The sequence below is a fragment of the Myotis lucifugus genome, unplaced genomic scaffold (assembly GCF_000147115.1).
Source record: "Myotis lucifugus unplaced genomic scaffold, Myoluc2.0 scaffold_1, whole genome shotgun sequence".
Classification (NCBI taxonomy): Eukaryota; Metazoa; Chordata; class Mammalia; order Chiroptera; family Vespertilionidae; genus Myotis; species Myotis lucifugus.
Window position 1 is genome coordinate 24,512,151 of NW_005871049.1, and position 72,089 is coordinate 24,584,239.

At 37.5% G+C, this 72,089-nt stretch overlaps 1 protein-coding gene across 1 annotated transcript; it reads left to right on the plus strand.

The window, feature by feature from the left end:
• The first annotated feature begins 5,248 nt into the window (after positions 1 to 5,248).
• Positions 5,249 to 51,856, plus strand: NAF1 (nuclear assembly factor 1 ribonucleoprotein). Its single transcript, XM_006081838.3, has 8 exons — positions 5,249 to 6,143; positions 11,117 to 11,291; positions 27,518 to 27,611; positions 30,621 to 30,703; positions 38,857 to 39,011; positions 44,183 to 44,234; positions 47,841 to 47,943; positions 50,968 to 51,856. Exons 1-8 carry the CDS (start codon positions 5,821 to 5,823, stop codon positions 51,432 to 51,434), a joined length of 1,452 nt encoding a protein of 483 aa, XP_006081900.1. The 5' UTR covers positions 5,249 to 5,820; the 3' UTR covers positions 51,435 to 51,856.
• Positions 51,857 to 72,089: the final 20,233 nt, after the last annotated feature.

Sequence of the window (72,089 nt, forward strand, 5' to 3'; positions counted from 1 at the left end):
TTGTTTCTAGTCATCATGTGACAAATCTTAGAAAATCTTCTCATTTCTATTTAACAAGGGCATCATAGGCTTCTAACTGAACTGCACTGTACATGTGTCTATTCATGTCTTTTCAAACACTGAAATAAACTAAGATCAATCAGTGTGTCATCTATAAAAAATCCTGAGTTGAATTTTGGAAACAAAAAACAAGTCTACATAAAATGGCATTCCCAGAAAAGATCTTAAGTTTCAACTTAATGAGTTTTTTATTGTTGTTGTTCTGTGGGTTTTTTGTTGTTGTTGGTTTTTTGTTTTGTTTTTTTGTTTTGCCACTGAATCCTTTCTTCAAATGAAATCTTACTTGAAATTCAATATGTATGAGAGACCTGGCATGACAATCTCCCCAACTTCCCCATTCTCTCCCCTTCACCTTGATTGGCTGATGCACTCAGAAGGATCTATCAAGGTCTACTCTGGTGACCATTCATATTTAAAACCGAAATTTTATATTGTGAGTTCCATGACCTTAACAGCCTTTTCGGTTTTGTTGTTGTTTTTACCACTTTATTTCCAGTGCCCAACATCTGACACAAAGTTTGTGCTTGGTAAATATTTATTGAATGAATAAGTGAGTGAATAGGACTTGGACTAAGTCACACACAGCAAATTGGTGAGGCCGAGACTTAGAATATAATGAGTGACTAGATAAACGTCAGTGATATTACCAGGATAGGCAATAAAGAAGGACAAGTATGGAGAAAGAGATGCTGAGATCACTCTTGTATATGAGAGTTTGAGGTACTTATGGGGCATCCAAGTAGAGGTATGAACAGACAATGAGCTATTCAGTTGATGCAGCTTAGACTTGTCCAGCACTTCAATGCCTCTCTGTCTTAAAAATATTTTATTTACTTATATTTAACTAGATTTATTGGGGTGACATTGGTTAATAAGATATAGGTTTCAAGTATGCAATTCTATGATACATGATCTGTATCTTTTTAAAAAAGGCTTTCACTCACTTTACTTTCAAGCACTATGCTACTCTGGGGATGTTTCCAGCCTTCGCATAGTCACTAGGGCAGAGTTTCTTAAAACTTTAATGTGCAGCAAATCACATGGGAAATCTTGTTAAAATGCAGATTCAGAAGGTAGGGCCTGAGCTTCTACATTTTTAACAAGTTTCCAAGTGATGCACCACCCTTTTTGAGTAGCAAGGCATTGCAAATCAGTGAAAATGGCACTGGTTAGCATTTTATTTTTTATTTTTGAAAAATTTCACAGTCTTATAAGTAGAGGCTGGGGAACTTGCAAAATTCTGTTCCTTCTTAAAATAAATTTCTTCTCATAAACTTTGTTTTTGCACTTTGAAGAATGTTTAGATTTTTTTACATGTTAGCTTTGAAATATAATATGGCTTTTAATTCATAATTTAAGATAAGCTCTTTTAAAAAATGTTTTTATTGATTTTAGAGAGAGAGAGGAAGGAAGAGATAGAAACATCGACGGGAGAGAATCAACATCAATCCGCTGGGATCTAGCCCACAAGCTGGGCATGAGCCCTGACCAGGAATTGAACTGGAGATCTCTTGGTGCATGGGTCGATGCTGAATCACTGAGTGACACTGGCCAGCCTCAAGATTAAACTCTTAATTTTAATACTGGTAATAATCCTATAAATTTCTTATTCTTTCAAAGAGGTGTGTGTGTGTGTGTGTGTGTGTGTGTGTGTGTGTGTGTGTTTTAGGATTTAACCTTAGGTTAAAGATAAGTGTAGAGCTGTTAGAAATAATGCAGCAGATAGGCAGGCTCTGGAAGTAGGTAAATTCAAGGCATTTTAATACGTTCAAACACTTAGAAAAGGTAGTAACTGCAAAATATTGACCTAGTTTAAAGCTAGGCAGAGGTATTGCTATTCAGCTATTCTTATCCTATATAATGGAGATGATCCCATTCTAAAACAATAGAGATTTTTATTGGAAATCAGTAGCCTTTCTTAGCTATCATTAGATTCATTTAAACTGAATGAATAACTTAGGTATCAGCTGTACCTTTATCTATAAATAATTTTCCCTTTACTGTGATTGTTTTATAAAAATCTATTATTTGTTTTCCTTTTTTTCATTCAACATTTTTTTTTTTAGTCAATAATATGGTAATAACTAGGTAAGGTGCCAGGTGGGTACTGGAAATACTGAAGGGACCACTTGATAAATTAGATGATTGTCTAACCACTATGCTGTATACCTGAAATTAATACAAAACAATATTGAATGTAAAGTGTAACTGAAAAATAGAATTTTAAAAATATTAACTTCTTTTTTTTTTAAGGATTTGTTATATAGTTCTGGATACTGAGAGACACCTGTGAATTAGAAAAAGATCTTGAGTTCATGAAACTTAATTTATGGGAAAACAGAGACAATAAAGAAGTAAATAAATATGATATTTTCGTGTGAAGATATGTACTACTTAAAATAAAAAAGAGCAATGAGCTAGAGCAGTGGTCACCAACTGCTGGTCCGAGGACCACTGGTGGTCTGTGAGGTCCGAAAGGTTGGTGACCACTGAGCTAGAGAGTACTGTATATTGTGTTAGAGGGCACTCTTAGATTGTGTGGTCTGGAAAGCTCTATCTAGGGTGTAATATCTGTGGAGAAATGTAAGTAAAATGAGGAAGTGAACCATAATAATAAGAAAAGAGAGAACAGCAAAGTGAGAATGCCATATGTAAAGAATAAGCTTGGTGTGTTGAAGGAGATCAAGGTCAGTGAGATCAATGGCACAAGGGAGGGGAAAGTGGGAGGAGATGGAAATTGAAATAAGTAGCAGCCAGATCAGGCAGAGTTTTGAAGACCAAAAGCAGGGAGTATGGATTTTATTCTAAGCATGATGGCAAACATAGGGTGTTCCCCCCAAAATGTATATGCACTTTGAATGATTTTAGAGTCAATGTTTATTAACACACTGTTAATTTTCAAAATTTAAAAAAGAATCTACAGAAATGAATACTTTCTTTTTTTTTTTTTTGTCAATGCCTATTTTCAAACTGATGACCATTTTGGTCCAGGCACTGCTGATAACAAGAAGCTAAGAACTGCCTGAGCATTGAGAAAGGGCTTGCTAAAGCTGATTGTATCAAACTTACCTGTAAAAAACTTAAGATGTAAATTTTGAAATCATCAAAATTAAGTAAAGAAAATGATTTAAAAAAAAAAGAAATTCATGTTTCTCTTTAAAGGCACAGCTCAAATGTCATACTCATTGTAAAGCCTTCCTTAACTTTCCCAATACTTTTTTTCTTTAATATATTTTATTGATTTTTCACAGAGAGGAAGGGAGAGGGATAGAGAGTTAGAAACATCGATGAAAGAGGAACATTGATCAGCTGCCTCCTGCACTCCTCCTACTGGGAATGTTCCCGCAACCAAGGTACATGCCCTTGGCTGGAATCGAACCTGGGACCCTTCAGTCCGCAGGCTGACGCCCTATCCACTGAGCCAAACCTGTTAGGACTCAATACTTTTTTTCTTTAGTGTTTCCATTTGTACATTCCACTACCACAGTACATGCTTCTAATATAATACATTTCCCTAATGAGGTATTAATCACTTGTTTCCCACTTGACTTTACCACTAAATTGTTAGTTCCTGTATGCCTAGTTTATAGTGCAGTACATAGCACACATTACTAAGCAAATGATTACTAATAAACAAATGAGTATTTGAACTGTTTCCAAACCTATGCTTCTCATCTTAACCTTTCCATCAAATTCCATTATCAAATGCCTATTGGCATTGCCAACTGACTGTCCAGTTTTCCCTCAAACTCAACATCGCAAACTCATTATCTCATTCCAATTTCATATTTTTTTGTAATATCAACATCTTTCTAATTTCCTTGGTTAGAAAATTTGGAGTACTATGATTCTTCTGATGCCGCGGATTTGTTTCCTTTATTTCATTGACCCTAGCCGTGGCTCAGACTTTCATCACTTAATTTTTGAAAAAATGCAATGGACTTTTGGCTGGCTAGAGATTATTCTGACTTCAATTTATTTTCTATTCAAATTCATACTGCATATCTCTGCAAGAACATTGTCATTGAAGTCTTATTTTATTCATAAGGTCATGCATTGTTCTATTTATAAAGTATTTTGGCACACTTATTATGTGTATGGTATGTGCCCTTCTGTTGTATAAAACTTTAATTAAAGTTCATGCGAACTAAGTGAGATAGTATTTTTAGCTCCATTTTACAGGTAAAGAAAATAAGATTTAGGTACCTTAGGCCACCTGCCCACGGTCACAGTTACACCAACAAGGAAATCGTAGAGCTGAGATTTGATCACAGTTCTATCAGCTGGGGATACTGAGCTCTGCTTAATCACTTAATTAGTGAGTAGTATCTCAAGTTTAATTCCTGCTTCTCTTTACAGGATCTCCATGATATGGCCTACCAATCTTAATTTCCTATTATTACTAAACTTGCATCTTCTCCACATTTCAAATATCTTTCTAGTTATCTCCTGTGCATTGACCTTTTTACTTCAATTAGATTGTAAGCTCCCTAAAACCACTCTTATTTTAAATTTCTGTGAAGGGCACTATAAATTCTCATTGAATACAGCAGACCCTTTGTATCTATAGGTTCTGTATCCAAAGATTCCAGGAACCCGGATGGAAAATATTTTTTAAATGCTATATTGTTGCTGACATATACTATGTAGTTAGGTCTATGATGGCTATGTCTATACTGAACATGTACAAACTTTTTTTTGGTCATTATTCCCTAAATGATACACTATAACAACTATTTACATAGCATTTACATTGTATTCAGTACTATAAGTACCCTATAGATGAATTGTAGTATACAGGAGGATATGTGCAGGTTGTATGCAAAAACTATGTCATTTCATATAAGGGCCTTGAGCATTCCTGGATTTGATATGGGGAGGGGTTAGGGTGGGGGCTCCTGGAATAAATCCCCTTCCAGGGGACTGTTATTGATAAAATCTTTGGCACAGTCCATGACACATGCTGACTAAATGGTAACAATGATTACTACTACTGGAGGTTCTGATGCATCAAATTGAAGTTCCATAGGAAACCATAAAATTCTGATCCCTAACTCAACCCTAAGAACTTTTTGCTTGTTCTTATGATCTAGAGTAGACTAATGTTTTTCCAAGCTGTTAGTACACTTCAGTCTTTTCTCACCCTTTTACCAAGTGTCAACAAGACAGACATCAGTAAGCAGCAACATTTATCCACCATTACTGAGTTCTTTAATTGGAGGCTGCTTTGGAGGAAATAAAAAAAGGAATCGTTGTAATGTTTCTGAGGTGAATGGTCAACGTGCTTGCTATCTATCCGTCAATTAAACTTAATTTTATGGAGTTTACTAAGTGTCCAAGATTTCCTGGCTCGAGTTTCTGAAGTACAGAGTCTTACACAATCACATCTTCGCTTCGAATAGAATCGCCCCAGATCCAGCGACAGGCCTATGGGCCTCGCCATCTGACCTTGCTGTTGGAGCTGCATATACTTCCAAAGCGGCAGAGAAAAAAAGGAGATCGGCGGCGCCAAAAGTCTCCGTTCCGAAGGTCCCGCGGTCGGCCCCGCCCCCAGCGAGCGCGGTCGCGTCACGTAACGTCAGACGCCCTCCCGGAAGTGCTGCTGCGGAAACGGTGGGGGCGTGTCTCCAGGTCCCCCGGCGGCGTGTAGTTACCGGAGAAACGCGGGAAGTGGGGTCCAGGCACGGTTCTCTCCACCGTTAAGGCTATTTCAGTTCCAGCGCGAGCGGGTAGCCCGGCCGAGGCGTCTGGTGCGACGCCATGGAAGTGGTGGAGGCCGCCGCTGCGCAGTTGGAGACTCTGAAATTCGGCGGCACCGGCTCCGGGGGTGGCCACGGCGAGGCGGCGCCGTCCCTGGACACCGTTCCTGTCTCAGAGCCACCGCCGTCGGATGAGGGGGCCCCAGACACTGGGCGGGACGCGGAGGCTCAACCAGCCGGGGAGCAGCCGCCTGAACTCGCGCTGAGCACCGCCGTCGGCGGGCCAGAACCGCCTCCTGGAGGGACAGGCGTCACGGGCCCGGGCGCAGCAGAGCCGGTGCCGACCCCGGACTCCCTGGAGACCTCAGACTCGGATTCGGACAGGTCGGGTGCCTGCAGGTCCCGAGGCTGCTGGGGGAGGGCCCGTGTGACCGGCGGGAGGAGCCGGGGCCCGCGTGGGCCGGGGCGGGAGGGGAGTTCCCTGGCGCTCCCCGCGCACGTGTGTTCAAGTGGCTCGGACCGCCCATTTCGGGTTGTTCGCTGCAGACCCTGGTGAATCTGAGCCTGATAATCAGATCTCTCTTCCCTAAATTTGGTAGTGTAAAGGTGCTGTGCATAAATCGTAGCATTTCCCGTTAAGAGGTGGAAACCTGAGGATATTGGATTATTTCCTTAATATTTAGTTCGGCGTGTCCCTTTGCGGTTATAAGTTTTGAGTTTCGTGTCAGATCTGACTTCTATTCTTCCATCAAGTTTAACGTGTGTTCTTGTTTTTGAACCAGATGAATTGAGGAATAGTTAAAGGACTTTATATTTCCAGATTGGCTCCTGGCAATTTTGTTAATTCTTATAAGCCCTGTGGGGAGCTTCGTGAAATTTGCAAGACACTGTTATTTAGTAGTATTATATGCTCTGATTCGGTTTCTTAAGGCCCCCCTTCCCCGCCCCACCTGCCCGTGTGTTTTAAAGATGAAACTTCTGTGGTGGGAGAGGACTTAAGTTTGTGGGATGTTCCTTACCCACACTGAACATTGTTTACAAGTATTGGACTGTGTTGTGTGGGATACCGAACACAGGTGAAAAAAAAAAAATGGACATGATCCCTGCCCCACATTCTAGCGAGAGGGATGGCAAATATGAGTAAACATATCAATAAACAGAGTTGATGAAAATTATCGTGAAGGAACAAGCAAGGCACCGAGAAAGTCTTCTGAGAGCCCAATCCTGTGGGATACTATGGCCATGTTCAAGTTTTTAATTCTAAGTGCTGGCGAAGCTGTTGAAGGATTTTAGGCAGAGCAGTGGCACACTCAGGTTAACATTCTAATACGCTTTGCTCTGCAGAGGAAGAATTGAACTGGGCTCAAGAGTAAAAGCCGAGAAGCAAGGCTGGAACTAGTTGAAGGATGTTGCATTGAGTCCATGAGGCGACCATGATTGTGTCTGGATTCAATCACACTGATCAGGCTTGCTAATAGATGTGTCACTGGGCTGGACAAAGCCATCAACTGGGTGGATTGTGGTACTGTTGACTAAGATAGGGGTCGGAGACCAGTGGGAATGTTTAATTTGGACAGTTAATTTAAGATTTCTCTGACAGTCAGTTGGAGATGTCAGGCAAGCGGTAGTAGTATCATGAGTTTAGAGTTTGAAGGACAGTTCTGGGCTGGAGGTAGACATTTAAGCATCATCAGATTTCAGATAAGACTAACTTTTTATTATGGACATTTTCAAACTTGAAAAAAGTAGAGAGTAATATAATGATTGCACATACAGTCATCACTGGACTTAACAACTTCCAATATTTTGCTAATCTTGTTTTATCTAATATTTCTAACTTTTTTTAACCTAGTAGATTTAAAGCAAATCTCAGTGTGATTTTTTTTTACTGTGCATCTCTAATTGATAAAACACTTTACATAACCACTATGTCATTATCAACTTTAGTAAACTTAATTCTAATTCCTTAATATCATCTAATGCTTGGTTTGTATTTAGATTTTTCTGGTTGTCTGAAGGATGTCTTTTAACAGTTGGTTATTTGAATTAGAATTCAAACTGCATTTGAGTGTTATGTCTTTCAGGTCTTTTTTAAGTGAAGATCATATTTAAAACCATGAAGACAAAAGACTACATGAGAATGGAATACCCCTGTAGCATAGTGCATACCAAAAAATGGAAATGTTTGAGGAAGTGAGTGGGGAACCATGTTAGATGTTGCTGAGAAGTTAAGATGACAGAAAGGTGCCTACTGGACTTGGCAACGTGCAGAATATTGGTGACCTTGTAAGGAGTGATGATGGAAGCCAATTTTGGTGTAAAGATGGAGTTAGAAATAAAGGGTTAGAGACAGCATGTGTTCACAGTTCTTTTAAGAAATTTTAAGTGGGAAATGAGTCCATAGCTGGAGGGATTAAACAGAGATACTACAGAATGTTTGGTATGCTGATGGGACTGCTCTGGGGTAGAGGGAAAGATTCATAATACAGTAATAGTAGGAAGGAGTTCACTTGCAAAGGGGATGGGTTCCGGAGGCTATGTGGTGAAATTGGCCTTTGCCTTTTCCTCCTGTAACAGGAGAAAAGACATTTGCCAAAGCTAATGTTTTCAAGCCCTTTCTAATCCAGCTGGGAAGACATGGTTTTCAATGAACTATGGTATAGTATTGGACTGGCTCTAGTGGGCAGTTTGAAAAAAGTGCCATGAGAGATAGGGAAGGAAGTATATAATTGTACTTTGGGTGAGGGGTGGCTGCAGAAGAGGTAATATTGAGTTGAGTTTACAAAGAAAAAATAATTTCTCTACATTGAGTACATTGTAGTCAAAGGAAATAGGACAAATAAAGGAAAACTTGGATGAGCTGCTTTGCTAGGTGTGTATGAGAAGTGATATGAGATGGGATTATGTAGGTTACCAAGAACCTGATTGCAGGGGCCTCTGAGGTGTCATAGTAAGGGGTATGGCCTTTAGCTTGTACACAGTGTAGGTTATGGGAAAAAATTTAAGGTTTTTCTCAGTTTTAATATTTTCTCAATAAAAAATAGGAAGAATAGTCCAAAGCCATCACCTTGATTTAGCAATTATTAACATTTCAGAACTTTAAGATTCACTGGTATATGTTATTGAGCCATTTTAAAGTCATTTACACATGATACTTTATCCCTAAATAGTTTAGCACACATTCTCTAAAAGGACATTCTTTTACGTAATCATAATATTTTATCACATGTAACATAATTAATAATAGTTTTCTCATCTAATGTCCAGTCATGAATGGTTATTTTTATTAAATTATTGGGTGACATTGGTTAAGATCATATAGGTTTCAAGTGTACAGTTCTGTGATACACGATCATTATATTGCATTGTGTGCTCACCACTCAAAGTCAAATCATCCTCTGTCACCATATATTGACCCCTTTACCCTTTACTATCCCCTAAACCCCCATCTCTTTGGTAACCACCGTACTGTTGTCCGTGTTTATGAGTTTTTTTGTTTGTTTGTTTGTTTGTTCATTTGTTGCTTTAAGTTTTATATCCCACATATGAGTGAAATTATGTTTCTTAACTTTTTCTATCTAACTTATTTCTCTTACCATGATATTCTCCAGTCCATGCATGTTGATAGAAATCGCAGTATTTCATCTTTTCTTATGGCTGAGTAGTTTTCCATTGTATGTATGTACCACATCTTCTTTATCCAATCATCTATTGAAGGACACTTCAATTGTTTCCCTGACTTGGCCACTGTGAATAAGGCTGCAGTGAACATAGAGGTTACATGAATGTTTGTTTTAAATATTTATTCTTAAGAGAGAGGGAGAGAGGGATAGAAACATCAGTGATAAGAATCATTGTTTGGCTGCCTCCTGCACGCTCCCTACTGGAGATCGAGCCCAAACCCCGGCATGTGCCCTGACCAGGAATCCAACCATGACCTGGTTCATGGGTCCAGGCTCAACTATTTAGCCACATCAACTGAGCATGAATGACTTTTTAAAGCAAGATTGTGAACTGATTAAAATGGAAGGTCATGAAAAGGGTAAGGGTAACAGCAAAACATCAATAGGGTGAAGGGGTGATTGTTGTGGGAAGAGACTAGTATTTACATCAGTTATACAATTATTACAGAAAAGCAGGTGAGAAATAAGCACTTGAAATAGAGGAGTAGCAGTGGAAATGGGATGAAGTGGAATAGGAGTGATGTTTACTAATCTGAAGATAGGGTTTTATCATTGACTGAGAATGAAATAGCTCAGAATGATTCCAATGTTTCTACCTATAGTAACTGGATTAAAGACTAAGTAATGAATAAAATATAAGTTCAAAGAGAAGTGATTTAGTAAGGAGAATGCACTTTTTTTCCCTTTTAACTTGTTGATAGTGTGAGGTAAGTAGGTCATTCATACAGAGGTGGCCAGTATGTAGCCAGAGATCAGGGATGAAGCTTATAAATATCAGCGTTGAAGATTTAGGAGTTATCTGCACATGGATGATAATTGGAAACATTGCAGGACATGAGATTATGCATAGGAAGAGTACAGAGAGAGAAGAGAATAAGTATGAAACTTTTAGAAACAGCATATAAAAGGGAGTGAAGGAGCCCTGGTCAGCATGCTCAGTGGTTAGAATGTTAGCTTGCATACCCAAGGTGGGTGGGTTTGTTTCCAGGTCAAGGGGATGTACCTGGGTTGCAGGTCTGATCCCTGCCACCAACCCCCAACCCTCAGGGCACATGTGGGAGGCAGCCAAAAGATGTGACAGAGACACATCAATGTTTCTCTCTTCTCTTCCCTTCCACTCACTAAAAAATCAATGGAGAAAAATATCCAAACTTCTTGGAAGAGGGTTAAGAAAATAAAAGGGAGTTAAGGGAATAGCAAACAAATTTTAAACTTAGAGTAGAGTTACTGGTAACAAGAATTGCTGTGGAAGTCATGGGCTAAAGGAGTTTTTAAAGAATAGAATGGTCGGCATGGTTGGTAACTTGAGTTTCCAAGTTGTCTGAAGACTGAGAAGAAACTATTGGCAATTCAATGGCTAGGTGACCAATGAGAGAAGTGCATTGCCCAGAGTTCTCTTTGTCAGTGATTTGGCACATGCTTAATTATGTTAAGGCAGATGTGTGATGTGTGAGACTATTGTAATTGAGTTACAGTCATAGCAGGGGTTTTGAAAATGTTATCAGTGGATTAAGGACTACTTTCCAAATACCAGAGTCAACTTCAAAATGCTAGCTTTTGAATTATATCAGTAATAGTAAACATGTAGTAAAGTAGATATTTCCTAGTTGAATAATATATGTTAATGCCATCATGTTACTATTTTACTAAGTTTACACTTTTCCTTTCCTACAGTGAAACAGATTCAGATAGTTCAAGCTCTTCCTCTTCCTCATCATCATCCTCATCTTCCTCTTCCTCTCGAATATTAGTTCCTCCAGTGCTGTCAGATGGAGATGAAGATGTACAAGTTGAGAAGGAAAATAAGAATTTTCCTCTTATTAAAACAAAAGATGAATTACTTCTTAACGTAAGTACTTAGATGTGTTAATAAACCTAATTTGGATGTTCTAAAATATATTATGGTACTGATATTGATCTCATTTGCTCTGTATCTGATCCATACATTTGAAAACTTCCCAATTTTATTGGACATACTTTTGCCATGCCTTACCTTTCTTAACTAAAAGAGGATTGTCAGACGATTGATCTGGATAATTTCTAAGGTCGCTTCTAACTCTAGCATTTGGTAATTGTTCTTCCGGGATGTAACTTTAGCTTGCTACTCTCCATTTTTTTTCATCTTACCTAGAAGATATTTCTTATGTAAATTTACAACCTTGCTTTTTTTCTTTCTTTTTTGGTCCATAAGTCAGAACATTTTGTTCAGTTACAATTAAAATCAATCTTTTAATTGACTTCCACTAAGAAACATAGAAATTGAAATTAATTGGTTAAGCTTATTAGGATTTCTACTGGAGTTTTTGAAGTGTTTTTGTTATTATAGTAGGAGAAAACTTGTTTATTAGAATGGTGTTTTTTGGCACTTGATAGGTTTTGTTTGTAAGGTTAGCTCTTGTATGGTTATTTCCTCTTAAACTGTAAGCTCTCCCACGGAGGAGAACGGTAATCTGGTGGTGGGAACCTCAAAAAGAACACCTCAGGCCATAACCGGTTTGGCTCAGTGGATAGAGCGTCGGCCTTCGGACTCGGGGGTCCCAGGTTCGATTCTGGTCAGGGGCATGTGCCTTGGTTGCGGGCACATCCCCAGTGGGGAGTGTGCGGGGGGCGGCTGGTCGATGTTTCTCTCTCATTGATGTTTCTGGCTCTCTATCCCTCTCCCTTCCTCTCTGTAAAAAATCAATAAAATATTTAAAAAAAAAAAAAAAAGAACACCTCAGAATTTTAGAACATAGGCTACATTGTCACATATTTATTCTCTCTACTCACACATGTCTTTTGTTGTTATTGGAGCTTTTTCCAGTATTTAATGATCACTAATTATAATTATTACATAACACTTAAATGAGTGAAATAGTTTAATTCAATATTTGAGGGGGAAAAATTGAAAAGCCTAGAGGCTGCTGGGCACCTTTTCATCACTGAATTCAATTAATATTGTTTCTTTTTCTCTACGCATAATAAAAATTACCATCTTATTTATGCTTATATATTTAAAACCCTTGGATGCTTATGCAACTTCATTAGTGGTTCATGTTTTAATCCTACAATCTGCCGATCCAGCTCAGCCAAGGGTTCTGCAAGCCTGAGTCAGAGTGGTAAAGGGATGAAGAAATGACAAAGAGAATAAGCTGGGTCTAGGTCAGTGATGGCGAACCTTTTGAGCTCGGCATGTCAGTATTTTGAAAAACCCTAACTTAACTCTGGTGCCGTGTCACATATAGAAATTTTTTGATATTTGCGACCATAGTAAAACAAAGACTTATATTTTTTGATATTTATTTTATATATTTAAATGCCATTTAACAAAGAAAAATCAACCAAAAAAATGAGTTCGCGTGTCACCTCTGACACGTGTGTCATAGGTTCGCCATCACTGGTCTAGGTGGATCTTCCTGTGCCTGGCTAAGGCCACAGAGAGATCCAGAGGCAAGCTGAGCCTTTATTTTATAGCCAGAGGTAAACAAAGTAGTGGTCACCATAGTTACAATGTTCTTGTGAGTTTCACTTGTTTTGGCAGCACTTGCTACATCTCCCTCAGCCCATTAGCTACCCAGATAAGATCTAGGGAGAGTCATAAGGTCAAGCCTAATTATGCTAAGAGGACTGTGCCCTCTAAGTTGGACTTGTTTGTGGCTTTGCCAACAGATCAGTCCGAGGCTTAACCCTATAGCCGTGCCCTACAACAATCATTGATATCAGTGGTCTTCTTACACAAAGGCTCCCCCAACTGACTATTTTCTGAAAGTATTGGGAGAATTGTTTGATCTTTTCCCTGTATCTTGCTCTTCTTTACACCTAGCTTTTCTCTTAGAGTACAAAAATCAACAAATAAAAGACCACAGTACTTTTGTATATGTATGTATATTGTCTTAATTTTTTTACTAGATCTGTAATACTTACCTTGGGATGTCTTGAAATTTAATACAAAATCTTAGTCTACTTATTATTTTTCTAGATAGAATGCCCATATTTTCATCAGAAAGTCAAAAAGAGTCCATGGCCACGAAGAGGCTAGGAACCATGTTCTTTGACAGACTAAGTTTATATCTGATCTTTATAGTTTCTGTATTGCCCAGTAGAGTGCTATACAGGTAATGGGTTCTCAGTCCAGTGGAATAGAATGAATAATTGAGGGGGTAGGTATCTTTCATTCATTCTTAAGCTATTATAGCACACTTGCCATATGCTAGGTGCTATAATTAAGACCCATCCAGTTTCTCCTTTCATAGTGTTTAGTGGAGAAAAACAGACAGTAATTAAAGAAGAGACAAATGAATTTAATTATGGGAAGTATCAATGAATTGTGTGAGTGTATGTTTGGCTCATATCAGAAAATTACATTTTTGATGGGAATATATGTTAGCTTTTAAAACTTGGAACAATGGGCTTGTTCTTTCTTTTTGTGCCAGTACTGAGGGATTTGGGGGAAGAATGGAAGAGCAATTGTAGTCTTTACTTTTCAATTTTGTATTCTTTTTTTTTTTTTTTTAACATCACAATATGCTTTTAAAGACATTTTGCATTGTGCTCACATTCCCTTAAATGTTGTTCCCAAGGGTTCTCAAACTCTAGTCCAACCAAAATCTCGGGAGATGCAGACAGTTTGGCGTAAAAACACAGGTGGGGGTAGGAGGCAGCGAAAGGAGAAAGCCTTTCAGTTAAAGATCAGCCCTCAGTTTAAAGTAACATATTTTGCCCAAGAGCTTTTTATTTTATTTATTTTTTATATATTTTTATTATTGATTTCAGAGAGGAAGAGAGAGGGAGAGAGAGAAACATCAATGATGAGAGAAAATCATTGATTGGCTGCCTTCTGCATGTCCCCTACTGGGGATTGAGCCTGCAACCCGGGCATGTGCCCTTGATTGGAATCAAACATTAACCCTTCAGTCCTCAGGCTGATGCTCTACCCACTGAGCCAAACCAGCTAGGGCCAGCCCTCAGTTTAAAGGTTAGCTTTGGGCAGGTTGGCCTGAGGTGGAGTCATGGTCAGAAGGAGAAGCAGTTTTATATCTTGACTAGCTGTTCACTTTATATTTACACAATTAAGTAAACTTACTAGAAGTTCTTGGTCCTTTGCTAGACTCTGTTGCTAGAGCTAGGTAGAGGAATGAATTCCCTGGTCTGCCCTAAATTATTTGACTTAGAGCTCTGAAAGAGTGTATTAGGAACTCTCAAGTTCAAGGGAAGAGAAAGACTTAGGCCCCATTACCAAGGATGGTTTGGCTACAGTATTCAGTATCTTAAGACTGTTTTCTCTGTCTCTCAGGTGTTTCTCCGTGGGCCTGGTAGTTTGGCCACTGATTCTCCTGTATGAAAGTCATGGGAAGGACTTTTACTGGTTTACCTGGGGCCTGGTACCAGCCCTGAACAAATTACTGAGGCTAGTGGAATGGGTATTTCCACTGCTTGGAAATGATTCATAAGTCCTGTTTCTGTGGGAGAGTATGTAGGAAAGAGTATGCTTGAGAGAAAGCACATGGGCGAGTGTGTGGGTGGGAGTGTATAAGGGCAGTTGACAGGAAGGGAGTGTGAATGTGTGTATATTTTGAGGAGGGCAGGGGTTGAGTGGGTGGTATCAACCCCAGGCAGACTGCAGGAATGGGTTCTCTGTCACAGGAAAGACAGGATCCATTTCAGAAGGGGATCTGTCAGTCAGTAATAGTTATCTTCTATAGAGGGAAAAAGGGAAACACTTAGAAGAAGTTATCACGTATCACTTAGGTTGCAGTCTTGTGGTTGTGAACAACAGAGACTCAAATTACTTCATTAGAGGAGGGATTTGCTCTAAACTTGCATAGGAAAGCCATTAAGAATAAGGGCAGCAGTGGACGATGTCCTAGGAAGTGTTCTCTGTTTTGTTATAACTCTGGCTGGTGTTGCTTGTGCTGTTTTGTTCAGGTCTCGTGGTATAGTAAACACCAGCTAGAGTTAGTGCTAACAAAATATACTTTCTACAGAAAAGTGATGAAATAGTCTATCCATGTTGTCTTTGCTTAAAGGTATTCATAAAATGGGCCAAGAAGTTAAACAATGTTAGCGCTTGTGCTGGATCTTTAGAGATCTCTAGAACATAGACGTGCCCAATTTAACCCAGTTTTATGTCCTACCTCTTTATAAAGCAGTGGTTCTCAACCTGTGGGTCGCGACCCCTTTGGGGGTCGAACGACCCTTTCACAGGGGTCGCCTAAGACCATCGGAAAACACATATATAATTACATATTGTTTTTGTGATCAATCACTATGCTTTAATTATGTCCAATTTGTAACAATGAAAATACATCCTGCATATCAGATATTTACATTACGATTCATAACAGTAGCAAAATTACAGTTATGAAGTAGCAATGAAAATAATTTTATGGTTGGGGGTCACCACAACATGAGGAGCTGTATTAAAGGATCGCGGCATTAGGAAGGTAGAGAACCACTGTTATAAAGTGCCTCATTCTAGGCAGGTGTCCATTCTTCAGACATGCTGAGCTTGATTTTTACCTTCATTTAGTCTGTTTCTCAAGCAGGAATGTTGCCTCCTTGGATGAGGCTTATCTTCAAGTGTAGATATGTGGAAGTATATAGGTGAAATAACCTCGAGATTGTTAATTTAGAATTAAACCTTAGATAGTTGCAACAGTCCCTTGGCAAGATTTGGTTATAAATTGGATGAAAAGCAGGGGTAAGGCAAAGAGAAAAAGAGGGATTAATCACCTAGGGTAGTAAACACACAATGCAATATAGATAATGTATTCTAGAATTATACACCTGAAACTTGTATAATTTTATTAACCAATGTAATCCAATAAATTCAATTTGGAAAAAAAAAAGGATTAGTTAGCTAAAGAAGTAGTAGAAAGAGTCTTAATTGGCTCTTTTCATAATGCCATAATTTCATAATATATGACATTAAATATCAAGTAGAGTTATACTTTTATTATTTACTTAAACATAAACCCTTCTTTAATGTTGAGAAGGTTTTTGTATAACCTATATAGTAAATGTAAAACAACATAAATATTATGGCCTTGGAACTACATTAAACCACATAGGGTTTATTTCATGTTTCAGTGAATTGGAAAATTAGATTAGTTTTGAAAAATGTTCTCAGCAATTTATGCCTTGCTCTTCATTCAGATAAATCAGATATCACTAAAAATTTAGAATAATAAAAGCATTTATGGGATTGTGACATTTCAAAGCCTGAATCAGAAATGAATTTTATAAATTAGTGCCTGTTTTTTTTTTCTTCTGAAAACCTGAAATTTTTATTACAATGCTTACGATTATAATACTTCAATGAGGATAATAATGTGTTTGTATATAAAATATAGCATGACCAAGGAAAAAATTTAATGCTTGTAGGCAATTTTGGTAAATTTACATTCATAATTTGGAGACTGCCTACGTTATATTTTAAAACAAACGTACTTTTGTAGTTAGATTGAATGCACTATATTCTGTTTCTGATTATGACAGTGCAGACACATATCCTATAATATTCTAACATGATGATATGGAAATATCTGGGCAGAAGACAGTGGCTAGAAGTTACAGTGGATTATTTCATACCTTTTTTTTAAATCTCCACTATGAAATTATATTTCATCTTGGCCTATACATAAGATATTAATATTTTGTGTTTCCTTGTGCAAAATTATTTCAATAAAGCATATATTTAGCATGAGCGGTCCTTTAAACTTAAAATAAAAACTGTTTTATTCAGTGGAGCATATATGTCCTGTGTATATAAACATATATGACTGTTACAGAGAAACATTGCATTTATTAGATTCCTCCATTCCCCAGTAGGTTTTAATTTAGTTCTTATTGCTTAGGACAGTGGTCGGCAAACCGCGGCTCGTGAGCCACATGTGGCTCTTTGGCCCCTTGAGTGTGGTTCTTCCACAAAATACCACGTGCGGGCGTGCACGTCCAGCGAGATTGAAACTTCGTGGCCCATGTGCAGAAGTCGGTTTTCGGAAAGGAGATAGACGAAACAAGTATACAAGACGAGTGTGGATGGGAGAGTTGGAAGGGGTCGAACTCAGCGAACGTACCTCAATCAGATTGAGGACGTTTTTAGCAAAGGCCAGCTTAGGAGTACCCTAATTAAGTTAATAACAATGTACCTACCTATATAGTTTAAGTTTAAAAAATTTGGCTCTCAAAAGAAATTTCAATCATTGTACTGTTGATATTTGGCTCTGTTGACTAATGAGTTTGCCTACCACTGGCTTAGGATAAAGATAAATGTCTGTTAAAGAGGAATTTAGCTAGAGATTGAGCATACACACATAAGCGGAAAGCAAAGTAACACCAGAGAGGTGATGATTGCATGGTGCTGGGCAAAAGAAGTCATTGGATTGAGTGGAAGGGGAGATAACTTGCACTACAGTGGTCAGAGAAGGCTCATGGCTTGAACTTAGATTGAAAGATGGATAGGTGATAGGTAAAGAGAGTATGAACTTTCCCAGTGAAAGGACCAGGTTTGTTGCTTGACATTCCCAGTGCTGGTTACATAGTAGGGGCTCAGGAAAGGTTTCTGTGTTTATTCATTCATTATCATGCATAAAGTTAAAGTGGGACTAAGAATTGATGACATTTTTACAATTATTTGGTAGTGCTTTTATCTTCATGGTACATAAAATCAGTCTTAGATTTGATGAAATATGACCTTGTTAGTATCAATATAATGCTAGAATTCATTGTTTTATTGAGATGGATTATAATTGTATTTTACTTTTATATTTATGTGTCAATTTTTGGAGGTATTCTTATTAAATTTTTTTGTGACAGTAATTTTGGGGGAAAAAATAGGATGAGAGCATTGTATTTATTTTAAAAAAGAAAAATATGCCCTGCCCGGTTTGGCTCAGTGGATGGAGCGTCGGCCTGCGGACTGAGTGGTCCCGGGTTCTATTCCGGTCAAGGGCATGTACCTTGGTTGCGGGTGCATACCCAGTGGGGAGTGTGCAGGAGGCGGCTGGTCGAAGTTTCTCTCTCATCGATGTTTCTCTCTATCTCTCCCTTCCTCTCTGTAGAGAATCGATGGAATATATTTTTAATAAATAAATAAATAAATAAATAAATGAAAAATATAAAGACACTACAAAGAAATGTTGACTTTTATTTATTTATTTTTATTGTTGACAGTTATTATAGATGTCCCCCAATTTCTCCCCCTCCCTTTGTTCCCCTCCTCCCAACCTCTGCCTCACCCCAGGCCTTTATCACACTATTGTCTGTGTCCATTGGCTACCATGCATATATGTACGTAAGTTCTTTGGTTAATCTCTTACTCTCTCCCCATTCCTCTCTGAGATATGTCAGTCTGTTGCACACATTCATGCCTCTGGATCTATTTTGTTAGGCAGTGTATTATGTTTATTAGATTTCACATATAAGTGAGATCATGGTGATAGTTGTCTTTTTCTACCTGGCTTCGCTCAGCATAATATTGTTCAGGTCCATTCATGTTGTCAACAAAGGACAAGAAATCTGTCTTTTTTTACAGCTACATAGTATTCCATTGTGTAAATGTACCACAGCTTTTTCTATCCACTCATTTACTGATGGGCACTTGGGCTGTTTCCAGATCTTAGCTATTGTAAGTAACACTGCTATGAACATAGGGGTACATATATTCTTTCTGATTGGTGTTTTGGGCTTCTTAGGATATATTCTTAGAAGTGGGATTGTTGGGTCAAACAGTAGTTCCAGTTTTAATTTTTTGAGTAAATTCCATACTGTTTTCCATAGTGACTGCACCAATCTGCATCCTCATCAGCAGTGTACTAGCATTCCCTTTTTTCCACATCTTTGTAAGCACTTGTTGTTTGTTGATATATTGATGATGGCCATTCTGGTAGGTCAGAGGTGATAGTTCATTTTAGTTTTAATTTTCATCTCTCTGATGATTAGTGACATTCAGCATTTTTCGTGTGTCTGTTGGTCATCTGTATGCCCTCTTTGGAGAAGTGCCTATTTTTAAATTGGGTTGTCTTCCTTTTGTTGAGTTGTATGAGTTCTTTATATGTTTTAGAAATTAACCTCTTATCAGATGTATTATTGGCAAATATGTTTTCCCATACAGTGGGTTCCCTTTTCATTTTGATCATGGTTTCTTTTGCTGTGCAAAAGCTGTTTTGTTTGATGTAGTCCCATTTGTTTATATTTTCTTTTGTTTATCTTGCCCAACTTTTATTTTTTAGATGAAAGTATTTAATGGGCTAGTCTTAATCTGAGTTTAGTGTTATATACAATAGGGTAATTAATGAGGGCAATTAATTACTTAGCTAAAGAAATAGCTGAGTTCCATGAAATGTTGTAAAGGTATTTTTCCTAAAGAAGTTCATGAGTTAGACTAAGTGTTATATGTGATCATAGTTGACACACTTAGTGTACAGATCTAATCCATTCTTTTATCCAATACTAGAGGCCCAGTGCATGAATTTGTGCACGGGTGGGGTCTGGCCGGCCTGCCCAGTGCAGGTGGAAGGGACACGGGAGGTTGGCCGCCCCGCCCCTGATCTGGCTGGTCATTCAGGCGTTATGATTGCTGGCTTTTTATATATATACATGTTTTACCAGCTATAGGGGGAAAACAAGTTTCTAATAATGGCCCTCAGTACTCCAAGGATTGGATCTTATTTTCCAACCATATCTGAAAAGTGAAGGCACACCTAATAGCATCAGGTAATTGGCAGCCACATCTATGTCCTCTATTCTTAAGTAATATGAGAAAAGTGGTCAAATAATTTCATTCCGCTTTCCTCACTTTTAAAAATTCTCCCCAAACTAGCAACCAATACCCCCTGCTGCTGCCCTTTTTTATATTTGTGAGTGAAAACCCAAATTAAGGTTCTTTAGATAATTTTGCCTCAGAAGGCCATCAGATTACGGATTTTTCCCCCTAGCCCAGTGGTCGGCAAACTCATTAGTCAACAGAGCCAAATATCAACAGTACAATGATTGAAATTTCTTTTGAGAGCCAAATTTTTTAAACTTAAACTATATAGGTAGGTACATTGTTATTAACTTATTAATTAGGGTACTCCTAAGCTGGCCTTTGCTAAAAACGTCCTCAATCTGATTGAGGTACGTTCACTGAGGTCGACCCCTTCCAACTCTCCCATCCTCAACTCCTGCATGAATCGCGCGCGCGCCTCCCCCTCGCTGCGTATCCCGCGGCCCGCCTGCTCGGCATCTCCCGTCGACTACCGACCAACACCCCCCACTTCTAATGCCACTTCTTCAAAATAGACTCGCCCAGGCCGAAAACCGACTTCTGCGCATGGGCCACGAAGTTTCAATCACACTGTACGTGCACGCCCGCACGTGGTATTTTGTGGAAGAGCCACACTCAAGGGGCCAAAGAGCCGCATGTGGCTCACGAGCCGCAGTTTGCCGACCACTGCCCTAGCCTATAATAAGCCTTCAGAGGGCTAGGAAAGTATGAATGTCATCTTTTTAGAAAGCCACTTTTGACCCATTAGCACTAGCTCCTTCAATTTTTGTGCTGGAAGATGTAGATACCCATTTTTTGATAGGTGTATCTACAATTTAATTTTTAATAGAGTGGAATTTTAATGTTATGTGCTACTACTCATTTGAATATTTTGCTTAACTGAACGATCTTGTAGACCATGCAGATGATTGAGAATCAGGATACAATAGTATTATTATAACACAGGCAATAATTGCTCTTTCATGGATATTTCAGAAGTGTAGGTTGGATCTTGCATTTCTTTAGTACTATAGATATGAGTATCTATTATTACAGAATCGTAGTCATTTTGTTGGGGTCTCATATATAATTACTACATTTATGCACTCACTTTTTTATTACGTGCTATTAAATTTTTTCATTGCATTATTAGCCATTTTTATGCATTATCAGAATTTTTGCTTAGTTTCTTCACTATTTATGAGAAAACTGATACCCAGAAAGTGACTTGCCTAAGTGAGGAGGAGCAGAACTCTAGTAATTGTGAGGTTCCAGTCTGCTATATTTTCAGTACTTGGGGAGATGTGCTTAGTAACATTGTAATTTGACCATTTAAACTACTGATTATTTGGTTTCTGACTAATGTATATATTGCATATTTTGTCATGTGAAGGATGATTGTATCATCTAATGTAAGCTTTCTAAAATTGTATTTGCTTGGGCCATATTGCCTCTTAATAAAGCCTTTGACTTGGAACTGTAGAGTATCTAGGAAAATTAATTGGATTGCTTTACTATGTTAAATTCCAGTAGTTCATTGCCAAATGCTGTGATGTGTCTGGGGATTTTTGTTTCCATATGACCTTTTCTTTTGCTGATGATATGAATGAAATGTTTTTTTTCTTTTAGTTGCCTACTCTTTGTTATTGTATATAGAAGTATTGAATATGTCCAGAAAAATTATTTCTACTCTTGATTTTTGAGTCTGTAAACATTAATTTTATTTAAATGATAGCATGGATATTTATCTCTAGTTGCAGGAACTGTACGTAAAAAACATTTAGTTTCATTTTAATTTTGGAAAATAACAATTATGAAAATAGATGTTTATCACAAATCTTTGTTTCCCAAGTAGAATAATCAGGTTAGCATTAAGACTTCATAGTCATATGGTGTATACTGTTATAATATGGTCTTAAAATTATACCTGTATTAGTGACTGAAAATAGATTGGTGCTATTCATTGGTGCTATTCCTGGCTATGTTTTGTAATAGAGGACTTTTGGATGTATGACACTATAAAGCAGTGCTGTTCAATAGGTAGGTCTTCCTGCAATGATAGCAATCCACTCTGACTTAATGTGTGCTTAAGCCTTTGTCTTATGCTACTTGAGTACTTGAAATGTGGTTAGTGTGACTGGAGAGTACATTTTAAAATTTTTTTAATTTTAATTAATTAAATTTAAATAAATAAGTGTCTAGTATTGGACAAGCAGAATAAAATTAAGTTTTTCCCACCCACTCATCCATCTTTCCATGAGGGTAGTAGGTTCATATTTTAAACTTCTTCACCTGCAGTAAATAGCCTTCTTCTGTTATTTTCAGTAAATTTGATTTTTACTTATATGATGAAGAAGCTTTTTCTATCTTAAGTTTCCCTCACCTCTACCTGTAATTTTTTACCTATAATTTTTTAGTTAATCTGTGTGAATTTTATTTCTGATTCTTTATATTTTATTCTATGTGCAGGGTCAAAATGGTAGTGTTTTGCCATATTTTTTTTCGTATTGGAGTGTATCTGTTTGTTTCTCCTTTTCTGTCACACATACACATCCTTTCCCCACTCACAGAAAATCGAAGTGATTGATTTTTTTATTTCCTTAAGGAGATTATGAGACCTATGAGACTGAGGAGATTTATTTATTATCTTACCTGGGGCAGCTGCTGTGTTATCAGGGAGCCAGGTGTTAATCTAATAATGATAATAAAGTTTGTTGCTGCAAACCTGAGGTATCTATATATCAATTCTGGACAGTGAAGCTTCCTTCCAAGCCTGCCTTTTTAACCTTATTTTTGAGATGTTGGGTTGAGGTTCTTTTTGTTCTTCAAGAATTCTCTTTTGAATTGTAAGAATTGTATTTTCCATACCTGATTTTTGCTTTGACTGAAAAAGACTCATCTCTTTGAGATTTTTGTTTAGCGTGGACTAATGAAATAAGTCTATTCATTTAATAAATAAATACCACCACTGCTGTACTGGCAGCCATCAGCCTGGCTTGTGGCTGAGCAGAGCTCCCCCATGTGGGAGCACACTGACCACCAGAGGGCAGCTCCTGCATTGAGCGTCTGCCCCCTGGTGGTCAGTGTGTGTCATAGTGACCAGTCATTGCCAGTCTTTCTGCTGTTAGGGTCAGTTTGCATATTACCCTTTTACTATATAGGATAGAGGCCTGGTGCATGGGTGGGGGCCGGCTGGTTTGCCCTGAAGGGTGTCCGGATCAGGGTGGGGGTCCCGCTTGGGTGCCTGGCCAGCCTGGGTGAGGGGCTAATGGCTGTTTTCAGGCTGCCCGCACCCCCTTCAGGGTGGGAGTCCCCACTGGGGTTCCTGGCCAGCCTGGATGAGGGGCTGATGGCTGTTTTCAGGCTGGCCACACCCCCTTTGGGTGGGGGTCCCCACTGGGGTGTCTGGCCAGTCTGGATGAGGGGCTGAGGGTTTTCAGGCTGGCCAAGCCCACAGGCGACTGAAGCTCCCAGCCTCTCCTTTTTTTCTTTTTTTTCTTTTTTATTCTGGGATTTATTTACCTTCTATAATTGAAACTTTGTTGCCGCTCCAGCTCTGTGGCCACGGCCTGCTAAAAGCAGGTATCTGGGGTTTGTTTAGCTTCTATAATTGCAACTTTGTTGCTTTTGGAGCTCAGAGCCTGGCTGCGGCAGGTGGGGAACCTTGGCTTCCTCCATCACTGGAGCAAGCAAGCCTCCTGTTTGCTTCAGCTGCGTGGCTGCCGGCCGCCATCTTTGTTGGCGGGTAATTTGCATATCTCGCTGATTAGCCAATGGGAAGCATAGCGGAGGTACGGTTAATTTCAATCTTTGTCTATTATTAGGTAGGATAATATGAAAGGCACAGTTATTAAAATAGTTTAGTACTGACACTGAAATAGATCAGTAGAACCAAATGGAGACTTCAACAAAAACCGAAATGTATAAGTACATTTAGTATATGTTAAAATTTGTTTTTCTGATCATTAGGGAAAAGAAATGAATGGATTATTCTTCAATGTGTGGGGATAACTGGCTAATAATTTGGATGAAAATAAATCCAATCTTTGCCTTGCTTTTATATAAGAATAAAATCACAAATGGACCAAATATGCAAATATTAAAAATGAAACTAGAAGAGCAATGAAAACATGAGTGAATTTAAAAGTTAATTTCATCAAGGGCAGGTCTTTCTAAATGTAACTTACTCAAGTCTCAAAAAGCTAAGAAAAGAAAAGATTGATATATTTGCTACATAAAAATTAAAATAACTAAAGTTCATTACACAACAAATGCTAAAGAATATGCTGGGAGGTGAGGGAGTGGGTATTTGCTACATTTATTCTATATATATAAAAGCCTAAATGACCGTCCGACTAGTAGCTATGACGCGCAGTGACCCTCAGGGCCAGATGCTCAACACAGGAGCTGCCGAGCTGCAATAACTTGGCAGCTGCGGTTCTCAGGTGACATACCTGGAACCAGAGAGAGGGAGCCCGATTCCAGGGTGCGTCACCCGAGAACCACCCTCTAGCAATCCAGGACCCCTTGGGGGATGTCAGAGAGCCGGTTTCAGCCCAGTCCCCGCAAGCCAGGCCAAGGGACCCCACTGGTGCACAAATCTGTGCACTAGGTCTCTAGTATTTGTATAAAGGGCAGACATTCTTAAAAACTTAGAGTTATCTTATAAATTAATAAAAAGATAAGACAACCATGTAAAATATACAAACAATTCATAACTACATAAAAATAGCCAGAAAACATGCAAAAATATTCAGTTTTCTTGATTAATGAAGAAATTCCAATTAAAACAAGATACTGTTTTAGACCCATCAGACTGGAAAATATTTGCTTATTAGTGATGGCTTATTAATGATGGCAAGGATGTAGGAAAATCTCGTATATATAATTTGTGGAAGTCTGAATTGATGTAACCTTTTTGGAATGAACCTGTCAAAATTAAAAATGCTCATGTCTTTGGATTTAGCAGTTACTACACTTAGGAGAATTTATCACAGTGCTTATTCAGAAATACATGTGAAAGAATAAATATTGTTTCATTGTGTGTAATGGTAAAAATTTGAAGAAGGCAGGTGTTTCATTACGTGACAGGTGTACTAAATTATGGTATATCTATATAGTGGAATACCATAAGAATGTTTAAATAAAATTAGATAGATATTTATGTTTTGGTGTAGAAGGATGTGTAAGATGTAATAGGTGAAAAGGATAGCTTATGTCACGATGTCTATTTTATTTAAGTGAAACATTTTAAAGTTAGTAATGTGAAGTTTATATCTGCATAGTAAGTATATTTGAAAGACTTTAACAACAGCAATCTATGGAGAGGAATTGCGAGGTTGAAAGGAATAGATTAGGGGAATTTTTTTCTTTTTACTTTGCACTCTTTTTTACTACTTGTTTCCTTTTTTAAAAAAACCCAGATACTTGTATTAGTTTTATGCTTTAAAGTTTTAAAAAGCCAAAAACAGTATCAAGTTTAGATTTGTATCAAAACATAATTACATTGCATGGGATTTTATTCCTCCTAATAGAAAATACAGAATGAGGAACCTTTCATTTTGTGGTCAAATAACATTTATTTAGTATTTGAGAATAGCATTGATTTTTGTCTCTGAAGTGTTAATGGCATGTGGTCTGTACTTCTATCGAGTTCAGATATTTTATTAAAGATCTAACAGCACTTCTCTCAGAGATTTCCCTACCCTTTCTTCTACCAGCACACTCCTGATTTTATTTATCTAGTAGGTTCTATCATAGTCCAAAGGTAATGACAGTTTTTCCTCTAGATCTTCCTGTAATTTGGGTGGGCAACAGGGCAGATTTCATCACTATACTTCTGTGTTAAAAATACCATTGGCCAATTGTAAGAGGTGCCACGCCCTGAACCAGAATCGGTGTGGGATCCGTATGACAGTTTTCCCTCTAAAATACCATTAAAGCCCTGCTGTCTGCAGTCTCTTGACATTATAGTTTTCCAGTCTTATATTTCACGGGGTGTGGGGTTTCTTTAACTAAGAACTTCATAAACAAGGCTATTTTATATCACATGTCCTTTACTAGTTCTAACAACTGAACTTTCTTCACTATTCTGATACCCATGGACCACTTTCAAGTAATGGTCTTGCCAAGAAAAAGACTCTCTGTATTTAATATGATAAAATGACAAGTGGTTGTCCTCTTCCTAAAAGTACAGAAAAGTTCTGGTATGTAAAACACAATCATTCCTTCCACAGCCATACAGAGCTAAGTCTTCTGCATTGCGTTGCTTAAGACCCTTAGTGAGGCTCTTTATAAGTAATCCTTGATCAGAAAATAGCACCTCCCTGAAGCAAGTTATGCTTTGATACTGGGTAAGTGGTTTTGTTAAAAACTTTTTTTGAGTCCCTGTAGAGGAAATTCATTACCCATGATGCATTCATCTGTAATAACACTGTATTATTTAGGTTTTCCAACCTTTTTCAACATTTATCCAGAAGTTATCTTTCTCCTCCCAAACTAACTCCTAACATGCCATTAATTGTGATCTTTTGGCAAAGGTCAAGAATAGAAAGAAAGCTATGTTTATTTAATTTAAAGGCTACGGCCTGTTTCAGTCTTAGATTTTTCTTCAATTTCATCTCTACTTCAATGTCTAGTTTCTATAGCAACTGAATTAGGTGCTGGATCAGAAAAAAGAAATCTTCTGATGTTAAAAATTTGGTTTTTAACCTAGGGAGGGAAGAAAACAGGCAACACTTTCAACACTTTTCCCTGGGCTGATGCCTACATTCGGTTTCCAGGAATTCTGTATTTTTTCCTAAAGAGGCCAGACACTTAACTCTTCTTTCACAAAGCCCCAGAAAGGACTGCTGCATCTCTGTTCAACAACTTAATCACAGTAAATTTAATTGATTAATCAAATCAAGGCAGCTAAGAGAGAGAACTCTTCCTCTGGAGAAACTAGTGAGTGACCGGTGAAACTGTTTTTTTTTTCCTCAAATGGAATGTCTCTGGGAATTATGTGAATTGTCTCTTTTTTTAATCTTGGATTCCTTAACAATACCTTTTTTTTTATTTATTGGTCTCTTGTTCAAGTGTGATTGGGAAAATCTTGAATGGTACTTCTGTCTATATTCTCAGTCTATCTGGGTTAGGGAGTGGGCACGACATATTATGTCACTTAAATGGGGAGATGGAGGTGGGAGAAATGCTGTTAGACACTAAAATGGATTATATCAAGGGGATGGTGTAAGTACTTAATGTTGCATCTTTATAAATGTGAATAGTATTTAAATGGAAGCTAATTTTTTTTAAAAGTTAAGTTGTTGAAGCTGGAGGAAGATTAATGTTTTTTTTTAATATAATAGGAACTACCTTCAGTTGAAGAACTCACTATTATTTTGCCTGAAGATATTGAATTAAAGCCTCTTGGGATGGTTTCAAGTATTATTGAACAATTAGGTATGTAAATAATTTTATTAATAAAAATGATATATAAGTAATGCATTAACAATCAAATCAGATTTTATGACTAGTGAATTTTGAACAGATAAATTTAATTTTACTTATGTAATTCATAAATATATTTTCTTTATAAAAATTTAAAGTCTGCTTTTACTGACATGTTTCTCCAGAATTTTCTTTGATGTGCAATATTCGTTTTCTATTGCTATTAAGTTACTACAAATTTAGTGGCTTAAAATAATACAAAGTTATTATTTTGCAGTTCTTTGGGCCAGAAATCTGTCATGGATCTTACTGAGTTAAAATCAAGGGGCCCATCAGGGCTTAAATTTTTTTTGTAGAGGCTCTAGGGGAGAATTCATTTCCTTTCTCCATTCAACTTCTAACAGCTGCCTGCACTCCTTGGTTCCAGACTCCCTTCTTTCACCCTCAAAACCAATAATGTAACTTCTCTCTGAACAGAGCCTGGAAAGCTTCTCTGCTTTTACAGACTCCTTAGTCCTTCATGTGTATTCTAGGGTAATTGCTCCATCTCAAGGTTCTTAACAATAATCACAACTGCAATGAAAAAAAAAAAATTTTTTTTTTTTTTTTTAATGAAAGGTAACATTCACAGGTTTAGGGATTAGGGTGTAGTTATCTTTTTTTGTGGGGAGGGCATTATTCTGCTTACTGCCTTAAATTTTATTTTATAAACATGTAAATTAGGAATGTCTGTGATGTAATACTGATATGAATGGCACGAAATATGAAACTGTTGGATATGAGACAACTAGACATTAAGGATTTCCTTTTAGCTCCAAGAGATAGGTATCAAAGGGCCTTGAAATTAACGTAGCTACCATTAACTCTCATTGTGAGATACATTTGAGAATAGAACTCAGCGTTGACAGTCATAGAATTTTTGAACTGGGAAAAAAAAGTAGATCATACACCAGCTCCCTTTGTTTTTAGGACTTAAGGGACCCAGAAAAATGTTTCACTTGCATTTATGATCAGTTGTATAATGAGTCATTGGTAGAAATTAGACTTTATCTTTTGACCTTTTTCTAATAGTATACATATCAGTGTTTTTTTAGAAATTAATATAAATTTAGATAAATCTATACTTTTGTAATTTATTAAAATTTAGGTTAAAGTGGAACATTTTTAATAAAAAGTATAGTTATTAAAACTCTGTACATAATTCTCAAGTTATTACATTAGTTTTTGAGTCATCTTATTGATAACTGGAACAGTGAGCCAAGGATTTTCCCCCGGGGTCGTGTCTTGTGACTCGAAAGAATGGACCAGAAGATTTAAGCAAAAGTGTGGAAAATGTATTACAAGCAGAGTCAGACTCCCTGCAAGGGGAGGGGGACCCAGTAATGGGATGCCCCTTAAATCCTTGTAGTCCAGGGGTTTATATTTGCTACAAGCCTATCTGTGTCATCAGTTGATCGATTCCCTCAATTGTTTTTGCCCAGCAACAGACCTGATCTTTCCCTGTTTCTATGTGTTCTTTCTCTGTTCTCTGTTTCTATGTTGAAGTTTCTCTTTTTCTATGCCTTTGTACACCTTGTGACTGCAGGCTCTCCCTTGTTTTCCCATGCCTCCTGCTTTGAGTCCAGAAACATTTTATTATTTCTGCTAGGTTGGTTTCTGTGATTAGGCTTGCTCACACTGCCATGTCTGCCTCTATGTGCCTTTGTTTTCCACTGGACCCTACCATATCTACCTGCATTTCAAGCTAACTTCTTTCATTATGGTATTTAATAATATGCATAAATAAGTGAAACAGGTAATTACTTGATTATATCATATGAATTGAACATTTATTAGATTTGATGTATATAGGAGATTGTAGGAGATGATTGAGAATGAATTCTGTTAGTGCTCACTATCCTTATCTTTTTTCCAGAAGCAGATCTAACTCAAAGAATGTTGACTCATGATTGGTTGCTTATATGTACATTCAGAATTTAGAAGCACTAGTTGCTGCCCCCCACACTCCCATCCCCATTGCCATTTTGCCCCTGGTTTGGGGTCTCCCTAGTCCCTCCAAGATCATCTTGCCCCCACCCTCATATTTAGGGTGGATGTGGGCTTACAGACACAAAGGCCCTGCTCCCACCCCTGTAGTCCACCTAGCAATTTCCCCCTTCCTGCCCTGGGGGCCCGAGATGTAGATATTATACAAAGGTTTCTAAATCCCCTTTTTTTCTGTGCACTTTTTTATTTAAGAAGGTGGGATCCCAGGTGGGAACCCTCTACAATAAAGTTGGTGTTTAGGAAAAATAATTAGCTGAAATTTTTTGAATGAATCTTCACAATCTGAACTAATATGTTTTTTCTAAGTAGAGATGGCATTATCTATATAATGTGACAAAGTAGTCTTGCTTGTTGCTCTAATTTTCTAAGAACCTGTCGTCCCCCCCACCCCCCTTTTGCTGTAATAGATTGTTTAACATTTGTGGCACTTAAAAAGAATTGGGGTATGCTAGACTAGTGGAATAATGCTTTTGCTTTTTGAGAAAAAGTGATAAAAATTACTGTGTGCTCTCTCATTGTTCATCTGTTCAGAAGAAGATATTTTTGTGGTTAACTTTTTCATATAGCAGTAAGTAATCAGTGCACATAGAAAAGAATTTCTAGAGTAAGAAAGAAAACTAATTTCTTCTAAAACAGGAGTTTTGTGACTAAATTATACGTTTTTGGGGTAAAAATTGCTTGAGAAAATGTACATGGCTTGAATTTGTTGATTTTTAATGGGTGAGTCAAATTTTCTGTGAGATTTTATACTTTAATTTTCTTTCTTAGAATTTTAGCTTTTTGTATTAAATAAAAATATGTACAATCTATTTCACTGTGCTATGTTTAATAAATAGAATTTCTTTATCCACGAGGCATAGTTACTGTGGCATATTATTTCACCTTAAATTTCATATTAAAGCCTAAATTCTCATTTAAATTCTATATTACCTCCTGATTAAATCTTGAAATAATCTGTTTTGTTTCATTTTTCAGTAATAATTGAATCTATGCCTAAACTACCTCCAGTTAATGAGGAGACTGTAATTTTTAAAAGCGATCGGCAGACAGCAGGGAAGGTTTGTAAAAATTTCAAATTCTACAAATTATTGTTTCCTTGTGGCTTAGTGTTTTTGACTTTATCTGCCCTAAAAACAGTTTATTAATTTTAGTAGATGAGCAGTCTATAACTCTCAGATTGTATATTCCCTTAGTACATCTTGATTTTCATCAGTACTTTGTCTGTATATTGCTTTAATACTGCTTATTACTCTTTGCTGATTGAGTCATTAAATAGGCATGTATAGGTACTTTGCTAGGCAGTGGCTCTTCATATTAAATAAGACACAGTTCCCTATTCTCCATGTACTCACTATTAAATGCAGCAGATTATTTCCACCATGTAGTAGGTCTGAAACTTATTTGGTTTGTGAGTCCCATTGAGTAATGGCTCTCAAAATATGGATTATTAATATATATAATTAAGTAGTATCCTTAAGGTGAGGTTTCTTTTAATATCATAATAATGGAACAAACCTGTGTGTTCATCCTTGATATGGAAGACCTCAAATTTTACCCAACAGTTACACAATTCTGAGCAGTCAGAAGAAGACATAAAACCTTCTTAGATTAATCCTGGCCTGTGTGGCTCAGTTGGTTGAGTGTCGTCCTGTGCACCAAGAGGTTGCTGGTTCAATTCCCAGTCAGGGCACATGCCCAAGTTAAGGCTCTTATCTCTAGTTAGGGTGCATGTAGGAAGCAGCCAATCGATGTTTCTCGGTCACATTAATGTTTTTCTCTCTGCCCCTCTCCCTCTCCTAAAAATCAATAAAACCAGATTTTTAAAAAACCCAACAACTCAGATCAAATCTGTAAATACCCATCAAGTGTTGCTTTTCTGGGAAAGAGTTTTATTCACCTCAGTATTCCTCCACTGTATGTAATACAGTCCTTTATAAATTATATGTGCTAAGTAAATGTGTATTGAGTTGAAAACAAACAAATAAGAAACCAGCTGCTATTCTTTGTAGAAGCAACTCTCTGGAGCTTAGTTTTTCCCCAATAAGCAACAGTTGGCTTCTTTTTTTTGATTTAGGAAATATGATTTACATTTAATCAAAAAAAGGGCATATTTTGAACTGTATTATTAGGTCATTCATATACTAGTAACCTTTCCTTTTCTCTGCCTTTTCCTTTTATTCCATTCTCGCACATAAGTTGACAGGTTACTATACCAAATAGAAATAAGTCACTTAGGAATGCAAAGCAATGGGTGGCAGAATTAATTGAAGTCTAGAGCTAATATATTTTGGCAATTCTAGAGAAGGTTTGTGAGAGGAACAAAGACTTTTAAATGTCTGAAGAAGATGCTCTACTTTCTTCCCCTTCAAATAACTAGGCTTTATACTTTTGGTTCAATTATGGGTACTGCCGGTGTCTTATAAGGAGTTAAAGATACATTAGGGGCTTAACCTCAGAGAAGGTTGAGAGAGGAAAGGAATGGGAAATGAGTAGATGACTGTGCTGTGTCTAGCTCTCCCTGCCAATTGGGATAGTACATTCTGCCCTGGTGAAAAAACAAAACATGTCTTTCTGTTCTCAAGAAAGTAGTAGAAGAGGGAAAGGAAAAAGACACAAAGGAAAACTTATTTCTGTATTTTTCTCACTGTGAATTGAGCAGATTATTTCCATGATTCCTTTTATTTATGATTTTTGTGACAGTTGTCCTTTTTTTTACTAAATAGCTAACTTAAATAATTTCAATTTCAGTGTACCTCTAAATTCTCATTTCTTATATCCTCCAATACATTTGAATTCTCATTCCTATAATTGTAATTAGTAATGTTAATATTCAGCTCTTCTGTCATTGACTTTGAAAGAAGTCAGATAAAAATGCAATATTTACACCAAGCATGTCAAACTCGCAGCCTCCAACAAATGTTTTTGCGGCCCAGCCAATATAATGGTATGTAAGAAATGTTTTAATAAAAGTTTTGTAACTTAATTATTACGATATCCTGTTATACATAATTATTAATACTGAACTACAATGTTCACTAATGACTGATTACTATAATCATGTTGCATTCATTTTCTTTACGCGCAGGCACCCATTTCTCTCCACTAATAATAGCAGTGAATATTTTAGCAGCCGATAGCAACGTCATTAGTCTTTTTTTTTTTTTATTGTTTAAAGTATTACATATGTCTCCTTTTTTCCCGATTGACCTCCCCTCTACTCCCCACCACTCCTACTTCCCAGGACAAGCCCCCACCACCCCAGTGTCTGTGTCCATTGGTTATGTTAATATGCATGCATACAAGTCCTTTGGTTGATCTCTAACGCCTCCCTCCCCTGCCTTCTCTCTGAGGTTGGACGGTCTGTTCAGTGTTACCTTGTCTTTGGATCTGTTTTTGTTCATCAGTTTATGTTGTTCATTATATCCCACATATGAATGAGATCATGTAATATTTATCTTTCTCTGACTGGCTTATTTCGCTTAGCATAATGCTCTCCAGTTCCATCCATGCTGTTGCAAATGGTACAAGTTTTTCCTCTTTTATAGCAGCATAGTATTCCATTGTGTAGATGTACCACAGTTTTCTAATCCACTCATCTGCTGATGGGCACTTAGGCTGTTTCCAAATCTTAGCTATTGTAAATTGTGCTGCTGTGAGCATAGGGGTGCATATATCCTTTCTGATCGGTGTTTCTGGTTTCTTGGGATATATTCCTAGAAGTGGAATCACTGGGTCAAATGGGAGTTCCGTTTTTTACTTTTTGAGGAAAATCCATACTGTTTTCGACAGTGGCTGCACCAGTTTGCATTCCCACCAGCAGTGCATGAGGGTTCCTTTTTCTCCACATCCTCACCAGCACTTGTCATTTGTTGATTAGTTGATTTGTTGACGATAACCATTCTGACAGGTGTGAGATGGTACTTCATTGTTGTTTTGATTTACATCTCTCAGATGATTAATGGCTTTGAGCATGTTTTCATATGTCTCTTGTCCTTCCTTATGTCTTTTTTTGAAAAGTATCTATTTAGGTCCGTTGCCCATTTGTTGATTGGGTTGTTTATCTTCCTTTTGTTAAGTTGTATGAGTTCCCTGTAAATTTTGGAGATTAACTCTTTTCTGAGATAGCATTGGCAAATATGTTCTCCCATGCAGTGGGCTTTCTTGTTTTGTTAATGGTTTCTTTTGCTGTGCAGAAGCTTTTTATTTGATGTAGTCCCATTTGTTTATTTTCTCCCTAGTTTCCATTGCCCTAGGAGCTGTATCAGTAAAGATATTGCCACGACATATGTCAGCAATTTTGCTGCCTGTGGAGTCTTGTAGGATTTTTATGGTTTCCCGTCTCACATTTAAGTCCTTTAACCATTTTTAGTTTATTTTTTGTGTATGGTATAAGTTGGTGATCTAGTTTCATTTTTTTGCATGTATCTGACCAATTTTCCCAACACCATTTGTTGAAGAGACTGTCTTTACTCCATTGTATGCTCTTGCCTCCTTTGTCAAACATTAATTGAGCATAATGGCTTGGGTCTATTTCTGGTTTCTCTGTTCTGTTCCATTGTGCCAGTACCAGAAGTTTTGAGAACCATGGCTTTGAAATACAGCTTGATATCTGGTATTGTGATTCCTCCAACTTTGTTTTTCTTTCTCAGGATTGCAGTGGCTATTCGGGGTCTTTTTTTATTCCAGATGAATTTTTGGAAAGTTTGTTCTACGTCTATGAAATATGCCATTGGTATTTTAATGGGGATTGCCTTGAACCTATAAATTGCTTTAGATAGTATGGACATTTTAATGATGTTGATTCTACCAATCCATGAACACAGTATGTTCTTCCATTTGTTTATGTCTTCCTCTATCTCTTTCTTCAATGTCCTGCAGTTTTCCAAGTATAGGTCTTTTACCTCCGTACTTAGGTTTATTCCTAGGTATCTTAATTTTTTTGGAGCAATGGTAAATGGGATTTATTTTTTTAGTTTCTCTTACTGTGAGTTCATTATTGATGTATAAAAAAGCCATAGATTTTTGGGTGTTAATTTTGTATCCTGCTACATTGCTGAATTCACTTATTAAGTTTAGTACTTTTTAGATGGAGTCTTTGGGGCTTTCTATATACAATATCATGTCATCTGCAAATAATGACAGTTTTACTTCTTCTTTTCCAATTTGGATGCCTTTTATTTCTTCTTCTTGTCTGATCGCTATGGCTAGTACTTCCAGTACTATGTCGAATAGGAGTGGTGAAAGTGGGCATCCCTGTCTTGTTCCTGTTCTTAGGGGAAATGGTTTTAGTTTTTGCCCGTTGAGTATGATGTTGGCTATAGGTTTGTCATATAAGGCTTTTATTATGTTGAGGTATGATCCCTTGATTCCCACTTTGCTGAAAATTTTTATCAAGGAACAGTGTTGGATTTTGTCAAATGCTTTTTCTGCATCGATTGATATGATTATGTGATTTTTGTCTCTCAATTTGTTTATGTGATGTATCACATTTATTGATTTGTGGATATTGTACCATCCTTGCATCCCTGGAATAAATCCCACTGGGTCATGGTGTATGATCTTTCTAATGTAATGCTGGATCAGGTTTGCTAGAATTTTGTTGAAGGTTTTAGCATCTATGTTCATCAAGGATATTGGTCTGTAGTTCTCTTTTTTGTGGTATCTTTATCTGGTTTTGGAATTAGGGTAAACATCATTAGACTTGTACTGACTTGTTAGGTGTGCGCAACAGGAAATATTTCACTTTCGGAGAACAAGAAATATAGGTTTATTTGCATTACTCTTATTAATTTGTGCAGTTTTTCAGTGTCTGGTAAGTTAATGTTTATGAAAAAATACTAATTTTTATTAAAATGTTCTATTTTATGTTAATGATTACTCATTTATTTCAGCCCTTTGTATTCAGCATGTCTCTATCAAAATAAACCTACATTTCTATGAAAATTGAAGTTTTTTTGTTTTTTGTGGCCCACGTCAACTTATTAAACCTTGTTACTTGGCCGTGTTAGCCTTTGAGTTTGACATGCTGGATTTATACCTCTAATTCTAGCTATGTATAAGTCCAGAGAGAAAAATTCAACTTATTTCTAAATTTTACATAGAAAGCATTGTAAATTCAAGAAAGTTAGAAGTCTATCAAAAATATTTGATTATAAATCTAAGCACCTTGAAATGTTTCCCCCAAATAATGGCAGGAGTTGGGGAGAGGGTTGGAAGTATTGTTAGTTCTACCAGTGTATTTTTTAAAATTCACTGATTCTGTAAGGAGGTTGAATTATCCCCATCCCCATTTACTCAAAATTTAAAGTTAAAAAGGAGCAAAATTGATTTTACCACCCAGATGGTTTGACTTATTTCCCTTCTACCTCCCTCCCCATTTCCATTGACCTAAGGAGAGCAACTTCAGATTTGTCATTTCTACCTTTTGCCTTTTAATAATGATTTGATAATAATTATCCTATATAATAAAAGGGTAATATGCAAATAGACCGAACAACAGAACAACTGAACAACCAATCAAAGCATAATATGCTAATGATATGCTAAGGCTGCTTAACCACTTGCTATGACATGCATTGACTACCAGGGGGCAGGTGCAGAACATGGCAGGCCTCAGCAGCAGGCAGCAGAGCACAGAACATGGTGGGTGTGGGCCACTGCGGGATGGTGGAGCAGGTGAGGGGGCGGGAGGTGGGGGTTGGTGCCAGACCAAGGCAGGGCACCGGTGGCTGTCATCGGGGCAAGCCTCTGGTGGTTACTGAAAATTCTTTGCTCCTGGGCACCATGGTCTCGCCCGGCGCTCACACCTGCTGCCAGCGCTGGCCCTGATCACCCCCCAGGGCTTCGCCACCTTCCCTTGCTCCCCAATCGCTCCATGCTGTCAACGGGTGCAAGCGGGGCCGGCGCCATCAGCACGTGGGAGTGGCGGCAGCGGGAGCAGGGATCCCGGCAGACAGAGGACCAGGGGCCAGTAGGAGGGGCCGGGCGGGGGTGTGGAGGATGGGCCGGGTGGCTAGGGACCCTACTCATTCATGAATTTTGTGCACTGGGCCTCTAGTTATTTAATAATGATTGATTTATTTTGATAAATAATGAATGAAATTCCATTTTTAATATTTAGTTCTTTAATATCAGAGGATTTTTAAATAAAGGTCAACTTGTGCCATGTATTATTCCTTTATAATATGAATTTGTTGGTTATTTGTTTTGCATTTAGTTTTCAGTGTTAGAGTAGGTTTTGTTTTTGTTTGTTTTACGTTTTAATAAACCAGAACCATGAAATCTATTTTTCTGTCAAATATCATTGGATAGGAATTTTTACTGAATTTTTTCAATGAAAACGATTTTAAGTATAATAATTTTACATGCAATAAACATTAATATTTCAAGAAAAAAGATTTTAAGTATAATAATATTACCAAAACTTTACTAACATAGTATAATAAACACAAAAGTTGTAGGAAATATTAAAAATCTGCAAATAACAGGATTACTTCTATTATATTCTAAAATTTTTTTTTACTGATCTTTTTAGAAATAATATTTTTATTACTGGCTTGCTTGGTAATATGTGATGATATTTTGGAAGTCTCCATATTATACTGATAGAGTATTTTTTTCCTCCCTCAGTAACTTGTGTAATATACATGGTGATTGAAATAATTATTTGACTTAGTCAATGAAGTACAATACTGTTCCTTCATTTTTTACTTTTACACTTTCTTCATTTTTATTAATGGGAAGTCAAATAGTATACAGTGATTGATAGACACAATTCTGGATGACTGTGGAGGTTCATCTCCCTCTTTCCCCTTTTGGTAGTTTAGTGAAAAGCTGCATCAGCTGAAAACACTCTGAAGTCTGTTCTCTGAGCTGCAGCATGCAGATCTTGACAGCCCCCCCCCCCCCCCCCCCCCCCCCCCACGGGCACAGCTTTCCGGCATTGTTCTGGGGGCCTGGAAATTCCTTGATATGTTTCTTGTTTCCCAGAGAAACTGGGAGTTAACTAGTCCCTCTTAGGCTAACGGGTAAGCATGGTGTGTGTGGAAAGGGAGGAGAATGTGGCTGGCTTACTCTCTCTCGGAGTGCTTTCTGTGCATGTCCAGCCAGCTGACTCAGGCAGCAGGCAGTCCTCCAGCTGCAGGAACTTTGTTCATGTTGCATACAGAACATCTAAGCCCAGCCTGTGCAGTGGAATGAATTTGGGTACCTGAACATGCTTTTACTTTTCTGTTTGTCAGTTTTTTCTCAACCTACCTTCTGCTATGTCTGTGCTATGTGGTAGTAGTGTGTGTGTCTGTGACCCCTTTATGGGACAGGAATCCTTTGAGGTCTTTTAGCAGAAAGGTACTGCTTTGAATAAGAGATGGCAAGTATTAAATGCTAGAGCCAAGTGGAACAACACTTAGAATACCACCTGAAATGACAGGGCAAGTATAAAACATTAGGTAGGTTACATTTTTGTATGAGTATTTCTACAGAATGTATACTGTTATTTAAGATACAAAGAAAGCTACTTGCCTAGCTTAAAGTAAATATCTTATAATTGCTGTCCTAAGTTCTGTTTCTCAAACTGCCCTTGCAGCCTATTCCTTCCTTTTCTATCTCTGGTTAGATAGTGTGGAAGTTACAAAATATCCAAAGTCACGTGGAAAGACTGAGCAGGGAGTCAAGGTTTAATGGAACTTTGAGATGAAGTAGGTTGGTCTGAGCCTTGCTTTGTCTGAAGTTCTTCACAGTTTACCTCTCAGGTATTAGCCACCCTAAAATCTATACTTTGAAGCTGATAGTTTTTTAAAATATTGTTAAATCCTTTTTTATAACTCCAGATTAGCTAAATTGCTTATGTGTACACAGTCAAGTTTTCCTGTGAGTGTTTGGGGTAGGATCATATATATACCCCTTGCATTATCATGAGTGATTTTTAATTGAAAACTAGACAGATTACTGGCTGCCAGGAGTTGAGGAGGAGGTGGGAGGGAGGAAAGTATGAGTGACTATAAAAAGGCAACATGGATCTTTTCCTGTTTTGGAAATGTTCTTTATCTTGATTGTATCATTGTCAATATCCTGGTTATAATATTTTACTGTATCATTTATTCCTTTGACATTGACAAAATTACCTTTTATAACAAGTATCAGTGCTTTCCATTTTAAATATTGCTTTTTGAATCATTATATATTAAAGGAGGCCTTTGTGTTCTTTCTACAGATATTTGAGATATTTGGACCTGTTGCACATCCATTTTATGTATTACGGTTTAATTCTTCAGAACACATTGAGAGTAAAGGTATTAAAATGAAGGACACTATGTATTTTGCTCCATCAATGAAAGACTTCACCCAATATGTATTCACAGGAAAACAGTAAGTAATTTTTCCCACCACCACCAGTAACTGTATTTTAGTTGTTGTTTGCTTATCTTGTATCGTAAATCAGCGAGTGAGATACAAGATGCCTTAATGACCCAGTTAATTAGGAGTCATTTATTGCACGGCCCAGAGGGAGGTATTTCTTCTAAATCTCTGGGCGAAGTCACACAGGAAATACCCATATTTATACCTTTTGAGCTTCTTTGTCTGCAGATTTTACAAAGAACTCTGTGTGAGTTATTGTTACAGACAGTTTGTAATCTTGGATACATAAATAACAAACATTTGGCATAAGAATATGGGAATTATTATCAGTATTAGTCCATTACGTTAGATGGCTAGCTTGCAAGGTCAGACAGTTAAGTTTTTATCTTTTTCTATTATTCAAACTAAAACAGTTATTTTATAGAATAAGAGACTGTCTAAAAATGACAGTTTACAGAATAAGGGACTATCTAACAATAGCAGAGAATTTCAAACAGCAGTTTTTTATACAAGATGGAGGTTACTATGCTTCAATCTAATATTTATATTTTAGGAATAATTCTCAGCAGTGGTAGTTTTAAATAGTATCTGTCTTTTTTAGTTCATTTATCTTCCTAATAACACATCTGAAAGCTACAATTATCAAATTTTACAGCTAGAGATCATTCATATATTTTGCTGACAATGATTTGCTCCAACTAGTAGCAATATATTTGGGCCATATAAACTTTCTGAATTCTAATTCACTGCATTTTTCATTACATGCATTCTTATATATACATGCTACTTCAGTATCAGTATTACCATTTAAAAAATTCTTTTCCATTTTATTTTTTTTTTTATTTTTTTTTATTTAAAATATATTTTTTATTGATTTTTTACAGAGAGGAAGGGAGAGAGATAGAGAGTTAGAAACATCGATGAGAGAGAAACATCGATCAGCTGCCTCCTGCACACTCCCCACTGGGGATGTGCCCGCAACCCAGGTACATGCCCTTGACCGGAATCGAACCCGGGGCCCTTGAGTCCGCAGGCCGACGCTCTATCCACTGAGCCAAACCGATTTCGGCTCTTTTCCATTTTAAATAAAATTTTTATTGGATTAAATTCTAGGCTTATTTCATAATTTTCAAGAAACTTTGTAATTCTCAAGGAAAAAAAGAAAATAAGGAGATTTCAGGTTGCCTGTATATTGTAAACTTACAGAAGAGACCACTAAAATGTGTCCCTGGAAGGTTGTGTATCAAGTGGTGATAAACAGAATTTACTTAAGTGATAACTTATTACTCCCATTTTGTCTGTAACTTATGCTAAATGATGCCTATAGTATGTGGGTAGTAATATTTCCGCATATTTATGCTCCCACTGATTGTGTATTTTTCTTGTGTTAATTGTGTTGCTAAGTGTTAGCTGTAAAGCTGCTTATATCATTCAAACTTATTATTTAATTTTTATGTAAACTAATGGCATATAGTTCAAGTAGAATAGCCTTTTCTATAAAAATTAGTTGAATGCTTCATAAAGCTGTAATGAATATGAGCTACTAAAAATACTGTCAAATTAGAAGTGGAAGAAAAGGCCACAAAACATTGGGAGGGGGAGTGGGGATCTTAAATCCAAAAAGACTGCACTCAGTTTGACACACAAGTCTCTTTCATAGGTGAAACATCAGGGATATGGTTTTTGTAAGAAATAGAAAGGCAACTTCAAGCAGTGAATAGTATTAGTGCTATGACAAAAGTACTAGGCATAAGAAAGTCTCTATACTACTTACATATTAAATCAAGTCTCTGAATTTCATTCATTATTTCAGAAATGAAAATTTTGTTCCTGATAATTAATTCAGCTTATGTTTAAGAATCCACATAATTATCTGAAGGACCATTTTACAAAACCTAACCTATTCTTCAGGCTGTGTAAAGTTAATTTTTCTAAATAACTGCTAAGACAGGTGAATTAAATAGACAGCAAAGTTGTAAAGATTATGTAATATATTTTAAAATCATGCCTGAAATAATTAGTATTCCATTCTGCTTTGAATATTAGGGTGTTGCTGTGGATATGCCATATATTTTTCTTTTGCCATATAAAATTCTTTAGTTTAAAACAGATAAAACTAAAAAAAAATTCTGGAATATTTATTAAAATAGATTTTGAGTAATAGGAGCAGTCTTTGTTTTTTATTTGTAAGAACAAGAATTTTGTCCTGGAAAGAAATAATAAACTAAACAGTTAGGGAATTAGGCCTACTCTGCAGAGGCACCACTTTGACCTCAGGAGAGGTCAGAGCCTGTTCTGTTCAAGACTGCATTTTGGTGTCTGTCATGGGAACTCAGTGGAATACTTTGCCTTTGAGGTAGAGAAGGTCAGCTCCACTCCAGCTAACTTGCCTCTAGGAAGGCTGTTTAAATCTTAGCTACCTACGCATGAACTTTCTGTGAAAAGTGGTTTTTCAAATGTTGCTTTGATCTTTTCTTTAGTAGATTTTGATTTTCAAAACTAAATGCACTATTTGGGGCACTTTTCCCATTACTGTCATTAAAGTCCAAACTAAAGGCACCACAGGCCATGAGATGGCATATATGGAAAAAAGGAGTACTAGAGCTATGTTAAATGTATAGGTGTACAAGGATAATTTTTTTAAGTGGTGGAAAAATCACTGTTAATGCCTCACGTATAATGTCAAAATTCTGAATCAAAGTTCAGAACAAACTTAATGATTTCCATATTGTGCCAGATTGACATCTGTCAATTGAATTTTATGGATTTAAGATTAATGAATTAATGATTTTAATGAATTCTTAAGAACCCCATTTATTTTTGAGATCTAGTTTAAAGCAGTGAGGGACTAATACTTTTTAATCCTATATAATAGAAGTGTAGTATGCAAATTGTCCCCTTGACCAAGAGTTCTTCCAGGAGTTCGACCAGGGAGTGGGGCCAGCTGGGGGAAGGGCGGGAGGCTCTGGCTGGCAGCAGGTGGCCAGAAGAAGGGAGGGAGGCTCTGGCCGGTGGCAGGTCGCCAGGGGAAAAGAGGGAGGCCCTGGCCGGCGGCGGCAGGCAGCCAGGGGAAGGGAGAGAGTACCCGGCCGGCCGCCACCAGCCACTAGCGACACTACTAGTGCACTGGGCCTCTAGTCCTATATAATAAAAGCTTAATATGCAAATCAACCGAATGGCATAACAACCTGTTGCTATGATGCTCACTGACCACTAGGGGGCAGACACTCAATGCAGGAGCTGCCCACAGGCCCCAGGCCAGCCAAGGTGTGTGCCAGCAGCCTCCCCCTACCCCGCAGATCGGCCCTGATCGCCGGCCAAGCCTAGGGACCCTACCCATACACGAATTTTGTGCATTGGGCCTCTAGTATCTTATCTAATAAAGAGGGAATATGCAAATTGACAGTCATGCCATAACGGTCAAGATGGCTGCGCCCACAGCGGAGGCCGAGTTCCCATAACGAGCCTTAATGAGCAATCAGCAGGGACCTGAGGCTGCATGGCACTGGGCTGGGGCAGGGGACCTGAGGCTGCGCCCCCCTGCCTGGTGGGGCTTGACAGGGGACCTCAGGCTGTGCCCCCACCCCGGCGCTGGGCCAGGGGACCTCAGGCCACACACCCCCACACACCCAGCAGAGCTTGACGGGGGACTTCAGGCCTCATCCTCACCAAGCGGAGCTTGACGGGGGACCTCAGGCCGTGCCCTCTGCCCAGCGGGGCTTGACGAGGGACCTCAGGGCGCACCCCCTGCACCGGGCCAGGGGATCTGAGGCCATGCCCCCCCGCCTTGCTGGGCTTGATGGAGGACCTCAGGCCGCGCCCCCCACCCAGCAGGCCTTGACAGGGGTGGGGCCAGCCAGGTCTAGATCTAGCCCAGTGGGGGTGGGGCCTGCTGGTTCTGGGTCTCGCGCGATTTCAAGGCGCACATGGGTGGGCGGGGATTTGACTCTGGTTCCCATGGTGCGCCCCAGACTCTGACAGGAGGAAGATTTTCATATACATTTTACTAATTTTCTTTCATCTCTGACACTTCTATTATAAAGGGCAAATAGCAATATTAAAATATTTCCTCTAATTCCCTTTTAATGTGCATGAATTTCGTGCATCAGGTCACTAGTTTTAATATAATCAAATAATAAGATATTGTCAAACTATTAAATCAAAAAGATTACTAAGATTTAAAATGAGCTTTCTTAAATTATAATTATACTCATAGTAGATATATGTACTTTTGTTGGTCATGGAGTATAAAACTTTCCACTAAAAGTAATTAATGCTTGTGATTATACTGTCCTTCAGAACCTTCAAAACTCCTCTTCCTCCCCAAACTAGATAGCCTTTTACCCTCTCTGCTTTGACAATCACCGAATAAGCATTGGTTATTCATGGAGTATTGATATTCTTCAGGTAAATTGAGGAAAAAGAATTTCATGTTGTTATCATTACCATTAAACCCATAAAATCTTAAGACAAGGAAATGCCTCATACTTGTTTTCCTGTCCTTAGCACCTGGAACAGTCTGACCTATAGTTTGTGTAGAATAAGCATTTATTGAAGTGAGTTTTATCGACTGAGCTCAGATATCATGAAAGTATTAATCAAGTCATAGCATCTGGAGATGCTTGTGAACTGCAAAGTACTTTTGTCTGCACACCACAGCCTTCACTTCTTATTCTGACCCCCTCACCCCCAATTCTAAAATGTCCAAATGTTGTATTTTTCTTATGAGCTTCCCACATCTTCAGAAACAAGTTAAAGGACATAAAAACGGTCTTTTATTTTTAGCTTTTATTTTCATGTATGTTGCAGAATTAAGAGTTGAGCTCATGTCTTCTACTTTTAACATTATTATTATTTTGGTTAATCATCACCTGAGGTTATTTTCTCCATTGATTTTTAGAGAGAGTGGAAGGGAAGGGGAGACAGAAAAACAATGAGAGAAAGACAGATCCAAATCGATTGGTTGCCTCCTGTATGTGCCCCGACTGGGCCAGGTTTCAAACCTGCAACCCACTAGACTGGGAATTGAACCCGTGACTCTTTGGTGCATAGAGTCTAACCACAACCACTGACCCAGAGCCACGCCCGCCAGGGGATACTTTTATTATTTTTAATACTGTAAAGTTACACGTGCTTAACAGTGTCAGCAAGTACTTTGACTTTTTGTTTTCTCTTCCTAGGGAGAAGGGATCGGATGCATCATGGGAAAATGATCAAGAACCACCACCAGACGTAAGGATAAGTCTTTTTGCACAATATTTTAGAAAATAAGGCAGGACTTAATCTTATAAATTCATCATCCTTGACCTTAATGCTCTTCATATGCCCTCTGTGAGCCTATGCACTATCCTGTCTCCCACGTGACTGCTGTATGCCTTTCAATAAGAATTTTTTATTGATCATTTAAAAGATATTTCCAGTCACATTTTAATAATTATTAGCATATCATTTCACTTATAATATCCTGTTTTTAATCAGTTTAATACCTGGAGAGAATTGTCATTATTTTTAAAAATTTTATTCTTCAATTTAGTGATTTTGCCATGTCAGACATGAAGATATTTATTAATGGTGTGTTTAATAAGCTGCCTTTCTTTTGGAGGTACAGAATTATTAGAATCTACCTACCCTTCCATTTTTACAATATAATTCCCTTCTTTAAAAGAATTTTTTGCCTGGCTGGTGTTGCTCAGTAGTTAAGCATCAACCTGTGAACCAGGAAGTCATGGTTTGATTCCCGGTTAGAGCACTTGCCCCAGTGCCAACTCGATCCTCAGTAGGGGGGGCATGGAGGAGGCAGCTAATCAGTAATTTTCTCTCTAGTCATCAATATTTCTATCTCTGAAATATCTCTGTTCATCTCCCTTCCTCTCTCTGAAATCAATAAAAATTTTCTTTTTAAAAAGAGTTTATTTTATTTTTTGAATCTATGCCAACCAGACTAGTTTTATGTTCCAAAGTAGCTTGATATCACGGTCTTTCAAAAGATATGAAATAGAGTCAGTGATAATCTGTAGAATTACTTGATTTCCCTTTCCATGGAGATATTTAAGCATATTTTTAAGTTATTAAAATACAGAAATTACAGCAATGAGTGTATACAATTCTTGAAAATAGTATGAATTTATATAGTATAAAATAATCATTATAATTTAGAGTCTTTATATGTGCTCAGTAGTTCTGATGAAATTTCTCAGTATTATAAATTCTAGGTATTTGTAGATTTAACCTTGTTTATTTTACATGTCCTCAATGCTGAAGATTCATGATCTATATTAATGTCTAATTTTGCTGAGACATGAATCAGGCAATGCTCACTTAGAGGGTCACTTAACCACTGTGAGTCATTTGACGAGTAATCTTAGTTTATTATCCATATTACCATGGGGTTTTATTTTCTAGTTTATGTTGTATGTACATGTGATTTCCATTAAGGCCCTGAAGAATCACTTAATGTTCTTAATTATGTATAGGGCATTTTATTATTGAAATTACATGTTTTTAAAGTATTCGAAACTTTACAAAAGTCTTAAAAGATATTTCTTGTGAAATGCAAATATTCTTATACATCCCTGTTGTTTCAGACTTAAGCATTAAAGTTGCTAAGTATGGTAATGCTCACTGTTTATAAAATTGTTTGATTAGGTTAATTATGAAATTAAATCTGAGCATACTTCATGCAATTTTTTTCTAAATAGTTGACTGTCCGTTATTTTCATAATATGGAAAACTCTAAAATTTTAAAGTTTATTTTATTATGATGACATTTTATAGTTTATAATATGGCTTGATATTAACTATAGATTAAAATTTGGAATTTCTGGGTTTTAAACTGTTTTTAAAAAATCATGCTGTGCAAATAGGAAATGTTGGGCTTGCATAAAGGAGCTAAAACTTACAGAGAATGCATCTTAATCATCTTCATATTCATTTCTGATATATGGATACTTATAAATGAATGTGTTTAATGAATGCAAGTTTAAATTAATTTGTGTTTAAGGAAAATTAAATTTTACCTGATTGTAGGGAGGTGATAGCAAAATATTAGCAAAACTATCTCTCTAAAATAGCCTATTACTAATTAAAATCCTTTAATGTCTCTCTCCTGCTTTTAGGACAATGCCAAGTTATTTAAAATAGCACAATAAGTTTTTGGTCTCTAATTTCAGTCTGATTTTTCTCTTTAAGAAGCTTTCAGTTTGTCTTACAAAACCATTCTCATTTCTTGACTATACTGAGCCTCTACACATATCCTCAGTCCTTGGAAATTTCCTTTCTCTTATTTTCACTGTTAACTCATCATTAGAGATTTATCTTCGGTTACCCATACCAAGAAATCTTCCTTGCCCTTTTTTTTTTCCTTCAGCCTCCTATTGCCATAGCACTAAATAAATCAAAGCACCTGCTCATTGTGTCTACCTTCTCATTTGACTGTACAATTTCAGAGAAAGAAATGTTTTCCATCTGATTTCAATACTTCCTACTGCCTGGCAGATAGCAGATTTCACATGAGCTTAAAAATCTTACCACATTAAGATCAGTAAAGGTAGGTGAAGGTGCTAAAATCTTTTGATATTTCTGAATTTGATCATGGATTCTGAGGTTATGGACTTTTGGTTCATGGAAGATTTGATGTAGAATATATTTCAGCAAGACTGAACTGAAAATCCTATACATTATAAGATTTTATAAATCCTTTTAAATGTGACACATGCATACACAGTGAGCCTGCTTTTGTTTTCTAAGAAACATAGATCTGTTTTTTGATACTAATAGAATAATAAATGCCTGAAATCTAAGAAAGCATAGAAGTCATATAAAGCTTCTAAGTCTTATTTTTTTGGTGGGTTATAACAGTGAATCTCAATTCTTAGTTACTTATGACTTGCTCTCTTATAATTTAAAATGATTTCCTCTTGGAAGTTGCATCATGCATGTATCTGATTATCAAAGCCTTTTTCTGAAATCCTCTCTAAATAACATCCCTCAAGATTTTCTCTGCCCTTACTTTGCCTTATTGTTTATTTATAACCTTTACTATTCCTGACATTATATTAGTAAAAAATGAATATCTGTATGGTGTTTAGAACAGTGCTTGGTTTATACTGGATATGTGTAAATTTTTGAATAAAAGGTATAATATTCTCCTATTTTTAAAAATATGTTTTTATTGATTTTAGAGAGAGGGGAAGGGAGAGAGAGAGAGAGAGAGAGCAAGAGAGAGAACCATTAATGTGAGAGAGAAGCATCGATCAGTTGCCTCCTTCAGGCATCCTACTGGGGATCAAACCTGCAACCTGGGTATGTGCCCTGACCAGGAATCCAACCAGTGAGCTTTTGGTGCATCGGACAACTCTCAGCCAACTGAGCCACACTGGCCAGGGCCTGTTCTCCTATATTTATATTAGATCTGATACTTTGTCATTTGCATATTCCTAACTGATCCTTTCTGTAGCATTTTTGGCTGGTACTATGATGAATCTTGACTCTAAACTGGAAGTCAAACTTCTAACTAGGAAGTAGCTGTATCTCAAGGTTGTGAAAATTGGAATTTTAAAATTACCTATCAGAAACTTCCTAGGAATTAAAAAACCAAAAAGCCTTGAGTACTCATCTGATTACTGGCCTGTGTCTAATAAAGCTTTAGACAGTTATAAAAAAAAAAAAAGACTATTTTTCTATGATATGTAATTAATTCAGATATTACTGCAACTACTATGTATCAAAAGAGTATCTTTTAGTGACAGTGTTAAATAATAAGATTATTCTCATCTCTAAGTATGTACCATTGAATTGGTAAATTCATGTGATGTAAATCTATATATTTTTCTCTGTCAGGCCTTAGATTTCAGCGATGATGAAAAGGAAAAAGAAGCCAAACACAGAAAAAAAAATCGCATTCAAGGCCGGAAAAAATTTAAATCTCAATTTAATGAGTCAGGTGAGTAAATACAACATATAGCAATTTTTTAAAAATCTTTACTTACATTTACATGTCCATTAGTAATAAAATTGAAGAAAATATCTGGGTTTTATTTTTTATCTCCTGCCATGCAACTAGCATTGAAGGCATTTTAAAGCAAGAAATGTTCAGTGGTGGTTTTTCAAACTTGAGAATGTAAAAATGACTCCTGGGGGGAAAAGACATACTAAACTTTGTTAGAGTTATTTGTGCTCATTAGCACTTTTTCTTAAAAAACCTAGTGGCTTCCATATTTAGAATTAAATGATATGATACCTAATATCTTACTCAAGATACTTTATTTTTAACATTCATTTCATTTTATTATACCTTTTCTATTTTCTATTTCCTTTTTAAAACTAAACTTTTTATAGATTGACATGGAATTGTAAGAAATAATAAAGAGATCTTATATGCCCATTACCTCATTTCCTGCAATAGTAATATCTTGCAAAACTATACAGTAAAATATCACAACCAAGATATTGACAATGACACAGTTAAGATGCAGAACATTTCCAGAACAGAAAAAGATCCCTCATGTTGCCTTTTTATAAAGTCACTCACACTTTCCTCCCTCCCACCTCCTCCTCAACTCCTGGCAACCAGTAATCTGTTCTCTGTTTCTATAATATAATTTGTCATGTCAAGTATGCTTATATAAATGAAGTCACATGGGCCACATGCCTCATTTAAATAAACGAGTTTGACATGCTTGATCTAGATTGTTGTATGTGTCATGTTTGTTCCTTTTTATTCCAGAGTGGCATGTGAATATGCCACAGCTTGTTTAACCATTCATGCATTGAAGGACATCTGGGTTGTTAACAGCTTTGGGTTATATTAATGAAGTTGCTTTATACACTTGTGTACAGGTTTTTGTGTAAACACAAATTTTCGTTTCTTTGTTCTAAGAGTGCATTTGTTGGATAATATGATGGTTGTATGTGTAGTTCCTCAAGAACTTGCCACACTGTTTTTCGATGTGGCTGTACCATTTTACATTCCCTTCACCAGTGTGTGAGTGACTCTGTTTTTCTGCATTCTCACCAGCATTTGGTGTTGTCACTGTTTTTTTTATTTTAGCCATTCTTATAGGTAGGTAGTGATTTTAACTTGCATTTTCCTAATGGCTAATGATATTGAACATCTTTCCATTTCTTCAATGATATGTTTGTTGACATCTTTTACCCATTATCTAATTATATTTCTGTTTAATTCTTGAATTATGAGTTTGTACATAATTTCTTCCAGTCTTTAGCCTGTGTTTTTATCCTCTTGAAAGGGTCATTTGCAAAACAAAGTTTTTAATTTTGATGAACCAAATTTATCAGTTCTTCTTTTATGGAGTCTGAGAGTTTCTTGCCTAGACCTATTTCCAAAGATTTTCTCTTATTTTGTTTTCTAAAAGTTTGCAAAATTATTTTAGGTATTCTAGTTCCTTTGCCTTTTCATATGAATTGTAGAATAATCTTTATATTGACAAAAAGTCTTGCTGGGATTTTGTTAGGAATTGCATTAAACCTGTATGTATATTAATTTGGAGAGAATTAACATATTAACTATTATGGAGTTTTTACTTCTAAAATTTTTATTTCATTTTTTTTTTTGCTTTGTTCTATTTGTTTTAGTATGTTCATAATTTCTTGTTGAAGCATTTTTATGACTATTCTAAAATATTTCTTAGATAATTCTAACATTTTGTCATCTTGGTATTGGCCTTGATTAATTTTCCTTTTTCATTGAGTTTGGAATTTTCTTGGCTCTTGGTATGATGAGTTATTTTTAATTGAAACATGGACATTTTGGGTATTATGTTATAAGACTCTATATGTTACTTAAATCTTCTGTTTTAGCAGTCTTGCTTTTAAAACTGCTCTGGCAGGGAAAGGAAGGGAGGGTGTCACATTATTACTCTCCCTACCAGATAGGGATACAAGTCTAGGTTTTCTTCTCAGTCTCTGTTGACACCTGAGGCCAGGAGGTGCGTTTTACTGATGGGCAAGGGTGGGCCCCGTCTTGGGTAGGGTTACCTCATTACTGCTCCCCTGACAACAGGAGGGGATGGCCTCGCTACTGCTGCGTGGTGCTCAAAGTCCTGCCTCTCCCCTAGGGCAGGGGTGGGCAACCTTTTTGTGAGTGCGTGCCAAAACCAGCAAAATCTCTGACTCAAAATTCTTCTGCGTGCCAACCCTAATTTTTTGAGAACATGTTACGCCTACTTGATAGCTCTTAAGGTGTACGTATGTGAAGAACCTTGAAGAAATAATAAAATTCATTCGAGCGACAAAAACACAGTATATGATGATGAAAAATACATTTATTTTTTAATGTATACATGTTATGTAAAATTATTTATCTAAGATGCACCTACACTGAATTTATCTGAAAAATAAAAAAGTCGATAATAAGAAAAAAATTGTAAATGGAAGATTATATGAGGGTTTTGCATGCCAGCAAAAGTTACTGGCGTTCCATGTTTGGCACGCGTGCCAGGAGTTGCCCACCCCTGCCCTAGGGCTTCTCTGACACCACCCAGTGCAGGAGGTGGAGGAGGTCTGTGTTGTGGCAGTGGAGGCAAAGGTCCAGGTTCCCCATGTGATCTCCAGGGTCACTGCAGGAGGCCTGTAACTGGCTCCTTGTTCAACCTGCTCTGACATGACCTGGTAGGAGGTCGAGGCATCTCATTAAGCCTATTAAGGGAGGAAGTCTAGGCTCCCCACTGAGCTGAGAGTGTGGGTGATGAGATATCTAGTGTTCTCTCTGCTGTTTAGTTGGAGTCCAGACGTCATTGTCTAAAATTTTATTACCTTGCTAAGTTTTCCCTTTTCTGATTCTCTGGCTTTTTGGATGCTTTAAAATTGATCGTTTTAAGCCTTATGCATTTTTAACTGCCGTAAGATATATTGGAAGTTAAAGAAAAGACTTTATTGAAATTTAAACAGTATTTTTTTATGTATTAAAATTAATTTTGTTTTTATGCTTTTTTTACCCTGCTCAAAGGTGAAGATTTTGCAGAAGTACATCAGAATTGGAATGCTCATAGCTCTGCTTCAGAGCATTCACAAGGATATCGAAACAGAGAATTCACACCAGGATTTTCCCGGGGTAGATATCCTCGACCTTGCCATGGCAGGCCCCCACCTCCACAGTTTTATAACTCAGAGCATATGGTACCTCAGGAGACTTCAGGATTTCCACCTCAGAGACAAGATAATCTTATGCCACAGTATCCCTTTCCTCCTCCAGTGTTTGACATGCACAATTTTTCACTCCCTCCTCCACTACCACCACCACCTCCACCTCCACCACCTGCATTTGTAAACATGGGTTGGCCTACACCTAACATGCCACCTCATCCATTATTTCCCATACCATACTCCATCCCCCCACCTCCTCCCCCTCCACCCCTGCCTCCCTCCTCCTCTTCTGGAGATAGTAATTCTTCTCATTTTGGATCTTACTATTAGGTAAATATGTGCATTACCAGAGAAATGTATAGATTTTTTTTTATTTTATATAGGAAAGCTTTTTCTTTTTTATGGGAAGAATTTTTTTAAGAGATTATGGATCTAGATTTTTAAAACATTGTGAAAAACTGAATGTTTCCTTTAGTTGTAAGTTGATATATATTTATAACCTTTGTGAAATTGTATCCATATGAAAACTTCGCTTTAGATTTGTAGGGGAAATTACAATTATGTAATATTTAATTAAAACTGTTAATCCATGTATAATAAACAATATATATAGGTTTAAGAATAGATTCTGGAGCAACTTTCATCATGGATGAAAACATACTGAACATACTGATTTTCTTGTCGGTATATCTGAAAATACGATGTTGAAGTCTTATTGAGAGTCTTTAAAATAAACTATTTTTATAAATTTAGACTTTGGAAGTTGATTTTGATTATAAGTGCAAATTACCAGTAAATTTGAATGTTCTGATGAAACCAAACAAGTGAAGGGTACAGAAAAGGAAAGCCTTGTATGTTGGTGAAGCTGTGACTATAATTATAGCTTTTTATTATCTGTGCAGATTTCCATTATTTGGGCACTATTCAGTAGACTTTACTATTTAACCATTTAAAGGAACACAAAGATTATTGACAATAAAGTATGTTATTATTCACACTAAAAGGCATTTGACCCCATACTAGGAGATTATATCTTCCATATCCATTTCCCAGATTCTCACATGCCTGGCACAGCTTAGGTGCTTAATAAATATTTAATGAGCCCTAGTTGGTTTGGCTCAGTGGATAGGGTGTCGGCCTGCAGACTGAAGGGTCCCGGGTTCGATTCTGGTCAAGGGCACGTGCTCGGGTTGCAGGCTCAATCCCCAGTAGGGGACATGCAGGAGGCAGCCAATCAATGATACTCTCTCATCATTGATGTTTCTCTCCCTACCTCTCTGAAATCAATAAAAATATATTTTAAAAAGATAATAAAATATTTAATGAATGACTGAATTTAGAGTTTTTAATCAAATGACCAGTGAGTATTACTTTACATTCTGAAATGTAAATGTACAGGAAAATATGGAATTTTAGAAATAGAGACCTTAGAAGTAGTCTAAACTAGTCCTCATTTAACAAGTAAGAGCCTAGCTAAGGTTCAAAAAGGTTAAGTGTCTTAACTCAGTAAGGTAGCAAGGAGTTGAACCTAGTTTTATTCATTCTCAGATCAACACTTTGTGCAAAGTTGGTGCTTCACAAACTCCTTGACAGTCTTAGAAAATAATATTGGCATACACATCGGGGTGATCGAGACCATTTTCATCACAAGCCCGTAGACTCTGGTTGCACTGGGCCCCTTTTCACCTCCCCATGGGCCAAGGGGTCTCTGCCGGGTTTCTCCGGCACAAGCTGAGAAGCTCTTGCTCTGGTGTACACTGACTTCATCATGTGTCATACTTGGTTACTTTTTCTTGAAATGTAGTTCCCTTTAGGAGTTACCTTCATAGGTCATGGCACAGTCTTTTTCTGATTGATAGGATATTGTCAGAGTTAAATGAGATTACATCTGGAAACACTAAAAAAAAAAAAATACGACTTGTACAATGGGAAGAGTAAGATGTTACCATCCAGGAATGATAAATCAAGTTGTTTTCATCACCATGGTATCTGACAGTTGATATTTAATATCTAAAGAAACAGCTGAATGATACCATTTAATATCTGCTTTCAATGAAGTTGCTACCTAAACACCTAGATTCAATTTGCCTTCTTCCTTATACTTAATTTAGGGTTTTTGAAACATCAGGGTGCCTAGAAATCACCTATAATTATCACCTAAGTTGTGGGTAGCTTGTAAAAAATGCACATTCTTGGACTTTATCCCAAATTCAAATCCAGTAGATCTATGAGTCTTAGTAAACTATTTAACAGGTACCCCCCTGGGTGATTAACTTCAGGATTTATTCTTAGTCTGTATAGATTTCAGCATAAATATACTACTACAGTTTCTTGGCCATTGACTGGAACTTCAGGGAGTGCTGTTTGGAGTAGTGATGAGGATGAGGGAGTTGATAGGGAAGAGAAAAAAATAAAACCATAGCTTCTTCAATTTTATCTGTATCATCTCACATGGTTTTCAGAGCTGTATTTTGTCAGCTACATCTGTCTGTGGAGATTAGGAGGAGCACCTATTGTCTCTCTTAACAGGTAGAGAAATACTGTTTTTGTATCCCCACCTTGATCTTAGAGTGCTACTTTTAAAATTGTGTGGCCCTAGATCTTTAAAAGTGCGAGCTGGTATAAAGATAAATACAACATTCTACTCAGTTTCTTAGCTCAGAGAATCCTATCTAATAAAAGTGATACGCAAATTGACCGTAACTGTGACAAAGATGGAGGCGCCCACAGCCAATAGGAGGGAATATGCAAATTGACGTGACAAAGATGGCAGTGGCCGGGCCAGGAAGCTTGTGATGAGGCAAGCAGATGAGCAGCATGATGAGAGCCATCAGCAGGCCCATGCTGTCCGTCCACTGCTGCGACAGTGGCGGGGGGCCCTCACTGGCCGGGGGCGGCAGCGAGGCGGGCGCCAGCAGTCTTGCCACAGTGGCCACGCCGTCAAGGAGAGGTGCAGCCAATTACAGGTTGCAGGGCTCCGAGGTGCCCAGGAAGAGCGCCCTCGCACCCATGCCAAGCTGTGGAGGCCAGGGGCAGGGGGTGTGGTGGGGTTGGGCCGCGTTTGGGGAACATCCCAAAGGTCAGGGCGGCTGGGCCCAAGGAGGGAGGTCGCGGCCAGGTCAGGGCAGCCAGGTCAGGACAGCCGCGTTGTGGAGCCGGAGGCATGGGCACCGGGTCCCTTCCCCGCCTCCACTGCTGGAGCCGCTGCTGCTGCTAGAACAGCTGCTGGGACCTCAGCATGTTTCTGAGCATGCTGAGCCCGCAGCCCAGGCACCCAACACCCACCCCACCCCACACCCACTCCCCCAAGCCAACCTCAGGAGCCTCACGTCAGACTCCTGCAGCCAACCAGGCAAAGGCATGCCCCTAGCTGTCTCCCCCTACCCCCCACCCCAACTCCCTGCATCCTCCTCGCACCCACAGTTCAGAGGTTCTGGGAAGTCCGCTGCAGATCTCCCAGCCAGCACCTCCCGGCGCCGGTGCCTGTAAGCACACCCCTTTCTGCACCTGCGGGTTCTGGCGTCCCGTTTCCCCAAGCTCCCTACAGCGTCTGGCTCTCACCTGCATCCCTGCCCGCTCCCAAGACCCCCACTCTCTCTTGCACTCCGTTCCTTTCTGCGCTTTTGCCTCCTGCGTTTAGCTCCCTCCTGCGCCCCCGCTCCCCTGGCTCCCTGTCTACTTCCAGTGCCCAGATTTCCAGCCGGGCGAGCCCATGCTCCCTTTCGCAGAGAGGGAACCTCGGTGTTCTCTAAGCACCCGAGAGCTTTGGACAGCCTGTCCACAAGGGTTGGAGGAATTTGGCTGAGAGATTGTTCCTCAGGTCGGGCAGCCTAGCGGAGTGAGTGTAGAACCCTTTCCCCTTCTAGCGGGGACCCAGTCAGCCTACACCCTGCCAGCTCCTGGGATTGAAAGCGGGTGTTTGTGGTTAGAGGAAACTTTCCAGCTGAGCCCCTGGCTAAAGCAAACCACGCATCTGTCAGGAATGCTCTCTGGGCGCTGTTCTTGCCAGGAGCTTGCGTTCCGCTGCGGTAGATGCAGCAAGGAAGCAATGATTAGTGCATCTGACAGCTAATGCTGAGGACCAGTAGGAAAAACACACACTCCCCAGGCCTAGCTGGCGAATCTGAGTATGATGCAACCGCGTGTGCCTGTACGACAAAGAGAGAGGCTTAAGGAAATGCAAAAGTTTAAGCGTAAAGTAAATGACACTGCCACCAAGAAAGAGCACACTTAATTACACTTTGGACTTTTCACAGTCAGTAAGGCCACCTGTATTTTGTGCTTTATGATTCACATGATCTGATCATTTGAGTTGGGCCAATACAAACAAAAAGGCACTGTTGGTTTTGGTTGAGGTAACGAACTGAGATTTCAGATTTCTTGGTTGTTTTCTCCTTTGCCCAAGTTCCCAGATTCTCAAAACTCTAGGATTAGTGTTGGGAGGGATGAGAGAAGAAAATATGTAAATACTCAGGAGGATTAAAATCAGATAGCAGTTGAGAGTATAGCCATAGTTTTTGAGTTGGCAAATGAATCGGTTTGAAATTCGTGAACCAGGCCTCTGGCCAGGCCGGGCGCGGAACCCTTGCGTCGTTGTAGGCCAGACTGAGGGACACCCCCCCACCCCCCCGCACAAATTTCGTGCACCAGGCCTCTAGTTGTTTATATTAGCCTTTTCCTATGATAGATTAACATTCACATGATTGAATGTGGATAAAGCCTTGCATGTCTGCAGTTGTAAATGTGTGAAATTAAAATTATTGCCTAAACTAATATTTGTTTTATTGAATTGAGTAACACTGTGTTCCCTCTATTTTATAGAAAAGATAGGTCCATGGTAGCTGGATACTTGCCACTTATTAGAAATAGGTATTGAGACTGTCCAGTGGAAACTGGAGTAGAATGTGCACTTTCAGAACTTACCAAAGAACATTTCTTAAAAGCCGTGGAGTTAAGTTGTAGGGTAGACACCAAATGCAGCCATCTCTTCTTTAATTATCAATACTAACTGGAAATGGGAGATGGCAAAGAAGAGTATAGATGTTTTCTCTTTCTCTTCCCACCCACATCCTGATATGTTACTCCCTGCCCTCTACCCCCACTACTTTTTTTTCTTATTTTTTTACAATCTGTCTTTATTGTTGAAAGTATTACAGATGCCCCCTTCCCCCCCCCCCCCCCCCCACTCTATTGGCCTCCTCCACCCTGCTCCCATTACCCCTATTACTTGTTTACTACTTTTTTGGTTGCTTGCTTTGAGTTGGTGAGGACTATGTATATTTAAAAATTCAGGACATTTGATGTATATGAGATGAGTAGAATCTGAGTTCTGGTCTATTGTAATGTAAAATAGATAAGTGGCATTTTAAATCCCCAGGTGCTAAAGGCAAGATTTCTTAAGATAACAGTCATAATGATTTGGAAAGAGATAGAATCTCAGGCATAATGTGTCATTGATATATATTCTATTTCAGCAGTAATGTTGCCATTTGCATTCAATTTTATCATTTACATAAATTTTAGGATAATATGAATAACTGGTTTCATTGCTTTCTACTAGTTCTTTTACACAGTGTCCCATTATTGAGTTATTTTCTGTTACAGGAAAGGCAACGCAACCCTTTGGATGACACAATTCAGGGAATTTAAGAGGAAGAGAAGTTATTCCTTATGTGTTTACTTGTCACTCTTTCCCAGTTGGTTTGGCGAAGGCTAGAGAAAATTTTTAACTTAAGAACTCTTAACATGCTCAAGGTATTCAAAATAGCTATGTACGTCTGTAATTAAGTGCTAGGGGAAATACATTAGTATATTGTTGAATACTAGAACCTTTTAAAACTAGATTAACACTTCATAGAGTGAATTTGTGCTCTTACAAAATACACGTTAATAAAATCTGCATTCTGATATCTGCAAATTTGATACAGCGATAATAAGCTTTGAGGTATAACTATACAAAAGGATACTTCAATAGAATGCAAGCTGGAAGATGAAAATTACTTATGAAAAATCATTTTCAGGTAATGTTGCAGCTACACTATTTATGATTTAATACACAGTTGTGTCCTTTTCTGCAGACAAATTGCCAATATTCTGAAAGCTTTTCCTACTACTCATTGTGTGACCTAGTCTGATCCCAAAGTTATGTAGCAATTATGTTCCAGAAAACCAATGAAACAATTATTATAGTGTCCCTGAAATTAATGTTGAGAAATATCTTCTTAATACCATCTATCAAACCAAAGTGTTTGTTTTGAGCTACTAGCAGCAATGAAATTACATCTCATTTTGACTCAGGTGTATGCTCTGTACTGAAATTGTTATCATTGGTGGATTAGATATGTACAATTACTTAGTATCTTGGAAATGAGGTACAAATTTGTGTTTCAAATGGTAAAATAATGAGAATAACAAATGAAGAAAAATATCAAAATTTCCTTCTGCACATTCAATATAAAAGTACATGTATATTTTTATATATTATATATACTTATATATGTATATATACATACAGATATTTGAAGGCTAGTACAAAAAAACCTGATTGTTATGCATATTTTAATTGGTTAGTACCTTTAACTTCTACCCATAATGTTGGTGAAATGAAAATAAATATTACATTGGCTTATTTTGTAGTTGGTCATATTAAACCATCTTCCAAACAACAAACTGACCTTATGTGCTAAAAGCTTTTTATTTATATTGAGGCTAGATGGGCTAAACATTGTTTCTAGTGAGAGATGTGACTCAAATAATAATAATGACAACACACGTCAAAAACAACAGAATAAAATCTATTAGCATAGACTCCCTATTAAAATGTGATATATACATGATGGTGGCCTGTAATGTTTGGATGGTAAAGATGAACTTCTAAAATACTCTCTCTCAATAGCCACTACAGTGTGCAAAACCATAATTGCAGCTCTTTAAAGCCTTTCATTGTGTGGTCCCATGACATTCAGGAGTTTTACTTAGTACAGTTTACATTCAATATTAGTTTGTATTAGTTTGAGGTGTACTTATAAGGGTTAGATAGTCAGATACTTTACAAAATGATTCCCCCAATATTTCAGTTACCCACCTGGCACCATATATAGTTGTTAAATATTATTTTGACTGTATTTCTTATGTTGTACTTCACATGCTCGTGATGATTGTGTAACTACCAATTTGTACTTTTTAATCGTTCACCTTTTTCACCCAGCTCCCCAGCCCCCTCTCAGCTGGAAACTGTTAGTCTGTTCTCTGTGAGGCTGTTTCTCTTTTGTTTGTTCATTTATTTTGTTCTCAGTTTGGCTTGTGACCAAGTATAATTATTATATTTATTGGCAATAACATAAGCTAATGAATTTTGTTTGGCAAGATTATGGCAGAAAAATGTTTAAGGACAGAAGAAAATCATAGGCTTTAACTTTATTGATAACATTCAATTATTGTTAGTTTGAACCATATGAAATCTTCTACAAATGGAATATTCATATGACTCAGTTTACTATATGGACTATAAAATATATTCCCGTATTTATTTTTTTTTCTAGAACATTTCCCTGTACCATTACTCTCCAGAACACATTTTGGGAAAAACTGTCATAGATGATAGCTGGCAGAAATTCATACTAGTACACATTTCTAAGAGATACTTCATCTTGCTAAGATCACGGGGCTTGGGAGTACTATTAAAATATTTTGTCTTAGGTTAGGAAACTGCTTGTTCCAAACTAGAGTCTCTGGTTCTTAACCTGGGTTTGTTTGTTGTTGTTGTTGTTTTTAATATGTATTTTTTATTGATTTCAGAGAGGAAGGGCAAGGGAGGGAGAGATAGAAACATCAATGATGAGAGAGAATCATTGATTGTGTATCTCCTGCACAACACCCCATACTGGGGATCGAGCCCGCAACCCAGGCATGTGCCCTGACTGGGAATTGAACTGTGACCTCCTGGTTCATAGGTTGATGCTCAACCACTGAACCATGCCAGCTGGGCAACTTGGGGTTTTTTTTTGTTCCCCAATGTTGTAGAACCCATAAAAAACCTGTAAGATACACATTTTTTTTATTGGAGAGGAGGTCCATGGCTTTCATCTTTCTAAAAATGTAATACCTGAAGAGAGGGGCTGGAGAGAGTCTCAAGGTTTGCTTCTTTGGGAGCAAGTATAAAAATATAAATGTTTCTGGAATTTCATAATGCACAAATCCTTTAAAAATATTTTATTATGGACACCCAGGAATAAATCCACAGACCACAGTTTGGAAAACATTGAGTTAAGAAACAAAATTTCATTTTATGAAAATGTCTTTTTCATTTCTTGTGCAATTTTTATACCTGTAAGAATATATGAATATACAATATATAAAGAAACATTGGGGATGAGAGCATGAGTGGGGGGGGGGGATGGGGGCTAATGGGGGGGGGGAATGAGGACATATTTGTAATTCCTTAACTAATAAAGAATTAAAAAAAATAATTAAAAAGAAAAAAAAAGAAACATTATCCTAAAGAATATTGATTTTAAATAGCTATTTAGGAAAAACTTCTGAGTGATGATAGCCAGGAATAGAGGAAATGTTTAATGGTCTTAGACATCCAGAAAATATCTGGCATGTATGATTCTGCACAGTGGGGAATGTCTTTGTCATTGAGACTATAAACAGGAACTCATTCTTCCATTAAAAGGGGCACTGTCTTTAGCCTAACAAATTTGGTTGTCTGTCTCTGCTTTACAGAGCTCATTCCTGGCATATTGTGATGAAGGGTGAAATTTGAGTAAGTTCACAAAGTCCAAGGATATCCTATAAATACTAGAAATGCTGATACACAAGAGCTTTAGAAAAGGGAGGACCCAGTGGAACACAACATGATCCAGAAAAGATTCTGGAAGGAGAAATGGAGACTAGGCCAGAATGAGACCCTCCTTTTTAGGCATAGCCAGTGTAAGCATCTCTTCAAATCCTCAGGTTGGAACACCTGGAAGATTGTATATAACTCTCTTGTAATTGCATGATTAACTTTTGTTATAGAAAGGCAAAATAAGCAGATTGCTCTTATAAAGTGGGTTCAATTGTGCTAGTTAATACATTTTTGGTTTCCATAAATTTCCAGTCAAAGAATACATCTAGACACTCTTGTATATAGCCATCGGAACTGGAAGGACACTTAGACTGTTCCCAGTGTGGGCAAGCAGCATTGCCCCTTACAAGACTCATTTAAAAAATTTTATTTCTGTGAGTGCAACATGAAATAGAAGATTTCAGTTCTCACCAAGTGCTCCTCTTACATGGTCATAGTACTCATTACATTTTATTGTAACTGATTGTGTTGATCTTCCCTATAGATCTGTGCAATAATATAGGTGGTATAACCTCCTTGAGGACCAGCACTGTCAGATCACATGTTTCCTTACTGCTGGCACACAAAAGGTATTTCACAGATAGTAATCATAAACTTGTTTCCCCATGCTTTTTGCTGATTCATAACCTGTGGGAGTCTCTTTCATTCCTAGAATTTAGTGGTCTTTATTAGCTGATTTCAGATGAATTCCGCAAGCATTGGTGGAATGCTTCTTTTTAATAACTTGACAGTATTTTTCAGGGCATCAAGTATCTATTGTGGCGCAGGTTTTCAGGTCAGTGGTGCCTCAAAAAATGGGTCAGAGAGATCAATAGAAAGTAGATTCACCTTTTTTTGGGAACTGGTTTTGAGACTATCCTATCAACGCTAATGGGGAAAGTATAACATTATGGAACAGCAAAATTATTTTTTTTCTGAAGATAATAAAATTTGCTTAAAAATGCAAACTTTAGATATCAAAATAGGGCTATCAAGTATTTAAGAATGACAAAACTGCTGGTTTTTTGGGCTTCATCTCCATATTGGTCATCTAATAAGTTAGTATTCATCCTGCTGTATCCATAAGCATACCTTTCAGAAAGCTAACTTTATAGATAGTGGAGAGTAATGGATGACATATGTATACATATAAAAAATAAGGTTTCCAAGGAATTTAAAGAATAAGAAAAGACTTTGTGTTCCTAGAGATATTTGTGGGTTTTTTTTCTCCAGGTTTCCTTTGCTTTGAAAACTAGCTTCAGGATGAGGAAGTCATTTGAGGCTATGCAGTAGATTTACCTGTAAGCATGGAAAATAATAATAATAATAATAATAATAATATCTGTAAATCTTTTGTAGCAACCAACAAGGAAGTACATGTAATTTGCTGTTCTATTTCTATTGATTAACCACACTAGTGAAATTGAGGTTGCAGAGCCATTGAACTTTCATCCATTTGTTTATTCAATAATGAACATTTGTTTGGTGCTTTTTATTGGCCATGCATTTCATGCTGAGGATACAACCTTTAGAGTGCATTAGTAGGAAATACACAAACAAGGGCACCAAGTGCTAGCATACAATGCATGTTTGTACAGAGTAAAGTGGGAACATAGAGATAAGAGAGGTCAAGTCTACCTCAGCTAGGCATGGCGAAAGGAAGGAGATAAGGAATAATTCACAGAGGACATGTTTTGGATCTGGTTCTTCAAAAATAAGGAATAAGAGAGAAAAAATGTGGAACTGTAAAACAGCTAAGCTATTTCTAGAACCCAGCAGGCCGATAGATTCACTGGATATGGAGAGGAGGTAATCAATCCCAGAAGCTAGAAACTGAAGGCCAAATGACAGCTTTGGGGGCTCAAATAGGGCTATCATAAGAATGACAAAACTGCTGGTGTTTTTTGGGGGGTTGATCTCCATATTGGTCACCCAAAAAGCTAGTATCCATCCTGTTGTATCCATAAGTATACCTTTTAGAGAGCTAACTTTATAGATAGTAGAGAATAATAGATGATATATGGTTTCACACTGGGTTAGTTTCCTGTTTGGGAAGTATCACTATCTGGAAGAATGAGTGGGAGGGGGAAAATGGAAGGAGGCAAATTAGGAAATTACTGATGAAAGCAATGCAAGAGAGTGATGAAGAGGATTTTCAGTGGTTGAGGTGGGAGATGATTTTGATGATAGAAATTTCAGGAACATGAACTGACTGACTAGACTTGGAGTTAGGGAGTGGGGGAGAGAAGGGAAGTCATTCAGAATGACTCAGGTTTAGGATTTGAATTGACTAGCTCAAGTGTCAGTCCCTGAGAAAAGGGATATATTTTGCATGATTTGTCTTTTAATTGCCACAACAATTTTGTGAAGTAGGAAATACTATTATTATAATTTTATAAAGAAGGAAAATGAGGACTTGCAGTGGTTAAGGATGTTATCCAATTTTTTACAGCTCGTAATGAGGAAGTAATTTTGAATATAGTCGTCTGATTCTAGAATCTGAGCTTGGAACCACTATTCTGGACTCTTCACAAGGCCATGCTAAACTGCAAAATTTTCTGAAGCTGGAATTAGGGAATAGAAAAAGAACTGTTACAACAAAAACTAAGAAAATAAAACTATTATATTTATGCTTAAGGAGGCATTAGTGTTAAGAAATTCTTTTAGAAAATGATCAGCACATATTAATATCCACACATGCCCTGATATAAGGGCAAAGAGATAAACACTTGAACAAAAATAATATAAGGTTAATGCAATGATATACTTTTCTATGCATCCACTTATAATTTTTATTTCTCTAAGGATTTTATAATAAGAAATACTTGTTAGACCAGTTACATGATTAAGCTATAGTATATCCAAGAGTTTTATTTATGTACACTCCATGGGGTAATACTTCATAACATTCCTGTACCTATTAATTAGTTGGAAATGTGAATTGCTTTTTAAATTAGTTGTAAATCAGTTCTTTTAAAAATTGATGTAAAGTAATGAGTAAAAAATTATAGATTGTTTTTAAAATCAGTATATGTTTTTTGGATAAATATTCACTTAATAGCAATCAAAAACTGATGATGTTTTATTTGTTGCTGTATTTTTGTATCAATTTTAGGAGTTTATTTGGGATATTTTTAGCAGCAAAGACTTCTAAGATCTGTTGAATGCATCTGTCTCATTTTAATTTTATTAATTTGTTTATTATACAAGCAATTTTGTTTCAAGAGACAATTTGATATCATAATGATGGTATTAATTTACATGCTAATTTGGCAAACATTTATATATCTTGTATTATCTTGAAAATTAAGCATAGAAATAGATCTCCACAAATAAAGTTGACAGAGAAAAGTTATGTAAAATAGCTAGCTGTAAAATTTTATTGCACACATACACATAAAAAGTACAACTTGTAGTATTTTAAATAAGAAACAATACCATACTACCAGTAACATTCTTTGGTCAGTAGTCATATTGAAGAGTTTGACTTTTTTGTTGTTTGTAGATTTTACCAGTTTAGGCTTAAATCAAAATGTAACTCATAGGATGTGGACAATCAATTCACAAAGAAATATATACGACCAATAAAAATTTAGAAAAAGAATGCTCAGCCTTCAAATAAATTTAAAGAAATGCAAATAAAATTAAGTAGAAGAATATTCTTTTCAGTATATCAAATAGACAAAAAATAGATAAAAAGGAACATGATTATTATAAATATGGCTGAGGTTACAAAAAAAATGTGCTTTGTTTTATACCATTTGTAGTACCAAACTTAATAAATGTTAAATTTAGTAAAATGTACAAGGAGTCTTTCACTAGCCTTTGGTCCTAGTGTTTCTACTTTTTGAAATTTATGATGATGATATTATGGAGAAATTTGCTTAAACATTATATTCATACAGTTAAAATAACCATAATGCTAATATTAGGAAAATAAAAGAATATTATGAACAACGCTATGCCAATACATTTAAAAATGTAGATGTGGAAGTAGGCAATTTCTAGAAAAATAAACATAATAATAGACACAGGAAAAATAAAATATTAGAATTGTTCTTTAGCTATTAATTAGAATCCATATAAAAAAGAATCTAGCTTTCTACAGAGAAGACTCCAGGCCTAGATAATTTTGCTAGTCAATTTTACTAGATATTTTTGGAGGGGAAAAAGGTAATTTCACATAAATTTTACCAGGAAATAGGAAAATAAGAAACAATGCAACCTAATTTTATGAGGCCAACATGAACTTGATGCCAAAGTCTGATAAGGGCATTACAAAAAAAGAAAAGAAAAATTACAGGCAGATCTCACTTATAAATATAGGTACAAAAATACTATTCACAAAGTATATTAGCAACATGAATTCAGCAAATATTAAAAAAAAGGAAAAAGGATACTGTAACACTGCCAAGTAGGATCTCCAGGAATGCAAGGGTGGTTTAATACATGAAAATGAGTCATAACATCAACAATATGCAGAACTGGTCAGCTTGGTACTCCCATGTCTGTCTAAGCCTGGGGAGTATATTTTCGAGGATCATTTCTGTTTTGTATGGTTCTGGATTAGAGTTGAAAGGGGGGCACTCCTGCAAGATTACAAATGTTGTCGTAAAGGAGAAGTAAGTACTCTTGAAAGCTCCTGGTTTCAGATACAGTGACAGACAGACACAAGAGGTAGGCCCCAGCTTCCAGCTCTTCCAGCTCTTGGCCCTGCTGAGTACCAAGTGCTTTATTGCAGTTTCCTCAGAGGTGGCAGCTTCCACGGGACTCTCCACAAATCCTCTCATTATGTTCCCATTTTTGTGGCCAGACATACACAACTTGCATTGTCCTGCATGCTCCTACCTCCCCACTCACTGTCATGTTAGCAACTCGCTGTTATTTCTCAACTCTCCTCCTTCTGTCTTCCCTTTTCCAACTCCTCCTACATTTGTGTATGTTCTAATGCAGCGGTTCTCAACCTGTGGGTCGCGACCCCTTTGGGGGTCGAACGACCCTTTCACAGGGGTCACCTAGGACCATCGGAAAACACATATATAATTACATACGGTTTACAGTAGCAAAATTACAGTTATGAAGTAGCAACGAAAATAATTTTATGGTTGGGGGTCACCACAACATGAGGAACTGTATTAAAGGGTCGTGGCATTAGAAAGGTTGAGAACCACTGTTCTAATGCCTATAGTAACCTTTTTATTCACATAATACGTTTAATGGTTCTATTTTCCTGATTGAACCTTGATTGGTAGAGTTTTTGGTAATGGAAGTGTGTTAGAGAAAAAAAGCAATGGAGTTTTAAAGACATGAATCTGTATCCAATTAGATTTAAAGGTATCACTGACTCTATTGTCATGGTAAATAAAACACAAGTAGCCCATGGTATGCAGTAACTAAACAGCTAGTGTCTACAGAAGACAAAGTAAGTGATCAAGTAGTTGCTGCCATAAAACATGATTGTGGGGATGAAGAATAAAGACTTCCCATTGGGTCAGTGGCTTTAAGTGTCCTGGAGAGTTTGGAGAAAGGAGAAGATGAGCTCAGGGTGTTACAGAATTTACCAGGCGACCAAAAAATACACAGGAGTACTTGGAGATTCAGGATAAACCCATTTATTTTCAGATGTTTCACATGTACTAGTACAGTGACTCAGGGGAGCCTGTTTCCAAATCCTGAGCCCCTGAATATGGAGGCAGCTTTCCCTTTATACCCTTTGGTTTCTTAGTCCCCCAAATATGGATCAGACTTCCAGACCTTTTGTGGGCTTTGCAAAAAGCCCCATGTGTCGGGATGGGGGACGTGAGACCACACTTAAAGGCCTGGCCTGGTGCCAGCGCTGATAACCCCCTCCGGGGGTTGTGTATGGTTTATGGCCTCTGTAAAATGGAGTATTTAGGTAAATAGGTCTTATAAGACCAGATAATCAAGGAAGGGGCAGTGACTTGATTATAGGCTAACAGGAATATGCATTAGGGATACTGATTAACTAGGTACTGAGTCGGGCTGCTAGCCTCCTACATTCTTTCACAAACGGAGTTAATTATTGGCAAGCAAGAGTGTGCGTTAGAAGGCAGGTTAGTGGCACAGATTCAGACTGCTACCCCCCCCCACCCCCAATGTCTTATTTTCCCCATCAAGGGCTTTAAATTCCAATCTCACAACCTGGGTAACGACCCAGAGAACGTCTGTATTATCCTGAAATAAACACAAACAAAAACAACTCCCTCCACAAAATTATCTCCTGTAGTTACAGGGTTAACATGCCTGAAAACCAAACCCAGGTCTAATCCTGTGGTTGGCTGAACTTAGAATACAACAACATGAATGAATCTCAAAACCATAATGTAGAACAAAAGTGCCAGCCACAAAAAGTATATATTGTTTGATTCCATTTATAAAAAGCTTAAAAAGAGAAAAAGATAAAACTAATCTTTAGTTTTTAGGGATACAAGCTTCGATGGCACAAGAATAAAAAAAGAAATCACTAAGAAATAAATTAGCATAAATGTCAGTAACATTTATAATGTTAATACCATTAAAAGTGAGGAAGATAATAACAATTGAGAGAGGGTAAGGGGAAAGTTTTTGCAGGTGCGGGATTTGCTCCCTTCCTTGGCCTGGATAGAGTTATATGGGTGATCACTTTCTGAAAATATATTGAGCTGCACATTCATGTTCTATGCAATTTCCTATATGTGTATTATTTTTCAAAATCAATAGGATTCAAATAACCTAAAATGGCTTCTCATCTTGTTCAGAATAAAAAGGCAAAGTCCTTAAATGGCCTGCAAGTCCCTCAATGATTTGGCGCCCTTTTAACTGTTTGATTTCTCAGTTCCTCTCTCTCACTCTGTTCCTGCCTCTATACATATGCAGGCAAACGTGATGGGAGAAAACCAAACCTCCATACTGTCTGATGTCACTGAAGCATCCATCTTATATAAAAACTGCTGTTTGAAATTTTAACCCTCTATTTCTGGCTTCTGTAAGTGCTTGCTGGCTTAAATAATAAGGAAAATAAGACTACTCCCATTTCAGAGAGGCCATTAAACCTTCTCCAGGCGAAGTTATCAGTGCTGGCATCAGGCCAAGCCTTTGGTCGAGGTCTCAAAGCCCCAGCACATAGGGCCCTTTAAGAACTTGCAAAGGGGACCGGAAAACCCCCATATTTGGGAGACAAAGAAGGTAAAATAGTATAAATACAGGAAACTTCCTGTGTGATTTCGCCCAGAATTTGAGAGACATTTTCCTCTGGGCCCACGCATAATAATAATAAATGTAACTCCATCTTTCTAAGCGTTGCTTGATTCTTCTCCAGTTTTTCTGTAGCATCACTTGGGATTTATAACTGTTAAACCTAAAATGCACCCATGAAGCTGTACAGAGAGTATATTCACTGATCTGTCACCCTAGGTGACAATTTCATACCACTCCTCTATCTTTGAGCCCTGCACTTTCCCACCCCTGATTTCACTGTCCTTCACTCCCAAGTACCAATTTTATTTGCCTCTTTGTACAGGAAAACATAGAGATGTAACACCCACATCCCCCTTCAAGGACAGAGCCGTGACCCTCCCTGCTGGGAGAGCTAGCTGTCAGGAGGTGTATTCTGCAATCTGCTCCTGCCAAGTCCCTCATGAGCAAGAGCCCAAGAGCACACCCCTCCAGAGGAAGCTCAAATCCAATGTCTGTTTAGGAGGGATTGGGGGTGGTGGTGGCATAAAGGCACCAGAGCTCTATTTGGGGTTGGTTAAGACTTTGTCATGCATTCATTGTAGTTTGAATTGTTCTTCCACTGAATCCTGCCTCCTCCCTCTCTTTTCCATCTGTGTAGGTCCCTAATAAATATTCAATATTTCAAACTCCATCTCAGCTTTGCTTCAAGACAACCCAGTCTGTGACACCTCAGAAAGCATTCAGACTCCCCTCACCATGTCCATCTACTGACCGACCCGCTTCTTCTCCAGGATCCCATGGCTGTCTTCTTTAGATAGTGCTATCAGTTAAAACTTGTTGCTTCACTTGTGCACCACATTTGCTTACTCACAGACATCACTCTAGTGATTCTCCCCTCTCCTCATTTTTGTCATCAGTCTTCCCTTCCTGGAGAAATTGCTGTTATTTCTTCCATCCTATAATTTAAAAAAAAAATTATTTTGGCCCACTTTACCAGCTACTGCCCTATTTCTCTGCTCTCTTTTGCAAAAACAAAATAAATTAAAAACCTACTTTAAAATTGAGCTATAGTCCTATCCGGTTTGACTCAGTGGATAGAGCGTCTGCCTGTGGATTGAAGGGTCCCGGGTTCGATTCCAGTCAAGGGCACATGCCAGGGTCCCGGGCTTGATCCCCGGGGGGGGTGGGGGGGGCATGCAGAGGCAGCCAATCAATGATTCTCTCTCATTATTGATGTTTCTTTCTGTCTTTCCCTCTCCCTTCCTCTCTGAAATCAATAAAAATATATATTAAGAAAAAAATTTTGATCTATAATCCCAATCTCCATTCATGTTCTCCCATTTCTCTTGAGCTTATTCTCTTCAGTCTTTTGCCCCCATGGATCAGTGAACACTGCTCTTGTCAGTCATCAGTGACCTCTACAATGCACACTATGATGGTCCAATCTCAGGCTTCATCATACTTCCTTTCATGGGTGATCATTTTCTACCCTGGACACTTTTTCTACTTGGCTTCTAGGATACCAAACTCTCTTGTTTATTCTACCTCACATCACACTTTCTCGTATGGGCCGCTAATTGCATGATTCCAAGAGATGTCGTTTACTGAAACAAAAATACAAATGGTGTCTCCCTAAGTTGTGCAGGGAAGTGCCTCCTTCTCAGTCTCTTTTTCCGGTTTGCTCTCTTTCTCTGACTCCATGCAGTGGTCCCACAGGGCTGTGTGCTTGGTGCATTTCTGTTCTCTAAATACACTCATCTCTTTTCCAGACTTTGTAGACTCTGAAATCCGCGGGCAACTTGACATCTTTACTTGGATGACTACAATATCTTCACATGTTCAAACCTGAGCTTTAACTTCTACTCCGAGCTGGCTCCACTGCCGTTTCTGCATTTTCAGTTGATGACAACTCCATGCTTCCAGTTGCTTAAGCCTCAGAAACCTGATTCACAACAAAATAAAATAGAAAAACAAGGATTGCATATTACTTTTCTCTTATGCTCAGAGAGGAGAAGGAGGTAGTGGTGGTTAAAAGAAAGAATTAACCTACTTTTCAGTTTTCTAGGGTTATCTTTTTGAATTTGATATTTTAAATGGGTTGACAATGACCAAAGAAATTTACCATCTGCTTCCTCCCTCTCACTGATAGTTATTCCTTCTTCCCTTGACTCAGACATTCATCTGTTTAACACCAAATCAATCTCTCAGCTTTATATTTTGAAGAATATATTCAATACTTGTCACTTTGAAAAACAACAAATGGTAGGTATGCAATACTGGAATCACACCTAGAAATTAAAAGACAAACAAACAAACAAAAAACGGAGCATGGAGGGGAATATTTGCAAGATACACTTAGATAAGGAATTTTCAAAGGAGCCTTTGAAAAGTAATTTCTGTGGTTTAAACTTATAATATGTGAAAAGAAACACAATTTCTAGTTATTGTAGAAGGGAGAAACAAACGGGCAGCTCTATCCATTGTAATCCTTTTATCTATTTTCTACATACAAATGAATTTCTAGAAGTGTGGTTTCTGATTACTGGAACCACAAATATTAATATCTGTTTTATAAAGTGGCTGGAACTTATCAACTGTGGTTTTAAAAAAATCCATACTAGAGTTTAAGTTGATGGAAACAAACGTAGAAAAACCAAAAGCAAAACTAAAAGTCACCTTAGAATCTGTAGAAATTCACTAAAACACATATGAATGACTTTTGCTTGATCTTAGATTTCCAGAGCAGTGAGAGGAGAGGAGAGGTAAAGCCCATTTATCATGCAACTCACTTTTAAAGTTTAGTTGCTTGAATTTGCAAATGTTACCATGGCTGGTGATGGCTGCCGCAATCTGTGGCCTCGTCAGGCATCCTTTCATATAGGATGGTTTCCATGGAAACCCCTTGTGCACCCCACAGAGTTCAAGTACTGTATGTTCTGTCTAAATAAATAATGAAAAGCTGTCTTCTTTCTTCTTTAGTGATCTCCTGATTTACATACTCACATATTTGCGATGAAGAAAGACAAAATGAGAGATGTGAAAAAGTAAAGATTCCATCTTTGGGTTTAAAAGCACAGTCTGTGTTAAGAAATTATATTTTCATTTCACCTCAGATCAGATGATTGACATGTATCACTGGCCATTCATATCCCATCTTGACCCTATTTATAGGCCATTCTCACACTCAGCAAGGATGGCAGTAACCTCTAAACATATACAAGAGTGTGAGGTGGTCCGGAGGAACACTTTTCTATGCAATTGATGTCAGGCTTTAGCTCAATGTGAGAGAGAAACATCGATCAGTTGCCTTATGTTTGTGCCCCAATTGGGGATCCAACTGGCAACCTTTCAGTGCACAGGATGACACTCAACCAACTGAGCCACTCTGACCAGGCCCTTATATATTGTCTTAATGGTAAAGATTTATTGATGTATCAAATAATATTGAAGCAGGTTAGTAAGAAGCTGGGAAAATTCTCTAGCTTGAATGAGGAAACTTGAGGCAAATGGCTAGACAACTGCCAAGCAAGTTATAGCCACCTAATAAATCGCAATAGCTTATCTTCCCTAACCAAGGACACTTGGGAGCAAGTGGTTTACACATTCCAGACCATACTGGAGCAGACCCACCTCAGCCAGGTCACTTTCCGGTGACAATAGGAATGGGATGTCTTGACTGAATGGAATATAGGTTGTCATAAATCTTTAGCAATTATTTCCTTAAACTATGACAGATTGTCTCACATTGAACTCAGTGCTCAATATTTGAATATTATTTTCTTAGCAAGTGGTGGGTCATTTGAATAATTGAAGGTGGGGAATAAGTTCAAGAGGTTTCATAAAAAGACATGGATAAGCTCTTGGCCAATGGGTTTGAATGAATGGCTGTTAGAAAAATTTTTACATGTGCTCTAAGCTATTATCTGTAGGCATCTTTCTCCATTTCTTCCATCCCCTGCTCCTATGTCCTTGTCTATTATTCTTTTTTTAAAAAATATACATATTTTTTATTGATTTCAGAGAGGAAGGGAGAAGGAAAGAAAGAGAGAAACATCAGTGATAAGAGAGAATCATTGTCTGCCTCCTGCACGCCCCTTATTGAGGATAGAGCCCACAACCTGGGCTTGGGCCCTTGACCTGAATGGAACCCGGGACTCTTCAGTCCATAGGCTGATGCTTTATTCACTGAACCAAACCGGCTAGAGGTCCTTGTCTATTGTTCTTTCACAATACTCGCCTGCCTGTAAGCAGTGACATTGAAAATGATGGAGTAGAATGACATAAGATATCAAAGGTCAAGGTTCTGTGACTTCAGACACTGTGACTTCTCAGAAAGCCCGAAGAGGCTATTTCTTTACTAAACTTCTAATGTACGCAAATTATGATGTATGCAGACAGAAAAGATAATTCCTCATCTTCAACTTATAAGCTTTGAAGTGTACATGACAGTGCACTGCAACATAGGTTAAGGATCTTGAAAATAGTATCTATTTCTGATATTTCAATTCCTGATTATCAGGTATTATCAAAGGTTAAAATATTGTCTCCAAGGCAGTAAAATTTGATTTTTGGAAAGTGAAATTTTCTTACTCTTTTTATGTACAAAGTACAGGTACATGTACAGTAATTAGATTTACAGTGTATCTGAGGTATTAAAATTTCATGATGAGGGGTTAGGAAATAGTATTTGGAAAAGATTTTTATGGGGCCAGTAGTGAAAAAAATGGTTAAGAAACACTATTGTATATTGTACTTTTAGTTCACTAAAGGCTTTTCTCCTCTCCCAGTTTCGGGTGAATGGAACCAATGGTATAGAGCTAATAGTTAAACCAATTTTTAACATAGTTGAATCAATGCAGGACTTCCAGATAAAAGCTTATCTGTAGACTGTTCCTAGATCAAAGTGAGATCCCTTTTCTCTGAATTGAAGTCAGTTCACTCTTGAAAGATGGTCTAAACTTGAAGGAGAATAGAAAAAG

What these genes read in the sequence shown, in the direction of transcription:
- NAF1 (XM_006081838.3), top strand. Translation starts at nt 5,821, where the DNA reads ATGGAAGTGGTGGAGGCCGCCGCTGCGCAGTTGGAGACTCTGAAATTC. An exon ending in TCAGACTCGGATTCGGACAG is followed by an intron (nt 6,144 to 11,116) that starts GTCGGGTGCCTG and finishes CCTTTCCTACAG; the next exon opens with TGAAACAGATTCAGATAGTT. An exon ending in ATCTCAATTTAATGAGTCAG is followed by an intron (nt 47,944 to 50,967) that starts GTGAGTAAATAC and finishes CCCTGCTCAAAG; the next exon opens with GTGAAGATTTTGCAGAAGTA.